This window comes from Bidens hawaiensis, unplaced genomic scaffold (assembly GCF_021521415.1).
Source record: "Bidens hawaiensis isolate Kalapana, Puna unplaced genomic scaffold, B.hawaiensis_p1.1 tig00020769_1, whole genome shotgun sequence".
Taxonomy (NCBI): domain Eukaryota; kingdom Viridiplantae; phylum Streptophyta; class Magnoliopsida; order Asterales; family Asteraceae; genus Bidens; species Bidens hawaiensis.
The window spans coordinates 1,208-73,296 of NW_027505018.1; the positions used below are offsets into that span (position 1 = coordinate 1,208).

The 72,089-nt window shown below is 37.4% G+C and overlaps 3 protein-coding genes and 1 pseudogene across 4 annotated transcripts; 3 read left to right on the top strand and 1 right to left on the bottom strand.

Moving 5' to 3' along the window:
* Window positions 1–2,556: 2,556 nt before the first annotated feature.
* Window positions 2,557–5,992, top strand: LOC143609929 (B3 domain-containing protein At3g19184-like; annotated as a pseudogene). The gene is made up of 6 exons (XR_013149499.1): window positions 2,557–2,700; window positions 2,774–2,872; window positions 4,375–4,406; window positions 4,501–4,665; window positions 5,395–5,601; window positions 5,681–5,992. The product of XR_013149499.1 is annotated as a B3 domain-containing protein At3g19184-like (transcript).
* Window positions 5,993–8,592: 2,600 nt separating this feature from the next.
* On the top strand, window positions 8,593–23,221 carry LOC143609916 (uncharacterized). The gene is made up of 10 exons (XM_077084536.1): window positions 8,593–8,746; window positions 8,821–9,017; window positions 9,117–9,155; window positions 10,862–10,880; window positions 15,200–15,219; window positions 21,742–22,231; window positions 22,299–22,404; window positions 22,691–22,790; window positions 22,871–23,015; window positions 23,100–23,221. Exons 1-10 carry the CDS (start codon window positions 8,593–8,595, stop codon window positions 23,219–23,221), a joined length of 1,392 nt encoding a protein of 463 aa, XP_076940651.1.
* A 12,088-nt stretch (window positions 23,222–35,309) lies between these two features.
* On the top strand, window positions 35,310–40,166 carry LOC143609924 (uncharacterized). Its single transcript, XM_077084541.1, has 13 exons — window positions 35,310–35,389; window positions 36,754–36,823; window positions 36,917–37,149; window positions 37,234–37,297; window positions 37,392–37,606; window positions 37,692–37,755; window positions 38,285–38,830; window positions 38,908–39,014; window positions 39,178–39,221; window positions 39,289–39,388; window positions 39,469–39,613; window positions 39,704–39,837; window positions 39,933–40,166. Exons 2-13 carry the CDS (start codon window positions 36,775–36,777, stop codon window positions 40,044–40,046), a joined length of 1,815 nt encoding a protein of 604 aa, XP_076940656.1. The 5' UTR covers window positions 35,310–35,389; window positions 36,754–36,774; the 3' UTR covers window positions 40,047–40,166.
* A 3,402-nt stretch (window positions 40,167–43,568) lies between these two features.
* LOC143609933 (uncharacterized) lies at window positions 43,569–44,030 on the bottom strand. Its single transcript, XM_077084549.1, has 2 exons — window positions 43,763–44,030; window positions 43,569–43,684 (listed from the first exon to the last, which is right to left on the bottom strand). Exons 1-2 carry the CDS (start codon window positions 44,028–44,030, stop codon window positions 43,569–43,571), a joined length of 384 nt encoding a protein of 127 aa, XP_076940664.1.
* Between the last annotated feature and the right edge of the window lie 28,059 nt (window positions 44,031–72,089).

The following is a 72,089-nucleotide window of genomic DNA, read 5'->3' on the forward strand; positions in this document are numbered from 1 at the left end:
TCCTAAAAATGAATTTGCTAATTGTACATTCAAACGCTTAAATAAACACATCAGATAGTATACAATAAACATCAGGCATTACTGCATGTCATATGTTATTCCCACACCACATAGGTTATTTGGACACCAGATGCACTTATACGAATTGTATAGGGGTTGTACTTGTCGTATAGATTTAAATATTGTCGGGGAATCTCTTTCTATACGAGTCTTACAAGGCCATATGTGGTAATTGAGCTATACAAGTAGGAAGCCTATACAAGTATAGATTGAAAAAAGTTGTCATCATGTCAGTTAGAGGTGTACAAAATCGGTTTTAACCCCAAACCAAACTGGTTTGGTCAACGGCTGGTCAAAATCGGTTTAACTTAACCTGGTTCGATTTATAAACAGGTTTAGAAGCAAGACAGGCCAGCCTGGTCACGTCGGTTCAGATTATAAAATCGGTTTTCCACAAACCTGTTCAGTTTTAAAATCGGTTTGATAGATCTTAAGGGGAACTAGTCCTGAAACTGGCGGTTTGAGTCGGTTTGGGAACCGGTTTAGATGAAATCGGTTTTTTTACACCTATAATGTCAGTCCCCAATACATTTGTAAATCATAGGGGTGTGCGTGGTGCGGTTCGGTGCTGTTTTAGGCTAAAACCAAAACGTAAACCAAAACTTCGGTTTTTGGAGTTTTTGAAACCGTTCGGTTTCAGTTTTTGCCATTTGAGCTTGAAAATTTTAGGCCGAAAAAAAGTTAGCAAAAAATAATGAATTTAGGTATAAATAATTTTGTTAATTGTAAAATAATAGACTATTATACATTTGATACAAAATATTGGAGTTACATATTTATTAAATTCTTATAAATTATTTAATATAAAATCTTAAAAAATATGTTGGAATTCGGTTCGGTTCGTTTTTTGTACATGCAAAACCAAAACCGAACCGTTAATTTGGTTTTTTACTAAAACAAAAAACCAAAACGTTGGTTTTTCTGGTTTGGGTTTTTCGATTTTTTCGGTTTCGGATCGGTTTTTTCGGTTTCTTGCACACCTCTATAAATCATGTGAGGGCTTACAACTAAGGGGGTGTTTGAGATTCCTTATTTTACCTACTTATAATTTTTCATTAAGTTAATAAGTTACAAAAGTGTAACTTAAGAAACTTTTCTTCTCACAACATAAGCAATCTCAAACACTTTATTATCTCTAAAAAAAGTTTATAAGTTATAAGTTAGTAAAAGGGGCAATTTTATAGAATAATAACCAAATTTCAAAAGTGTTCAAATTAGGTCACTCAACTTTAAAAAGTGTTCCAATTAGGTCACTCAACTTTCATATTTTATTAAAATTAAAGGTTTTAACATATTTTTTAACTTTTTTATTTTTTGTTTCACATAGAAAATTTTTTTATCTTATTTTTGATGTTGACGTTGAGTGGCAACGTGAATTTTATTTTTTATTTTTGAATTTTAATATAATTAACATTTTTAAATTTTTTAAAAATATAACTACATATATTTCAAATTCCGACCCCCACGTCTTATCCTCCATTTCTTTCTTAACAAACAAAAAAATCGGTGAGACTCGATTTGAAGATTTAGTGACCCTAGGGCTGTGCAACGGTTCAGAACCGCGAGAACCGAACCGGAACCGAAAATGAGTGAAAAATAGAACCGGAACCGGAACCTATTATAGTAAACCGGTTCGGTTCCAGAACCGCTAAAGCCGGTTCTCGCTAATCGGTTCTGGCTAGAACCGTTTCGATCATTTATTTATCAAACGAGTTAGGCAAACTTTGCAAATTGCAAAACAGGTTTATACAATTGTTTGTCTTCTTTCACGGTAAATTAATTTAGATTACAACATGAACATCCGTTATATTTTTTATTAAAACCTAAGTGTTGAAGTTAAATAAATCATTAGCAACGATAGATTAATGGAAGATCATATCATTTTATATTATATTACCTTGATAGCTTAAATCAAAATTGATCATGGTTGCTAGTTGTTGAATGTAAAAAAATAAGATTTGAAAAAAAATATGATTGAATGGATGTCGGTTAATAAGTTACTCTATAAAAAATGGGGATTGGTAAATTTATATAAAACATGTTGAATATTCCGGTTCTTCGGTTCCAAGTCTAGAACAGCCGGTTTTACCCGGAACCGAACCGGGAACCGTTTAATGCAAATTCTGAGAACCGAGAACCGAACCGGTATACACATTAGCGGTTCTGAGGCACCGGTTCGGTTCCGGTTCCTCGGTTCTGACGGTTCCAAACCGTTTTTTGCTCACCCTAAGTGACCCGATTTGAGAAAAATATACATGAGTGACCCAATTGGAACAATTTTGAAAGTTAGTTACTATTCTATGAGATATTCCCGTTAAGTAAAAATAAGCCACCCCAAACAAACCCTAAATAAAATCATATTTCAAAAAAAGTTTTTTTGTTGGTATTTGCTTATCAAGACACTTATTCAAAAATTCAAATCTTTACTTAACCGCCCAGCCACAAACACTCTCCATTCTTTCTCTCCTTAGCAAATCCAGATCGAAGGTTTGGAAAATGGTGGCTCGGAAGAAAGTTGTAAACTATGAAGATTCCCGACAGAAGCGGTTGGAAGAAAACAAGAAACGAATGGAAGAACTGAAACTCAGTGTTTTAGCTCATTCTCTTCGCACCACCATTTCAACCCCTAAACCATCCCCTGTACGTTTACAATCATACTCTATATTTCATCCATTTTGATGATTAAATTATGTGCTTCATGATTTGATTGCAGATGAAGAAGGTGAATCGGACGCCTCGGAAGCCTGTGGATTTGTCCGCTGTCAGGCGGTCCAATCGTGTAGCTGATAAGCCACCTGCTAATTACAAAGAAGTACCACTCATTTCTTACTAATAAGACTCTTTATTATTATTAATTAATATTGTTGTCTCTTGTGTTCCCGAGTTTCATTTAACGAGTGCTTGTAAATTGGGGTTGATCATGTTTAGGGGCCATTAAGATGCAGTAAAATTTATGTTTATAGGTTATTATTGTATGATATCAGATGGTTGAAAATGGTAATCAAAATGGTATTGGGGAACTAAGGTTACATGTTTTGTAGTTGGGGGTGTTCAAGGTCTGGTTATGTCCATTTTGACTGAAATTTTGGACCCAGTTGGACTGAACCTGGCATTGAACCGGTCTGATTATACCGACTTAATGAGACCGGGAAACCGACATGGGTGATCATGGTCAGTAGGGGTGCAAACAAGCCGAGCCCGAGCTTATAAAGCTCGAGATCGGCTCGTTTCGTAGTTTATCAAGCTCGAGCTTGGCTCGGGATTGGCTCGCTTAATATTTATTAATTAATTTTTTATATATTTATAAATATATCTGTATATTTATTTTCATTATAACTTTATATATAAAATAATGTATGTTATTTAGTTATTTTTTTCATAAAATTATATATCAATTAATAACTATTATGTATATATATGTGTGTGTGTGTTTATTAATATATACATATATTTATAAAAAGTATATAAATGACATGCTCGTTTAGGCTCGCGAGCCGGCTCGAGCTCGATAACTGAAGCTCGGGCTCATTTATTAAGCGAGCTTTCTTTTAGGCTTGAGCTCGGCTTGGGCTCGTTTAAGCTCGGCTCGATCGGGCTTTTTCACGAGCCGATTTCGAGTAGCTCGTGAGCAGCTTGGCTCGTTTGCATCCCTAATGGTCAGACTGGATTTCCAATTCTTTTTATTTTTCATTTTCCCTTCTTCAAAATCTCATTTTCTGATTCATTTATTACTCAAAGCTTCATATTTTACTTATTATATCTTAGTATTATATTGAAGTTGCAAATACACACCAAAACATCAGGTATTTTTATGTTTTATTTTGTATTAAACACACACCAAAACATAAGGTAGTTTTGAATGTTATATTATTTATGACGCTATTCGGTTATTAATTCCGGTTCTACCAGTAAGGTTACCGGTTCACTGTATAGTCCGGTTATGAAAACATTGGGTTCAGGAAATGACAAACCAAACTGGTAGAGCAAGATTGTGTGGGTGGCTTTATATGCAAGTTTAGCAATTTGGCAGTTTGAACCTGTTTTTTAAAATCTTTTTTCAAGATGGTTAGTTTGTATTCAAAATTTTAAACAGTCTAAGTTACAAACTGTTAATCCACCTAAAATGAACCATATAAATCTCAAACTGGTCGATTTGCTTTGGTTAGAACGTTTTTTTATCAGAACCCTTAGTTGTAGTTATAATAAGTTAACATGCTGCATTCTGTTGTTTGATAATATGATACTTTATCCCTTCACAGTATCTTCCTTTCTTAAACCTCAGTTATTGAAAAATTTTCTGAATTTCAATGACAGGTCCCGATCGAGCCTTTGGGAATCCGTAGGAGGTAAAACTAACTCGATCTGGTATATTAAATAAAAATATATGTGACCTGGAACTAACTATGCCATGTGTTCATGAATCATGATGGTATTCATCAGCTATGGCAAAACTGTAAGGGATTTATCAAATCGAGTATACGCCTCGTATGAAGATAGAGAGTATGCTACAGGAGAGCTGATGAACTACACTCCACTTTGGAATCCGATTTCCCAAGCTTTGTGAAGCCAATGCTTCAATCCCATGTCTCGGGTGGATTTTGGCTGGTGAGATCAAAACACATATAGTTTATACCAATGTTGATATGATATGATAGTATGGTCTAAGCCTGGCAACATGGGTGGATTGGGTAACGGGTCAAAATGGGTTTTGACCAAATGGGTCTGGGTCAAAACGTCATGTTTTAGATAGAAGATGGGTATTGATCAAACTGGGCTCGGGATGAAAAGAGTTGTTTTGAGAAAAAAATATCAAAATTGGTTCGCCCATTATAATTTGAATCAACTGGCCCGTTGTAGGTGTAGGCACGGCATTTTGGGTTCAAACTGGTCTTCTAAAACCGTTTAGCTTGAATGTTTTGGCCCCCCAAAATGTCCCAAAATAATGATTTGGGCGGGAAACTTTGGGCCTAAATTTTATGTCAAATAATTAATTGATTATTATGCATTCAGATCTAAATTTTTTTTGCTTCACCATTTTATTAATTTCTAATAAATCTCCTAAAGTCAGTTTTTCTTTTTCGATTACAGTTTGCTTATTTTGGTTTGGTTTTTGGTTGGTTGCGGACTCGAAACCAACTGAAAAGGCAGTGTTTTAAAAAAACAATAAAACCAAACCGTCAGTTTTTTATTTGGTTCGTTTATTTTGCTGATGAACCAACATGCAACTTTTTCACTCAAATCAACCCATACATGAAAATCAAGTCATGATTGTCACCTTATTATGATCATAAGATAATATACTAATAATAAACCTTATAAATGTTAAATCTTCAGGGTCTACCTGTCCCTTTCTGCAAGAGCTACCTACCTAAACGCGATGAAGTAATGACATTGGTGGATGAAGACGAGGCGGAGTGGAAAACAAGGTACCTTCCTAGGAAAACAGGACTTAGTGGTGGTTGGAAAGGGTTTGCTGAAGATCATAAACTAGCTGATGGTGATGCATTGGTTTTTCAACTTATAAAACCGACAGTTTTTAAGGTTGTATCCTTCATCACTTTTAAAGTTGCCCTCTTTTTCATTATTGAAAGTTACTGACACACTCTGCATTAAAATTTAGGTTCACATTATTAGAGTGAATGAAGCTGAAGATAGCAAGGACGCTTAAGACGCGACAAGCTGTCATTTCGGAAGAAACAGAAAAATGTTCTGTTTTTGTAGGGCATGTGCTAGATCATTGATCAATGGTCAATCTTTTGTTAAATTATATGTAAACTGCTTCATCTTTCACTCATTAGAAAATTTGTTCTGATTAATCTCAAAAACTGAATCCAGAAATCCGGTTTTAACTTAAAATGATAATGTAGTTTACCGGTGATTGTGTTACTTGTAACTTGTTAAACCTTAGTTTTCACATGTTTTAAAGAGGATAACCTATAGTTTATATAAAAAATAGAAATTTTTACAAATATAAGTGTATATGATTGCAGTTTACCGAGGGTTTAATAAAAACTGATGAATTGGAAGTTAGAATTAACGATTAACAACAGTGGAACTTAGCAAAAACGAAGAGGAATTGAGTCGCAAACACTGGTTTTTTTAGGCTGACTAGTTTGGTTTTGAAACTGGTTTTCATGTGGAAAAGTTCGATTTGAAATTGGTTCTGGTTAAAACTGGTTTTTGTCAACATAAGTCAAAACAAGTTTTTAACCAAATCGGGTTAGTTTTGAGACTAGTTTCCTAGTTGAAAAAGTTTGGTTCGGTTTGAAATCGAATCTTGCCTAAAACCGGTTTGTTATGGTTCCAAACAAGTTTTGACAAAGGAGTTTTCAAACCGATATCAAATTGGTGGTTTGGTTTCAAACTCCATCCAATTAATGACCATAATTCCCCTCTATTTTTTTAATTGTGCAAATGAAGGCAAATAATTAATCAGCGTTTGAATTTTGTTTATGAAAGTTAAATGTTATTATAAAGTTTTTAATTCAAAAATATCTAAGAAAAATGTATGGTATTATGATGAAAAATTGAATGATAAAAATAAGTTAGTTTAGTTAAAGGGCATAAATGCACACACTGTTTGACATTTTAGTAAAATATAAATAAACAGGCTTATTGATAATAAAATTGTTAAATTATGTGTTACGATAACACGATTTTAAGGGCCATTTTATGATTTTATGACTATTTCAATACCCCCAAAATATTATTGGCCCTGTAAATAAATATACAAATACTAGTTTGATCCTCCCGTGTTATGGGAGTTTATTTAAAGTTTTGTTTTTAATCATTTTGCTATTGTATGATTATATATTTTATTTTTAACGTAGTTCTGTTTTAATTTAATACATATATATTAGTTTGTTATTATATTTTTTAATGTTTGGGTTTTATCAATTAAGATGTTTAGGTTTTTTAGATTTTTAACGAACAAACCTAAACAAACACGAGCATGTTGATTTTTTTAAATGTACAAACATGAACACAAATATTTGTCTAATGAGAAAAAGGGGTGTTGATGTAGTTGACAATGGTGGGTAGTATCGGAAGTTAACCGACGATGGAGATGATAGACCATCAACGGAGAACATGTAAAGCAGATAAATTAAGTTAGGGTTTGATGATGAAAGTGTTTATCAATAAATGAGATCTTATAACCCATTTGAGGGCTATTAGAGTTTGGTAAGACCCATAACCCGTGAAAATTATTCTTTGATGATTAAGTGGTTATTTTACAAATAAATGAGATGTTATAACCCGTTTAAGGGTTATCCGGGTTTGGTGAGACCCATGACCCGTGAAAATTATTGTTTGATTTTGAAATAGTTTTACAAATAAATGAGATGTTATAACCCATTTAAAGACTATTCGGATTTGGTGAGACCCATATCGCGAATTCGGGTCAAATGCATGAGAAGCCCCCATTTATAAATCAAACAATCTAGTGGCTCTAGAGAATGGGGGACAACCTGAGAGCGACACGTAGAATTTCATGGTAGACAATTATATAGATAGTTGCAACTGTCGTCGGAGGCTTTGCTTCATCATCGGTGTATCTTCTTCTCTCTAATCTTTCTTTTTGTTTGAGAATTAAAATCTATTTTACTATTACAAATCCACAAAACCCAAATGTTTTGCAAAGCTATGGTAGGGTATGAGAATGGTAAAATTTAGACGGCCTTACAGAATAAAGTTTAATTTAATAATATACATAATAACATACCTTATGAATTCATTAGATATAAATAATGCTAAATAAAAAATTTTATAATTCATAAATATATAAAAACATCATTTAGTAGGAATTCTATAAATGGTAATAGTATTACTTAGCATTCTAGTTGGCTACTCTAGTTGAATGACATGTGGAATAATGATTTTGTTTTAATAGTATAGGTAGATGTAAACAAACTTCTAGCTAACAAAACCGAACCGAGCGTACGTTTGCTCGTGTTTGGCTCGTTTACATAGTACAAACTACAAACTGAGCCGAAACTTAAGGAGCATTTTTCAAGCGAACGTTGAGTGGTTTGGATAGCCCTAGTTCTGGAGTACACTAGAAATCAAATTAAGTATATGAAGTATTTTTCTAGTGACCTTTTGATTGTAGGTAGATGCAATCAAAGACTGAATCTTTTTAAATCTGATTTGTCTTCCTTTACTGTCTTCACTACTTAGAAAGTAGCAAGAAATTTGATCATATGGAATAAGATTTACTTATGTTAAGTTTTAAACGCGCCATTAATTTTTTTAAAAATTTTTCAGTCCTGTTTAGATGTAGCGTATAAAAGGTCGGGTTAGCAACAAGTAATGCATTATATGTTTTTGTTTAAATTAGAGAATCTTGCATGTTGGTGGCGTACACCATGTTCTTATAGTGTATCATTTGTCGAATTTCAGATACTCTTTTACTAATTCGGCATGGATATTGATTTTGATGATCTGATTTCAACTGATACTGCAAATACTGGTATATAAATCTTTTATCTCTACCTTATTTTTGATAATTTGTTACGCCTACTTTACGCTTCAATGCTGAGTATTATTGATTTCTCTGTTGCAGCAAAAACCGGTATTAAGTTTCAACCAAAAGGCAGACCCAAGCCTAAACCAAAACCTAACTCTGCAAAATCACAGTTTGTTGAGGCTGCTGCGAATGACTTTCTTTCGGAATCTACAACAACTGGTCAGTTAAGGGCATTGTAAAACTCATTCTGTTAAACAAACACATATATAATCTATCTATTTTTTATGATTCAGTGAACTTGCCACCATGCTCGGAGACACTAACTGTCGATGTTTCAGTGGGACCCACAGAACCTGAATTGATGAATATTACTAATGCTTCCTCGAACTTAGGAAGTATTGCAGAGGTAGATCCTTTAACAGGGGTGGAAGGTGCTATTATTAATGATAATGATGGTTTTCGGATAGAAAATTTATCATCAGGATCAAAGGTGAATGAATACATGAGTCCTATTTTTTATTATTTTTTTTAATTTATTTGAAAGCCTCATGTCAATAAACTAATAATTTGTGAATATCTTCAAATTCAGGAAGCAGAAAACTCCCTTTTTGGGGAACCTTTTGACATTGTGGCTCAGTCGATAACTGGGTCTGGTAAATCCACTTGTTACATTTATGTGGAAGGCTTATTCTTGTTATGTTTGATCTTTAACGGGTCAAGCAGAAAAATGAAAAACAATAGCTTAAATGATATCATGTCAAACGGTTGAAAGTCGCCCAATGGATATTTTCATTGCTTAAAACCTTCTAAATTGAAGAAACACTAGGTGACCCCGGCAGATTACGGATAATCTTAGGGTTAAGTAGATGTTTCCCACGAGGGTTAGGTCCGGCAAAGATGGTTATTCTTCTTGACCTGCAAAACAGACACCGTGAGCTCGTCACTGAAAAGGGGGGGGGGGTGTTCCTCCTTGTGACCACCCTCCGGCGTGAGAATCAGACTAGATTGCTCTGAATATAAGTGTATATTGAGAGATAGCTAGAGAGAAGATAAGATAAGATGCCGATACCGTTCCAAGGTGTTGGAGTATTTATAGCCGAAGGTAGGTTTCCAAGCAGGTACGGCCAGCTGTATAATATTCCTTTTCCACCAACTACGGGCTATGTACGTGCCACGATGGGAGTTGGTGGGTAGGCAGCGGCTGATAGTGACATGGCCGGCTGTATACTATTCCTTTTCCACTAACTACGGGCTATGTACGTGCCACGATAGGAGTTGGTGGGTAGGCAGCGGCTGATAGTGACATTTTGTACTAGAGCGTGCTCCTCCTTGTACGATTGTCGGTGAGCTGTCACCCTGTGATTGGTTCATGGGCTGCTTTGGTCAGATCTTGTCTATTTTGTCCATACCTTGCCAGGTATAGTACAAAAGATCTTCCAGAAGCGTACGGACTGGCTCTTTTGGGCGGGAATATTCCCGCCTTGCTCATTCCTTCTTCAGGTGACATTGCTGAAGTATAAGAGTTAGTGCCTTATGCGTGTAGCCTTACTGTTAGTGCGGGTAGCCTTCCTTCTTGGCTTGTACTCATAGCTGCGGGAACAGGCAGGGTACTGTACCAAGGGAGGCTTTCCTGCGGGAACAACTGGCTTACTGCGTGTAAGGTCTTCATCTCTCAGAGCATGGTGGGTCCTGCGGATCCAGTTGGTCTTTGCGCAGACGTACCTCTTCAAGGTGAGTCTTGCGGGTCCAACTGGGCTTTGCGGGGACCTACCTCTTCAAGTCCCCCAAGTCCATTGTTCTTCTCATGAATTGTTAATAAGTGAGGTGAACTTTTGGACTTTAAGCAATGGGTTTTTAAAGAGGTTTTTGTTTTTTAAGGTTTTCCGTGGGGATTCTTCCCGCAGTTTTCCTAATGTCACTTGCAGAAATTCCTGACTTTTCTGCATGATCTTTGGTTATGATACGGGTAGGTGTTTAACCTCTTCGCAAGTCGGGAGCGTTGAGTTTCATTTGTATAGGCTCTTCACTAGGTTTTGGTAGTTTTGGACATTGTGATCAGTTATGCTAAACCACCAATTCCGCCTTGAAGTTTCACACAAGCTAGTTCTCAACGTTCCCACCATGCGGAGGTGTTATTTCCCTTTACGCAAGCATGGCCCATAAGATCCTTCTTGGCTTCAATTCCCTGCAAGTGATAAGTATGTGAAGGGTTTCGCCTTGACACTGTACCCGCACTTGTCTTATGGTTTTTTGCTTCCCAAGGTAAGGGGGTATATTCCCTCTTATTCTTGAATCTTTTTTGAATCTTTTTGAAATTTGAAGAGTTGGTGAAAGGATAAGAACCGTCCAAACGGTTGAAGTGACGTTGGCGTCTCCTGACGGTTTCTTCTAACAGTTTCAGGACGTGCAGGAAGTTATGGCGACGTGACAGTATATGGTCATTCCAGACGCTTTTTCAGGCGCGTGGGTGCAAGTTTTCGGGCGCGTGGGCGCGAATTTTACGGCACGCGTCCTTTCGACAGCTGTTGCCGGCTTGCTCTTTTCCACGTGTCGCCGTTTTATTGCACCTGCGCTTTCTCTCTCCTCCGCATTAAATTCATCGCATTCATTGCGATGAGTATATAAAGGGGGGAGAGGGTGCATTTCAATTCACACCTTCACTTCACTCTTCTTCTAAGCGATTTCCGGCGAATACTCTAACTTTTCTGTCGAGCATTCTCCTGAAATCGTTCTCTTTCATACCCAAAACATGTCTTCTATTCATGATCCTGAGGTTACTGCGGAGGAGTCCGATGTATACCCCGAGAACCCGATGTCCGCGTCTGACAAGGACAACAAGAGTACTGCTGGCGAGTGCCAGTGTGCTCTTTCTGTCGATCTATACAACTATATCGTCAAGAAGTTCATGCTCGATCCTTACGAGCCTGAGTTTTCGGAGCCTCACCAGACGGTGTATGATGCCCCCAAGGGCAAGATAGGGGTTTATGCCTCATTCTTCATGTATGGGAATCTCAGATTCCCATTAACGAAGTTTGTATACTGTGTTTTGGAGAAACATGGTGTACACTTGACGGAGGTACACCCAATGGCGATCGCTAAGGTCCGCCATTTCGAATGGGTGTGCCACATTCTGGGCATCGAGCCCCGTGTCGACCGCCTGATGACCTTCTACTCCTGGAGGTGCATCCAGGGCTGGTATACCTTGGTCACTCGGATCAAGGGTTTGAAGATCTGCGCTACCGAGCGCAGTCTTCGATCTTGGAAACGAGAGTTCTTCTACATCTCTGCCCGCGTCGTCCCCATTGCGATGACGTTCAAGAACGGGAGAGCACTCCCCAACCTTCACGCCTCCAACTATCAGGAGACGGAATGGTTTACCAAGATCTCTCAGATCCAGACTCCGGTTTACCGTTTTGCGGAGTCTGGGATGGTGATGCTCGGGATGAGCCGGGTATGGAAGGATGCCGGTTCTGGGACGCCGCAAGTACCTATCATCCTCGAATACGGTTCGAATTCTACTCCCTACGGTATGCTCCGTCTTTTGTGCTGATTTAGGGTTTTTCTTCTAACTGTTTCTTTCTTTTTATTTTCAGAGGGAAACAACTTACAATCGCTTCTGCAACCGCGGGAGACTGGTGGTCCCGCTCGACTGGGTACTCGTGATCTCGACGAGAACGAGTTGCCCATTTTGGAGCAAACGGCGGATAGGTTCGTGGAGGTCTACCCGCCGGGCCACGAGATTTTGAGCGCCACGCGGCCAGGTAAGGGATTCTTTAACCCTCGCCCTCTTCATGCTGAAACCTCTGTTGGAGTTCCTCTAATTTTGTCATCTTCTGATGAGGAATCCGCAGATGGTCTTTTCTTCGTGAGGAAGAAGAAAGCTGCCGGCGTGAAGGGCAAGGCGAAGGTTACCTCCACCGCCGATCAGGGAAATCGGTCTGATTCGGAGACCGAAAGCGAGGAGGCGGTGGGGAACCCTGGTGAGACCATTGTCTCGGAGGTTGGGACAGCTGTCACCTCCGAGCAGCCAAACGTTACGACGGTGACTGGCGTGAAGATGCCAGTTCCATCGAGTTCGTCCCCGCCCGTCAGAACCTTCAAGCTTAAGAAAACCCGTAAGTATAAATTTTATTTATCTTTCCCGCATTTCTTTTCGCCGTTGTTTCTAATATTTTATCTTCATGCAGGCGTGGATGCAACCGCATTCCAGAGTGGTGTGGGCGGAAGCAGTTCTGGACCCACGACGATAGGTTTGGTCAACCTATCCGAGGCGATGACCCAGGCGGCTGCGCCTGTTTCCCGTGTTGGTTCAATTCCTCATCCCGTTGAGTCAACTGTTCCAATTATGTCGTCATCTCCGCCGGCTGTCAGTGCCATCTTCACCGCATCATTCACTGAGCCGGCGGTGATTTTTTCTGCGGGCTCCTCCGCAGCGGTGGCCACGGTTGTGAGTTCACCTCCAGTGAGTTCACCTCCGATGGTCTCTACTGCGGCGGCTTCTACCATGCCTTCTCCGGCACCGACGACTACCTCGTCCATGGCCGGTTCATCAGGTATGTTCAGGGTTGGGGCTTCTAGCCAATCTTTGCCTCCTTCCCATCTCTTTGACCTCTTGGATGGATATCCTTTAGGTTCAGGTGATGGGTTTGGTGGCTACCGGCCTGTTACTGACCCTACAGGTGCGTGGGGTTCTTTTGGCCTATTATCTATTTTTATCATTTTTTCCTAACTGTTTTTTTTTTGTTTTTTTAGTTTCGGATTCCAATGAGGTGTATGTTCCACGGTGGAACATCCGCTGGGGAACAACCCTTCGAACGGCTGTGGACTGCGTCGAATGGGCGCGCCATGCCGCCCAAAGCGGTGCGTTGGGGGAGGCAATGGCTAGCTACCAGGAGGGTAGGCTAACCAATGAGCTCCGAATTCTCCTTGCTCGGATGCAGCCGCGCGTCGAGTTGCTTTGTCGTGAAAACGACAAGTTAAAGACGGCGCGTAGCCTGGAAGTGGCTCATGCGCGAGCAATCCGGGAGGAGAATAAGAGGCTTGCCGCCATTGCTGCAGAGAAGGAGATAGCCTTCAAGGACCTTGAGGTCGAGGTCCGGGCCAGGCATGAGGCCCGTTCCAAGGCTACCAAAGCTGTTAACGAACAGCTTAGGTTGGCTAAGGAAACTGCGCGGAACGCGACCGAGAGGGCCACCAAAGCTGAAGCCATTGCTGAGCCTCTGCGCGCCGAGAATGAGGAGCTTAAAGCCAAACTAGAGAGGCTTCAGCAGGCTCATGATGCTTTGGCCTTAGAAAATGCCAAGAAACTCCAAGAGCTCCTGGACCAGAAGGGTATGCTTGATCGCACTGAGCGTAAGCTGAAGGGCGTTGAAGAGGCTGCTGCAAAGGATGTGTTGCTTGCCAGCCTCAACAAAAATGAAGCCGAACGCGCCCGTGATCAAGCTCAAGCCACCCTTCAGGAGGCTCTGACAAATAAGGAATGGCTTCTGCGAGAAGCGTTGCCTCAGGTATGCATAGCTTCATAATTTCTTTACGCTTTTCTTTATACTTAGAAAAGTTTTTGATATATATATTTTTGTTTTTTTTTGTAGGTTGTGCATCGGATCTTCACGAACACATCTTATGACGATGCCATGAGCGCAGCCCTCAACGCTTCTCATGAGGATGGGGAAAAGGCTGGTTTCCTGCTTGGTCTGGGGTTTGTTGAGAAGGGCATCCCGCCTTCCAACTTTCCTCTATATGACGTGGACACTGAAGCTGCCTACGACCAAGCAGTGAACCAGTATGCTGCATTCCCGCATCCGGTGGTGGAGAAGGTGAACGAGATTGCTGCTGCTGATGATGGGCTAACTATTCTCAAGGCTTTCCTTGAACCACCACAGCCAACTGATGGTGCGGGTTCAAGTGGATTTGGAGGGAGTGGTCCTGAAGTTTGAACCTTGAGATCCCTTCCCACCATTAGGATAGATTTATATTTTTGTAGGCGGGTAGATACCCAACTATTCTTGTAATGTCTGAATTTTTATGGAATATAAATGTTTTGTTAATGCCTTGCCTTGTAAACCTTATATGTTTTGCTCATGCATATTTTAGTTTAACTTAGCAACTTTCTAAGTGTTTTGAATAAGTTAACCTGTCAACGTGGTACCAAGTTTTGCTTCCTCTATCATGATTGTGCGGGTAAGACCGTCACTTTCACTTAGTAGGATGGCCAAACTTTACCTATATCTGACCTGCGTGAAGGTTTTCCTCATCTTTTCCTTAGAAATTTTTACCGTTTTTATGTTTATGCGGGTTTTGCCGCCTTCCACACGCAACGACTTACTTCTTTCCACATTTATGCGGTGAATACCGGCATATCAGTGTGGAAAGTTCATAAGTATAAAGGTAAGGCTATCAACACAATGTGATAAAGGAGAATCATTTCCACTAGAAGTGGCTCCAGGCCTTTTCTTTACAAGTTTGGAATTGATCTACATGTAACATTTGCGTAATTGAGTTCCATTCCATGTTCTTGGGATGGGGGTGCCATCGAGCCTTTCGAGCCGGTATGCGCCCTTTTCCAAAACTTCTTTGATAATATATGGCCCTTCCCAGACCGGGGCCAGCTTTCCTGGGCGTTCTTGGTTCGAAGCCTCGTTGTTACGCAGTATGTAGTCTCCGACATTGAAGTTGCAGAGTTTTTCCCGCGTGTTGTAGTACTTTTGCATTTGTCGCTTGTAGTTCTCTTCACGCGCTGCGGCTAAGTCTCTGCGTTCTTCGGTTAGCATAAGGTCTAACCGTCTTTCCGCATCATTGTCTTCTGGTTGAGTCAAGACCCTTGGTGAGGGTAGACCAATTTCGACCGGGACCATGGCTTCAGTGCCATAGGTGAGGCTGAACGGGGTTTCTCCCGTACTTGCCTTTTTTAGCGTTCTGTTTGCCCAAAGGACGTGTGGAACTTCGTCCACCCAGCCGGATCTATGTTCCAAGAGTCTTTTCTTTATGCCGTCGACGATGCTCTTATTTGCTCTTTCCACCTCACCATTACCCTGCGGGTGTGCCACTGAGGTAAAGGTGTGGGTGATTTGAAGTTCTTTCAGCCACTTTTGTAGCTTCTTGTCAGCAAAGTTGGTGCCGTTATCGCTCACCAAATTATGTGGAAGTCCAAAACGACAAATAATAAATTCCCAAATAAATTTTTTGATATGTTTTGCGGTTGTTTGGGCTAAGGGTTTTGCTTCTATCCACTTGGTGAAGTAATCGTTAGCTACCACTAGGAACTGAGCGTTCCCTGCTGCTGTGGGAAATGGGCCCGTCACATCGATGGCCCACTTCTGAAATGGCCATGAAGAAGTGACTGGAACAAGTTCATTTTTCGGGCGATGCGTGTTGGGTGCGTAGAGCTGGCAGGACCTACATTTTCTGATGTATGCCAGCACATCCGTATGCATCCCCGGCCAAAAGTATCCCGCGTTGTTTAGCTTAGCTACAACTGCACGTGGACCTGCGTGTACTCCATAGATGCCTTCGTGTACTTCCCTTAGGAGGTAGTCAGCATCTTGGTCGTCCACGCATCTTAGGAGTGGGCCAAGAAAATTACGCCTGTAAAGTATGTCATCAACGAGTTGATAGTTCAGTGCTTTACAGCGTATCTTTCTTGCCTGTGCTTTTGACTCTGGTAGTATACCCGCCGCAAGGTAATTTATGATTGGTGTCATCCACGTTTCCGTACCGGTTTGGATGACACAAATTTCCTTGTGCGGGACTGACGGTGCTCCAAGGAGTTCAACGCGGATGTTCTTTCCCAGGTGGGTGAAGGCTAACGATGCAAGCTTGCTTAACGAATTCGCAGATTTGTTTTCGCTTCGCTTGATGTGTATGACTTTGCAATCGTTGAAATCGCGCATAAGGGTTTTTGCTTGTGCGAGGTACAGGGCCATTGTGTCGTTAACGGCCGTGTACGTCCCGTTTATCTGGTTGGCTACTAACATGGAATCCACGTGGGCTTCCAGGTTTTTCACCCCCATCTTCCGCGCAATTCTCAACCCGGCCAGGAATGCTTCGTACTCCGCTTCGTTATTCGTACTTGGAAAATCCAGTCGAATAGCGTAAGTGTACTCTTGGCCTGCTGGGTTGGTTAGTTTCAACCCTGCGCCTGAACCCTCGTTGTTGACTGCTCCATCAGTGTAGAGTCGCCAGGCATCATCAATGTCCTGTGCTGGAGAGGGTTGAGCCTCTTCCTGGCACTCTTTCTCCCGCGAAGCGGGGACTTCTGCAATAAAGTCGGCCAAGACCTGGCCTTTTATGGCTGGTCTTGGCTTGTACTTTATCGCATATTCTCCCAATTCTATTGCCCATTTGGCTAGGCGTCCTGACAATTCGGGTTTGCCTAGAACGTTTGCAAGTTTGAAGTTGGTGAGAATGGTGATTGGGTGACCTTGGAAATACCGTCTTAGCCTGCGCGAAGCCTGTACGAGCGCTAAGACTATTTTTTCCAAAGTAGAGTACCGGGTTTCTACGTCTGTTAAGACGCGGCTAACATAGTAGATGGGCATCTGGATGCCTTTTCGTTCTACTAGCAGGACTGCCCCGGTTGCTCTATCTGTGGCGGAGAGGTATAGGATTAACTCCTCCCCCGCTTCTGGTGCTGTGAGCGTTGGGAGTTCGATCAAGCGTGACCGAATCTCTTGAAAAGCTGCTTCCGCTTCTGGTGCCCAGCGGAATTGCGTTTTCTTTAAACAATTTCTCAATATTGACACGAATGGGAACGACCTATCCGCATGATTCGCCAAAAAGCGGTTAAGTGCGACTAGTCGTCCATTCAGTGTCTGAGCTTGTTTGATGGTAGTAGGTGATTCCATTTTGATAATGGGTTCGACCTTTTCAGGGTTCGCTCTGAAGCCATCTTTGGTAACGATGACTCCTAAGAACTTCCCTTCTTCCATTCCAAAAGAACACTTGCTCGGGTTGAGCTTCATGTTTATCTTTCTGAGCGTGTTGAAAGTTTCCTCGATGACTTTCAACATCGCTTCTGGCTCAAGGCTTTTGATGACCAGGTCATCCATGTAAACTTCCAAGTTTCTCCCAATTTGGGCATGAAACTCTTTGTCCATCAGGCGTTGGTATGTGGACGGGGCATTCTTAAGTCCGAATGGCATCATTTGATAACAAAACGTGCCATCGGGCGTCCGAAATGCGGTTTTGTCCTGATCGTCAACGGCCATGTGGATTTGATGGTATCCCTTATACGCATCAAGGAAGCATTTAAGGCGAAACGGTGCTAACGAATCTACCTTAAGGTCAATTTCGGGTAACGGGTAACAATCTTTGGGGCATGCTTTGTTTAGGTCTTTGAAATCTATGCACATGCGCCATTGTTTGTTAGATTTCGGTACCATGACGGGATTTGCATCCCATGTTTGATATTTACTAACGCGTACGATGCCTGCGTCAAGGAGTTCCTTGACTTGGGTTCTACACGCGTTAGCCTGTTCCGCTCCCATTACTCGACGCTTTTGTATGAACGGCGTAAAAGCCGGGTCACACTTGAGCTTATGCTCTATCTTACTTCAAGGTACACCAGTCATGTCAGCTGGTGTCCACGCGAAGATGTCAGCGTTTTTCTGCAGTAAGCGTTTGAGTAAGGTGCCTGTGGGATCGGTGATTGTTGGACCAATGGTAACAGCCTGGTCAGGGTATTTGCCATTGAAGGCCCATTCTTCTGGTTCGGTAATGGTTGGTTTAGCCATCTTTGGTTTGGGTTTAGATGAGACAGATACGATGCATACCTGGGGAATACCAGTGATCATCGCTACACCCTCAGCTGTTGGCCAACCCATCATGCCGTGGATTGAAGACACCACGGCATTGAATCTTGCCATCTCATCTCTCCCGAAGAGAATGTCGTATGTGTGGTGTGGCTTCCTCATTACGATGAAGTCCACGTCTTCTGTGCGGGAGTGTTTCCCGTCCGTGAGAGTGACGGGGAAAGATAGGATACCCAGGGGGTGTTTGTGCTGCCATCGAACCCTTCCATCGAGGCGTAGACCGTTTCCAGGCGTTCTTTGTCTTCGTCGTCTAGCTTGTCGAAGAACTGCCTGTACATGACCGTTGACGAAGCGCCGTTATCAGCAAGAGTGCGGGAAGTGATGTAGTGCCCCAGCTTGCTTTTGATGACTATAGGGCCTTCTTTGTTGGGCCCTCCTGGCACTCCCGGGAAGCGTACTTCAGCTTCCTTCCACGCACATGGTTCTGTCGTTCGTCGTTTTCTTCCTCTGACGTTGCCATGAACCATGTGGATGCTGATGTCGACGGGCTTTCGTCCATTGCCCTTGTACCGATTATCATTCCTCCCTCCGTTCTTGATTGATGCCACGAGGTGTGTAAGTTTTCCATCTTTGACGAATGTTTCGACAATATCCTTCAAAGATGTACACTCCTCGGTGGTGTGGCCCTTTGTCCCGTGGAAGTCACAGGATTTGCTCTGATCAGCGTTATGGCGCTGTCGGATCGTTGGAGCTTTTGGCCATGGGAGTTTCTCGGTGGCAAATATCTCTGTGACGCTTTTGGTGAGTGGCGTCCATCTAGGGTTCCGGTTTGATGAGTGCGTGTTATCCCTTCCGCCTAATAGAGGGCGAGAGCTGGATGAGGTGTCAAAGTTTACCCTTGACTGCCAAATACCAAGCTTCCTCTTTTTGTTTTGTCGGGCGGTGCGGACATTATTCTCTCTGGTCCTTTACGTGTAGAGGTTTGTACTCTGGGGAAGATTCCTACCCAGTTGCTTCTCCGTTTCGGCAAAGCCTTTAGCTGCCGTCATGATGGCATCCCATGTGGATGGCATGCCATCTTTACCCGTCAATGTGCGGATAAGCTCTGGGTATTCAGCGCCGTGGATGAAAGCGGCGCGAACGAGATCTTCACTTATGGTGTCCAGACTCAGCTTCTTTGTGTTGAAGCGAGTGATGAAGTCTAGCAAAGATTCATCCTCCTCTCTAACGCAGTTGAGGATCGTCCACTGCTCTTCAGTATATTTTCTCTGTTGACTGAAGTGCTGGCTGAACTTGTGCTGGAAGTCCGCCCGATCATAGATGTGGTGGACCGGTAGACGATCAAACCACGCCCTGGCCGCTCCGACCAGCGTCATCTGGAACATATAACACCACGTGGGTTCCGTCCAGTTGCTGACGGTTGCCCCCGCTATGAATCTGTTCAAGTGATCGTCTGGGTCGGATATGCCATCATAAGTGCCGATGTTGGACATCTGTTTGGCACTCTTCGGGGCGATTGCTTCCGCAATGTCCCTTGCAAACTTGGACGTTCCCGCATTTGCAACAGTTGGCCTGAAAGTTTTGGAGAAGTCACATGGGTTTCCCCCCGCGTTCCTTGGTTTAAAGGTTTCTTCAAAATTTCTTCTCGGCTGGAAGTCCGTTTCTTTACGCTTCCCTTTCGCCCTATGACGAGGGTTTGCGTCACTGTCGGACTCCTCCCAATCATCGTCCAAGTACTCGCAATCATTGCTCATGTTGAGCTGTTGTCGAGTGCTTCCGAATTCGTCATTGACCTGTTGGAGTGAACGTAAACGTTCATCCAACTCAGCTTGGAATTCTTTCTGACGTGCTTCCGCCCAAGCTTTAACTTGATCCAGTGTTTGGCGGGGAAGCCTTGTCTGTTGTTTCTCCAACTGGGTATCAATGAATCCCAGGGGAGGAGTGTTCGTAAAAATTGTGTACTCGCCGGTGTTCCCCCCAGTAGCTGGGGTTGTGGTTACCGGAGTTTCATGGTCACTCGGTGGCCTTGGCATAGGAGTAACCTTAACTATCTTTCTAGAGGTTTTGAAAAAACTGAGAAAAAGAATTAGTTCTAGCTTTATGCACGGATGGCGCCAATGAAGAAACACTAGGTGACCCCGGCAGATTACGGATAATCTTAGGGTTAAGTAGATGTTTCCCACGAGGGTTAGGTCCGGCAAAGATGGTTATTCTTCTTGACCTGCAAAACAGACACCGTGAGCTCGTCACTGAGAAGGGGGGGGGGGTCCTCCTTGTGACCACCCTCCGGCGTGAGAATCAGACTAGATTGCTCTGATATAAGTGTATATTGAGAGATAGCTAGAGAGAAGATAAGATAAGATGCCGATACCGTTCCAAGGTGTTGGAGTATTTATAGCCGAAGGTAGGTTTCCAAGCAGGTACGGCCAGCTGTATAATATTCCTTTTCCACCAACTACGGGCTATGTACGTGCCACGATGGGAGTTGGTGGGTAGGCAGCGGCTGATAGTGACATGGCCGGCTGTATACTATTCCTTTTCCACCAACTACGGGCTATGTACGTGCCACGATGGGAGTTGGTGGGTAGGCAGCGGCTGATAGTGACATTTTGTACTAGAGCGTGCTCCTCCTCGTACTATTGTCGGTGAGCTGTCACCCTGTGATTGGTTCATGGGCTGCTTTGGTCAGATCTTGTCTATTTTGTCCATACCTTGCCAGGTATAGTACAAAAGATCTTCCAGAAGCGTACGGACTGGCTCTTTTGGGCGGGAATATTCCCGCCTTGCTCATTCTTTCTTCAGGTGACATTGCTGAAGTATAAGAGTTAGTGCCTTATGCGTGTAGCCTTACTGTTAGTGCGGGTAGCCTTCCTTCTTGGCTTGTACTCATAGCTGCGGGAACAGGCAGGGTACTGTACCAAGGGAGGCTTTCCTGCGGGAACAGCTGGCTTACTGCGTGTAAGGTCTTCATCTCTCTGAGCATGGTGGGTCCTGCGGATCCAGTTGGTCTTTGCGCAAACGTACCTCTTCAAGGTGAGTCTTGCGGGTCCAACTGGGCTTTGCGGGGACCTACCTCTTCATAAATCATTTCACTAAAAAGGCTAAGTTACTAATACTATTGAAGTAATGTGTAATTTGTAAACATGTCGTACTAATTATTCATAAAAAAGGTTAGCTGCATGGATGGTCTAGGGGGTAGGCCATGTTGCAATTGCTTTACAAATTACAACTTTAGACCAACTGTTTGCACGAACATAATGCCATTGGTCCCTGTAACGGTCGGAGGTTAACTTTTTCTGTTAAGTGCATGTGAGTTGACTAAAATACTCTCTGACATTATATAATTAAATAAAAAATAATACATATTAACGATAACCTGTTTTGACTTGTTTGCAAACTCACTCAACCGACCCACTTCGTGCTTCTGTTATATTTAAAATCAGGACCAATGGCTAGCAATTTAAGCCCAAGGCACAGACTCGTAAAGTTAAACAGATTGCTAACAACTATGATCAGGATGTGGGGCATGTTCAACACGAGCAAAGTATACATTCAGTTCCTTCTCAAACTGACTTTATGGAAAACGAGCATGCTCCTTTATTTACTGATTCAGTTCCAAAAGAGACGATCTCTGACTTCCATATGGTCGATAAATCAATTAGTTTGACCGAAATTTCCCAAATGGATTCGGTTAATGAAGCTCGTAGATCATCAGAGAGATTAACAGGGCATGCAAGTAAAGCACTTCATATTGATATCGATTTTGTACCGGAAAATGAGTCTTTAGTTGATAGAAATAAAAGCAAGTGGAAGTCTAAGTCAAAGTCAAAAAAACCCGTTGATGAGAACAAAAAGCCCGTTAGAAAATGTAAAAAGGCCACAGAGGTTCAAAATGAGTTAACCGAAGTACCCAAAAAGAAATTCTCACATAGCACAAAACGAAATGATAGACGAGGTAAGTATTTCTAATTGTTGTACAACTACAATTAGTATTAATTATTAATTATGTTGCTCTTTTATAGTGAACCCAGAATTACTTAAAATACCCGAGGATGAACTTGAGTTGCATATGCATACCTTCCCCTTAAAGGATTTAATCAGGCTAAGAGAGCATAAGAACAGATGGAGGTACAATTTATTTGTTTATTTATTCTTTTAGTTTTATTGAATGTTATTTATAATTTTATATCATATCTATCAGTAACCTTATTTCTTCGCGTCAGAGAACTATATACCCCTTAAAATTTACATAATATCATACATACTCATACAGTCATGCCCTTAATATTATGATTTTCGGTAGACAAAGGAAGCATCTTCATCGAGAACAGATGTAACAGATGATAGGTACTGATTGAATATAGATATGTTATCTATCAGGTTTGCAAATAATGATAATATTATGGTTTTGCAGTGAGTATGCAGAAAATGCAACCTACTACAATTACCGAACACACATGAAAACAACCGCGATCATGAAATGGACAAAACAAGATACAGAACTATTTTATGAGGTAACACAATCGATAAGCGTATAATTTATTGCTATAATAAACATATACTTTCCAGTTTGCTTATTAATTACAAAATGCAGGCTATTCAGGAACTTGGGATGGATCTATCGATAATAAAAGAACTTTTTCCGGGGCGGACTCTCAAGCAGATAAAATCAAAGTATATAAAAGAGGACAAACAAAATCGTTTAAGGATTGAAAGCGCGTTAAACACTCGTGCTAAAGGTAACATCTATATATTATACTGTATTGATCAAAAGAAATTTATGTGATTAAATTTGCCTAAATATATTATTTTGCTATTTTCAGATCATTCTCATTATAATTTTGTAATTGAGCAGCAGCAGCTAAAACAAGCTCAAGCTCGGGCAGAAAATGAAGATTCTGAGAACGATGACCCGTTTGCTAACGTCAACGTACAGGCTTATTAATTTTTTTTATTTTTTAAATTAAAATTATGTGTTGACAATGATAATGGTTTCTAATTATTTTTAGACAAAATGGCAAAACAGGTCCTTTATGTTTTCATGGTTTTTCAATAGTCGTCATTTGGAAAACTTAATGACTGAAATCATATTCTATGTTTCCAAAATGTTGTACGTTACGTCCTTTTCCACTAACCCAGTTAGATTTTTTCGTTAACTCTCATCACATGAGATGCACGTGAGGGTATAAACGTAATTTCATCTCCCAGATCATTTCCCCCCTTTTATAACACCCCCCGGTCTTCTCCCTCATTCGATTAGAAATTAGGGTTACCAGCCATTATCAAATTGGGGGGAATTACGAGCCGTGAATGATGGTGTTCTGTGAATGTGGTAAAGAAGCCGTGATTAAAACCTCTTGGACGGATAGAAATCCAGGTCGTCGGTTCTACTCATGCCCTGTCCAGGTACAATTTTCTATTTCTCTTCTTGAATTAGGGTTCTGTGAATGTGCTTAACACGAGTAATTATATGTTTTTGCTTGAAATTAGGGTTCAAATTGCAAATTTATTAGATGGTTTGACCATAAAAAGTGTCAAAGGTGCATGGACATCATACCTGGTCTTCTCAGAGCTAAGAATGTCTTGAGGAAGCTAATAATAGTCTTGAAAAAGCTAAGAACAAGCTTGAGGAAGCAAACAAGAATCAGGGATACAAAGCAAGCAAAATGAATATGATGTTGATTGCTAGTTGGATATGTTTCATAATCTATGTACTTTTGCCCTAAATGAATGTAGCTTTTGTTTAGGTTAATAAGGTGTTTGTGTTGTCTTGTATTGTTGACTGTTGTTGTTGTTGACTTATGACACCATCCTAATGTAAGTTTTTTAAGGTTGATTGCCCTTTTAAGGTTGTATTGGTTGTTTTTTAGGTTCTAATTGTTAATTTTGACTACACATTTGCATTTGACAATGAGTTTGTGTATGAAAAAACCAAATGTGCATTGCACTAGGCATATGTTGACTGCAAATAACCAACTTTGACTGCACTAGACACATTTTGACTGCACTAGACATATGTTGACTGCAAATAACCAACTTTGACTGCACTAGACTCATTTTGACTGCACTAGACATATGTTGACTACAAATAACCAAAATGGGACTGCACTAGACATGCTGAATGCAATAACCAAAATGTGAATGCAATACAAAGTCAAAAAACATCAACCAAAGTCATTACCTCAATTAGTCAAAGACATTCACTAGAAAGGGATTACATAAAGTAAAATAAAGAGACTACCAAAGTCATTACATAAACCATTCAAATAAAGTCATTACATATCCAAATTCAAAACACCAAATGTAACACCACGTCTTTTACCCTGTAAGTTTATGCCTAAATATACTAACTTAGAAAGTATAGGGACCAAAAATGTAAATTCTAAAATCGTATCCCTTCGCGGTACTCGACGGGGTAACACTCAACCCATCGCGTAGTGCGATGGCCTTGATGAGTCAGTGGAAACGTGTCCAACAACGTGTCAACACGTGGCACGATATGACAGGCCACGTGTCACCACCGCATAAGGTGGCGTAAAAGTGCGGCGCCGCGATACGCGACGGGTCCCACGAAACCCATCGTGTACCGCGATGGGGTCCTGAATTCGTCTATAAAAGGGGGTGACGGGCATGAGCTCCATTCATCCCAAACACACCTCCATTTACACACACTTAACCTCGAAAGGCGTGCCCCGTTGCCGTAACAAGCCGACGTGCTGTTTTCTCGTATTTCATGCAAGAAACGAAGTTATAATCAAGTAGCAATCACTTAAGCGAGTAAATCAAGATCCTGCCTTTTTCTTATTATCAATCTAAGCATCCGAATTAAGGTAGGAGTTATGTTTAAGTTATTTGAATTATAGCTTAGACTATCAATCGAGGCTATGGCCTTTAACCTTGATCGTATTTTACAAACATTCATTCACAATCAAGTTTTCATAAAATGTTACTTCATGATTAAGTAATGTTAAACAAAAGATATATTTTGACGGACATGTAGTAACTGGAAGGGGGATATCACTAGTAATAAGTTTCTTGCCTAAGGAAAAGTAATTCGTATAAATCCCAATCAACCGAGGGACCCGTTTACTTACCTAGAGAAACTTACCAACGTGATAGAACCTATTAGGCCAAAGCATGCTATATCAAACGTCACATAAAACAAGTGTTTTCATTCACAATCAAAGATAAACGATTTCAAGGTTAAGCTTAGCAATAATAGCTTAATCAAAACATCATTCAAGTATTTATACAAACCTATTGTGTATAGGTTAATATCATTCACAATCAATCAATCGATCAGTCAAGGTTTTCAACACCGACGATATAGGTGAATACGTCAACCTTTTCAATCAGTCAAAACATATTTATACTCAATGAGACGAACGGGTGTTTGTCTTAACGAGTCAATCAATGTCTACATGAGATCATGAAATCTCTAAAACGTTATAATACAAAATAGAGAATAAAATCAACTTAGACCGAATACGCATGTGTCTGGATCCAAACATAATTGTTAAAGCTCAATCAATCAATCAAAGGCAATGAAACCGTGAGCTTAAACGGTCATGACCAGTTCTCAGTTTAGGGCCATTTGGCTCGGGGAATACCGTTGTGTGTGTAGGGCAGTGCTACATATACCGGAAGTAGAAATGCTTCCGCTGAGATTGTCAAGAAAACTATGTTTGTATTATAATCGTCATTCAAAACGTTTTATTGAGTCATACGTGTTCACCAGCATATAGCTGACGTATTTTTCCAACCCATTGCAGGTAGTTAAGCATAAGTAGCATTAACAAGGATTGGAGTCTTAATAAAGATAGAATCGCGTACAAGATGGCTCCATTTTTAATATAAAATCCTTGTAATATGAAAACATATCGTTTGTAAACAAATACTCGGGTATTTAATTCCCGAGTAAATTTTCAATGTAAATTAATATTATATTCAACCTAAAGTTTTCTGCTAAAATTAACCCATAAACTCTTATATATTTACAAAACAGGTACCAACTTGTGGTCACACACCTAGGCTCTAAGTCGGGGTGTGACACCAAATTATATCCTAAAGTCATTAATCCAAGTTCAAAAAACCAAATTACCAACATCCAAACTACCAACATCCAAACATACATTAACACATACATGAACTAAATCACATTCCAAAAGACAAATCATCCTTACATCCTGCCCAATCTTCCAGAAGACCAATCACCTTGCCTGCTTGCATGTCCTTATGTTGTGTCATGTGGAGCCACACTTTGAACAAGCTCATTTGGTTTCTTTCTTTGACAACTTACCACCTTGAGTCAAGTCCTCTAACTCAAATGCTGATCTCTTCCTAGCCTTCTTTGGTCTACCAACTTGTTTGTTATGTTTGGGAGGAGTAAGAGCTATAGGAACTTGAGACTTTGGCTATAAGGGCCTGCCATTGATTGGATTGATCTTGAAAGAATAAACTTGTCTCTATGTGTCCATTCTATGCACTGGATTAACCCAGCTTTCCACTGCACCAACCCTTCCACCATTAAGAGCCTTGTGCCAAATTGCTGCCACCACATGTTCACAAGAAATACCTGGGTTGCATATATAACATAGTTCAAACAATTGCATAACTTAAACACTACCAACTACCCAACTAACTACATAATGAAATACAATAGACAATTGCATACCTGTCAGCTCCCACCTTCTGCATGTACATGTCCACTTAACCAAATCAACAACTATTTGCTTACCTGGTCTGCCACTAACCTGATATAGATCTCCCCCATTCCACTTAACAGTATAATGTGTTGCATTTGTCCTGATTTTTTCAACTCAGTGGTGGCAGTGGGTGTAAGCAACCCTTCACTCTTGTCTATAACCTCCAAAACATTCACTATCCTTCTCATTAAGTATTCCCTTATGTATTCAAGTGCTGATATGATTGGCATGTCTCTGCCTTCCACAATCTTACCATTAAAAACTTCACACATGTTGTTAATCAACATATTAGACACTGCCCTCCCTATGAACAAATCAAAGTAGTTGACACATTAAAGATGACAGTTGACACATGACACAGAGCTAAACATGATAGTTGACACATTAAAGAGATAAAGTACATACCTGAGAAGTGTGACTTAGATCAGTGTTTAGGATGAATGTTGGACAACCACAAGTGGGCATCCGGGTTGAATGCTTTCAACTCATCCATTGTTGTCTCAAATTCAGGAATTGTTGTTGCATAAGCACACTTATATAACAGATCTTTGTACAACTTCCCTCTATAAGTTGCTTTAAAGTTCTCATGAATATGCCCAACACAAAATCTGTGCTCAGCACATGGAAACAATTTTTCAATAGCAGGAAGAAGGCCTTGTTCAAGAAAGTTACAACTTGAATCCAGATATAGTGCAGTGTACAAGAAAGTTATAACTTAAAAACAAAAACAAACTAAATAACATACCTTTTGCCTATCACTCATGAAAGTGAAACATGAGTCTGGACCCAAATCCAGATCATCTTCTAAGTTTTCTAGGAACCAAGCCCAGGAGCTGAGATTTTCTGTCTCTACAACTGCAAAAGAAACTGGGTAGATTCCATTATTTGGGTCAACTCCAACTGCAGATAAAATTTGACATGGGAATGGTCCTTTCATGAATGCACCATCTAAACCTAGTAGATCCCTCCCTATTGCCTTAAACCCTTGCTTTAAAGCACCAAAACAAACATAGATCCTTTTGAACCTTCTAGTTGGTAGATTTGTGTCAGTGCCCTCCTCAACCTGAATTTTTACAGTGGTACCTGGATTTTGTTTTTTTAATTCAAGCACATTATCCCTAAGCATACCATACTGTGTTGTGTAATCCCCTTGCACCATTTTCTTGGCTTTAGCCCTAGTCCTGTATGCTTTTAATCTGGAAATTCCTAGTTCATATTTTCTTTGAAATTGCTCTTGCACAGACTTGACAGGTATTTCAGGGTTAGAGTGAACTTGATCTAGCAGTTGATAAGATAAAAAGGTGGATGTGCAAGCACTAACTTTCCTTGTTTGAAGGCAATTATGCTCATTATTTAATCTGCTCAACACCCAAGATTCAAAACCTTTTGGTTTCGAAACTAACATTGACCAAGGACATTGAAATTTGTCTGGGTTTGTCTTTTTTCCCCTACCACCAACATTAATTGGGCTCTTACTCTTACCTACCCCAACCTTTTGTTTTCCTTTTTCTAAAGAACCCCCTTCACTTCTCTTTGTTTTACCAGCATGTCCTTTGGCTTTTGTTTGAATTTCAATATGCACTCCATGATCATCAATATCAAAATCTGGTAAAGAACCACCACATTGTACCCTTAATCCGACTTTATCATCCTTTGCAAAAAACAGTTTCCTCCTACTTTCAACTGAATGTCTTTTAACCAACAACTTCACCTATTGCTTGGTCCCAAACTCTTGCCCTATTGACGTGAGGTCGAAGACTCACTCAAAAATAAACCGAATACAACTAGTTAGATAGCGGTAAGCGGGTATTGAACACAAGGAGTTTGTGGAAATAATGTTACCAATTAGTTTTGTTATTTATCTAAATTAAACTAAGTGCAAAAGTAAATTCAAGTATTTGGTTGTTTGGTTTGATTAAAAAAAATAACTGAAAAAAATTTAACAAGTTTTAAAACAATACGAGAAAATATGCCTTCTCTCGGTTTCAGGTTTCTACGAATGCCAAAATAAATGTTTAAACTGAGATGAACAATAAAGATATAGTTCGTGCTTATGCAAACGATTGTGATAATTGAAGACTAAGTACATGGATTGTAAATTCAAGGTAATCACTCAAATATCAATTAGATTATCTAACCCCGAATCCCTCCCGATTAATCTCGATTGCTTACAGAACCAAGAACTGATGGCTTAGAACACGAACTCAATAAACTAACAATCTAACAATCAATTCATAACACCATAATAATGATATCAATAAGATCAAACTATTATCTCAGAAATCGCATAAACATTCAATCAACATTCATAAAAAAACCTTACAATCCGAGGGAAAACACAAAGAGAATTAGCCGAGCATGATCCGGTTCATCATCCCTTCGATTATAGTAATCATACGAATTAAAAACACCAAGTCAACAACTGGAATCACCAAACTATTATTCTTGGACCCAAAAATCGCCCCTAGGTCGTTCCAAAGTGTTAGATAGATGAAAAGACACCCAAAAACGGAATAAAAACAAGTATTTTCGGCATTTACAGCTCCGCACCGTGGCCCACGGTTCCCACCGTGGCCCATGGTGGTCTCCACGGTCTCCCAAAGTTCACGGTACAGTGTAAACTGTCATTTTTGGTCAGTTGGACCGTGGCCCACGGTGGAGCTCTTTCTCATTTTCTTGTTTTCTTCATATCTTTCTCGTTTCAACTCCGTTTTCTTCGCCGTTTTCGCCCACGTTCTCGTGATTTCATCCTCTATCTCCCCATACCTGCAAATAACCACACAACAGTAGTTATCTTGTTCCCATGAAATTAACACTTAATACATAGATTTTTATATCATTTAAGCATACTTACGGGTCATCCTCTGATGCACCCGTCACCTATGAAATAGTTGACTCTAGATTCCTTATCCTTATTTTCATTTGCCCGTCTAACAATATGCAAGTGGTGCTTTCTAATACTAGTCTCATTCTCATCAGATTCTGGCCCACTAGGTATTTTGTCATTGTTTAAAATTTCATATTGTATCTCTATATCTTTAGGGTCAGGGTTCTTATCTTTCACTTCTAAGTCAACATTATTAGTGTACTCCCTCATATCAAATTCAGGATCATCAGTAAGTTTGCACTCATCACCTCTAAAATCACTATCACTATCATTCTCACCCTTATGCACAACCTTTGTTTTCACATTGAAGTCACAGTCACTATCACTATCACTATCATCCTCACATAAATTACTTTTAAAGTCACTATCATCACTATCATCTTCACCCTCACTATCAGTCTCAACCCCACTCTCAATATCACTATCAACCTCACTCTGTAGCACAACATCCTCATCCTCACCATCTGGCCCAATATCACCATCTAGCCCACCTTCTGGCCCAACATCTGCACCACCTGGCCCAACATCTGCATCAACATCTAGCCCAACATCTGCACTAACATCAACCTCTGGCTATCACCATCTAGCCCAAAATTACCCTCTGGCCCAACATCAACATCTAGTCCACTATCACCTTCTACCCTACAATCAACATCTATCCTATCAACATCTAGTCCACTATCAATCTGTTGCCCAACATCTACATCATCACCCTTTAACCCAACATCCACCTCTAATCCAACACCACTTGACTGACCAAAATCAATTGACCTTCCAACACCACTTGACTGCCCAAAATCAATTGACCTCCTAACACCACTTGACTGCATAACAGGGACAATAGCATAAGGTCCAGGCTCATCAATTTCTTCAATAGACAATGATATGCCTATTTTTGGCTTAGGTGAAGACCAAAACTCTTTAATATCTTTAACCCCATGTTGAGTATAGACATTAATGAGCTTATACTGTTCTACATGTGTAGCTAACCTCAGCACATCTTGGTCGCTACACAGGTCTTCAAGACCATCATCTAATCCTTTCTCAGGATGTAAAAATTGATATAAGATAATATCAATGGTGGAATACCCTAACACGTTCATCATTTCACTAACTTTGTGAACGGAAAACCTGTCAATGTCAATCAAGTTCACGAAATTAAAAGTACCTCCTACATATGTGCGATTTGGAGGACTAGTCAATCGACCACCGTGATGGATCTTTAGGCTAAAAATATTTGGATAACCAGCTGCAAAATGCCATAACTTTGTAAGTAAAATTCCCAAAAAAAACCTAATTATCAAAGAAAAAATCGTATTTTCAGTAACCCATTACCGTGTATTAGGCCAACATCATAATCTTCCCGAGTTTCGCGTATTTCCCAGGCCATTTTTACATGGAATAGATGATCGATGATGGTGATCATGGAAGATGAACGTCGATGATGGTGATCGTGTACCGGAGAAGACGAAGAGGTGGAGAAGATGAAGGATTAAAAGTGACACTGAAAAGATGAGGGGGGGGGGTGTTATAAAAGGGGGAAATGATCTGGGAGATGAAATTACGTTTATACCCTCAAGTGCATCTCATGTGATGAGAGTTAACGAAAAAATCTAACTGTGTTAGTGGAAAAGGACGTAACGTGCAACATTTTGGAAACATAGAATATGATTTCAGTCATTAAGTTTTCCAAATGACGACTATTGCAAAACCATGAAAACATAAAGGACGACTATTGAAAAAACATGAAAACATAAAAACCATGAATGTCTTATTTTTATTGTTGTAGGAGGGTGGGTTGGAAAAAGAAGTTAAAGACATGGGACCCGAAGAGAATCCGACCGCAGTTGATAATATTGAAGAGGATGACGACATTTGGAGTGAATATAAAAGTGAAATATAGAAAATATATTATTTGAAACAAAACCCCCCCATTGAATTTTAACCATTGAGTTGTCTTGCTTCATATTCTGTTTATCATTTGATTTAAATAGAATTCTAGTTCTTTGTAGAATTTGAAGGTATTGGATTAATATATAACGAGTCAAAAATATTGGGTATGAGTTTTGAATAGATATGCTTATGTGGATGTGTGGCTGAATGACAACATATGCCGCCTTTTTGCTAATTCCTCTCTCTCTCTCTCTCTACTTATTTGCTTGAATATGGAAATTTTTTCCTAGTGTGTTTAAAAACGAGTCAAAAACACATGAAAGCAAATACAACAGTGGTGGATCTAGACTCGAAACCGAGCCGTAGCGCTCAAATTTTTTTTCCTCATATTTAATACAATGTTAACGAAACAAATATAAAGAACATGATAACAAATAAATTTAAACTAACCGGGTTAACGAATCAACAATGACGGATCTAGGTTAGGCTGTAAATATCTCCTCTTCGGTTTTTGATAGCTTGAAACCGAGCCATTACATATTCTTCATTTACTTTATCAAACGTTTCTCTTTCGACCGCACAAAATAAAGCATTGTTTAAATACTCATTACCCATTCGATTGCGCAAATCCGTCTTGATAAGCTTCATTTTAGAGAAACATCTTTCAAGGGTTGCAGTTGCAACCGGTAAAACCAATGTTAGCTTCAATATTCGATAAACCAAAGGAAAAGTTGTGTGTTTTCCGGTTTCCACCATTACACGAGCAAGATCACCCATTCCACCTAGTTTTGCAAAATTAGCATATTCCTTTAAAGTGTAACAAAAGGTCGTAAGATCACCCGGAATACACCCTCTTTCTTCGTTAGTAAAATCATTCGGATACATCTCTGAAAAAAGCCACTATCTTAGATATGTCAAACTTGGAGAACAAATCACAAGGATTTAAACCCGACATATTTTCTAACAAAGTAGTTGAGACCTCACTAAATCTATTTCCAAGTTCTTGAATTTGAACATCCAAGACCGAGTTAAAAACTTCAACCTCAAAATGATGTCGATTAGTAATGACATAATTTCGGTTTCTTTGATTACCATAACTTTCCTCCATATCTAACATCTTAGTCTTGTTTTTTTTTTCACAAAAAGATGTAACCTTTGCCAACATCTTGTCAAATCCAGTTTGTCTTAGATTATTCAATGCTCGATTTGTCCCGTTTATCAACTTAGATGCTTCCAACAAATCTTGACTCTTTTTTTGAAGATGTTTTGATAAAGCATTTGTGAGCCCCAAAATTTCGTCCGACAAGTGTATATAAAACACAAATTCAAGAGTCTTAAAATATGATAGAATACCTTTCGCATTTGATTTTTGTTGCACACTATCTCCATCTAATTTAATAAATTGAAGCACCTCAACAACTTCCGGGAATAATTTTAACAAACTTGTGATTGTTCTATTATGAGAACCCCATCGCGTGTCTCCAGCTCGTGCAAGGGAAACCTCTTGATTTAATTCTTTTCCTGTTTTAATCTCACCAAGAAAAATTTCATTTTTCACCATCTCACTTTTTAACTCCAACATCATATATTATCTTTTGCAAGAAGCACCAACCGTATTAACAACCATGCCAAGAGATTCATAAAAATTCTTTAACACCGGTATGTTTTTTTTGCAACAACCACTATCACTAATTGAAGTTGATGAGCAAAGCAATGTCTGTATTGTTAATTTTTTGTTTGGGTTAAGTGGTGAAAGGTTGTTTGGTTGGGTTGGGTTAATGAGTTTTTATTTGGGCTTTCGTTTTTTATTGGGTTTAAAACATATGTTTGGTTGGGCTTAATATTTTAGCGGTAACGTTTTTTTTTTCCAGCCGTAACGAAACACGAAAATCGGCAAAAAAATTTTTTTTTACACTACCCGTAAAAAGTTGAGCCGTAGCCTCCGCTACGGCTCAACTACATGTATGTCCGCCCCTGAAATACAACATGCTCACCTAATATAAGCACATACTGTTTAGCTTGGAAAATTATAGGATTATTAACGTTTAACAAAAGGAAATGCAAACTTGTATGAAAATGTGTATTTAAACTTGTAAACGTGTTATACAGGTTAACCCATGAACCCGCTTGTTGATACGAACTTAGGCTATTTAGCTATTTTTAGAGTGGTTGCTTGTATGTAATTGCAAATAGGCGTTCTTGCCTTTGGATGGGCGAGGGAAACATTAGGGGTGTCAGTCGTGCCGGGTTGGCGGGTTGACGGGTTGATGCGTTTTGGGTTGGCGGGTTAGCGTGTTGAGATTCTTCAACCCTAACCCAACCCAACCCATATTTTTATTCGTGTCAGGTTGTGTCGACCCATTTAAATTCGTGTCGTGTTCGGGTTAACCCATTTTACGTTCATATACGAATATGAGTAATATCTATTGATTTAGTAATAAACTAAACATTAATTACTCTTATTCATATAAACTTGTTAATAATTTGTGATAAATCTAATTGTTTTTTCTGTATTTATCTCTCATTCTCAATTAACAAACTTAATTTTACATATTTAGCTCAAGATAAGAACAAACAAATGAAATGAAATTATTAGAAGTAAAAAATAGATAAAAGTAGTGTAAAAACAAAAAAAATTACTTTTGAAAGTTAATTAATGTATGAAAAATTAACAAACTAAGTATATAACTATAAAATTTAAAACATTTATCTCTAAGATAAAAATATTATCTTTTCTAAAATTGTTAAACGAGTTAACAGGTCAACCCACTTTTTAACGGGTCAGGCTCGGGTTGGCATGTTTTTTAAACGTGTCGGGGTTGGGTTGACTTGTTTAAGACTACGAGTCGTGTCAGCCAACCCAAAACCTATATTTTGTCGTGTCGAGTTCGTGTCGGGTTTCAGGTCGTGTCAAGAATTGACACCCCTAGGAAACACGCTTGTGTGGACGTTCTTTGAGTGTCACCTTTTGTCAGGCTTAAGGGCACCGCATTTGTTGCTAGGCATACTGTGTTTAAGGCATAATCAGGAACTATGGCTAAGCACGAGAAAACTTTTGCCGAGAATCAACACGTCTTCTTCATTCCTTTTACTTTCGATATATTTGGGTCCCTTGCCCCCAAAACTCCTACGTTTCTGAAAGAATTCAACAAGTCGTGCACAGTAACTTATCGACGCCAAAGAGGACCGGTTTTGTCATTTAAAACGAGGTGGCGACACAACTTCTCTCCCGCTTACGTGCCTCTGTATTGTAATTGAATCATTTTGTTTTAAACAATCATTATATACCGCATAAGCATTCAGTAATAACTATTCAACAATTTATTTATTTAACCTGTATAAGACCCCGTAAAAGTCTAGTTATAACGAGACACTGAATGATATGTATTTCTCAAAGGGCACAATGTAAACATTAGACAATCTGTAGGTGCCGTTTTTGTATTCGAGTTAACAAATACAAATCCTGTTCAATCTGCTTCTCTCTGAAGGTAGCATTAGCAACCGTCGCCGAAACTTATAGACTCACTTTGCTTCTTCTTCTTCTTCTTCTTCTTCTTATTATTATTATTATTATTATTATTATATCTTCACTTCAATCGTTGCTTATTTTTATTGATTCTGAATTCAAGTAAGTCTTCTTTTAACTATTTTACAGTTACAAAACCTAAATGCTTTGTTAAAAAACGCGGTAGATATTTTAGGGGCACCTTTTAGGGTTAGCGTTCGTTATATTATCTAATGGTTACTCGTCGATGATTCATGTTCACTAATTGTGATGAACTGATGGTAGGATTGTTGCTGCTTAGTGTGACTTGTTATATACTTATATTCTGCTACTGCTAATATGTGATAATACTGTTTCGGTGTTTATTTATGCTGCTGCTATTGACGGCTGTTTGTCGGTTAAGTATTTTCGTGTTGATATTCTTCGTTTGGTCATACTTTTGTTTTTGGTTCTGGAGTAGACTAGACATTTAATTAGGGCTGTATATTAACCTAACATTTCGGCCAACTGTTTGACGGGAAGTTCGTTTAATAAATGAACGGATATGAACGAGGATTTTTTTTATTAACACGTCCGTTCAATTGCGTTTGTGAACATTCGATAATGTGTTCGTTTGTTTACATCTGTTTATGTTTGTGTATTAAAGGTTTTTAATGCTTTTTAATTATATTTTTAATCTTATTATATAGATTTAAGCAAACTTATTTACTGTAAAACAAAATTCGATATTGTGATGTGAGTATTGTATATGTGAAATTGGTGTATGAATATGAACGTTATAATTGGTTGGCCAAATCAGTTATAACATTGTTAGTGTTTATGCGTGCTCATTCATTTATGTTCGTGAACCGTTCACGAATCATTTCCTTTACGAACGAACACAAACATAAAGTTTCCTTCGGTTAGCTGTTCGTGTACCGTTCGTTTGTTAAAAAAAAAAACTTAATAGACGTACATGAACAAGGCCTTGCTCAGTTCGGTTAGGTTTGTTTGCAGTCCTACTTTTGATGTAGCTAGATACGTGATTTGCATAGAGATTATGGCTGATGCTGGCTTAATTCCCAGGCTTAAATCTGACATGTCTTCCTTTTACTTTTTTGAATGTCGAACAGTATCGCTCTTTTTTTAGTTTTATTAGACTCTGTTCTTTTCTTCACTACCCAAAAAGTAGCAAGAAAATTGATCATAAGGAACAAAGTTAGTCCTATTTAGCTGTAGCATATATAATGTCTATTAGTAGACATAATATATTTTTGTTTATAATAGGAGAATCTTGCCTGTCTATTTGAAAAAGTTTTTGTAAGTCAATGATTCATATGTATGTGTATTGAATTTGATAAAACCTTAAAATCAAGATTTTCCTAGGTGAAACAGTTGATCGGTTACTTTGAAAATGTTGGTGATTTATAATTTATTGCTCACACTAACTAAAAATTGAAATTGACTCGTTTCATAAGGTTATTAATATATTATTTGTCAAATTTCAGAGATTCTTTTACTAATTCGGCATGGATATTGATTTTGATGATCTGATTTCAAGTGATACCGCAAATACTGGTATACAAATGTGTTCTATCTCCCTTATGTTTTGATAATTTGTTACACCTACTTGGTGCTTCAATGGCGAGTATTATTGATTTTCTGTTGCAGCAAAAGCCGGTATAAAGTTTCAACCAAAAGGCAGATTCAAACCCAAGCCTAAACCTAAACCTAACTCCCAGCCAGAATTAAAGTCAACGCAAAGTCAACCTAAATCAACCCCGCCAACACAGTTTGTTGAGACTGTTGCTACTACAGAGGGTCAAAGTGATAGTAATGTCAATCAAATTATTGGACATGTTGTTGAGAGCATTCAGTCTTCCTTTGCAAAATCACAGGAAGAGGTTGGTAAATTTTATTACTTTTTTTTAGAATTATGTTTTTTTTTATTATCAAATTTTGCTAATTTTTTCTAAGGTTGAACACAGAATGCTGAATCGTTTCTTACATTGGATTCACCTAATGACTTTCTTCCTGAATCTACAACAACAGGTCAGTTATAGAAAGGGCGTTGCTGGTAATACTTAATTCTGTTAATTATAGCAAAACATGCACATTTATAATTTATATTTCTAATATGATTCAGTGAACTTGCCACCATGCCCGGAGATACCTACTGTTGTTGCGCCCATGGATGGGAATGTAGAAGTGGGACCCACAGAGCCTGAGCTGATTAATAATATTGATCCTTCTTCAAACTTAGCAAGTATTGCAGAGGTAGATCCTTTAACAGGGGAGGAAGGTGCTATTGTTAATGATAATGAAGGTTTTCAGATAGGAAATTTATCATCAGGATTAAAGGTGAATGAATGCGCTAGTTTTTGTGTTTTAACTTAAAAGCATCATGTCGCTAAGCTGATAATTTGTGGAATGTCCTCAAATTCAGGAAGCAGAAAACTCTCTTTTTTGGGAACCGGATGACATTTTGGCTCAGTCAATAACTGGTTCAGGTAATCAATTTGTTACATTCATGTAGAGGGTCATTCTTAGTTTGTTTGATCTTTAACGGGTCAAACAGAAACTGAAGACAAAGATTAAATGGAAGCATGTCAAATGGTTGAAACTTGAAAATCACCCACCGGGTATTTCTAATGCTTAAAACTTCCTAAATCATATCAATAAAAAAGGTAATGTTTTATTGAAGTAATATCATCTTTGTAAACGTACTCGAGCCAACACACTAATTATTCATAATAAATAAATAAATTTACATGGATGGTTCTTGTGGATGGGCCATGTTTCAACTTTAGTCCCCAATATTCAAAAAATACAACCTCCAGACCAACTGTCTCACGAACATAACTCCATTGGTCCCTGAAACGGATGGAGGTTAGCCTTTTCTGCTAGGTGCATGTCCAATTACCAAAATACCCATAAAAGTAATACATATTAACGAAAACCTGTTTCCAAAACCTCCTGATCTCCTCACTTTGTGTTTTTTTTATAATTTGTTATTTTATTTGGTGATTTTTATTATAGGGCCAAAGGCTAGCAAATTCAAGCCCAAGCCCAAGGCACAAAAGCGTAAACTTAAACGGGCTGCTAACAACCCTGTTCAGGACGTGGGGCCCCTTCAACATGGAGAAAATGTTAATTCGGTTTCTTCATTTTCACAAGAGGAAATTCTTACTGATTTAGTTCCAACAGAGACTATCTCTGATTATCATTTGACTGAAGAAGAATCAATTAGCTTGAGCGAAATTTCTCAAATGGATTCAGTAAATGAAGCTGGCAGATCTTCAGAGAGATTAACACGGCTAGCAAGTAAAGCACTTTATGTTATAGACGAAGCCGAGATTGAGGGTATTGATAATAACAATAATGATATCGATTTTGTGCCGGAAAATGAGTCTTTAGATGATAGAATTGAAAGCAAGTCAAAGTCTAAATGTAAGTCAAAAAAACCCGTTGGTGAGAACAAAAAACCCGTTAAAAAACGTAAAAAGGTCACAGAGGTTCAAAATGAGTTAACTGAGGTTCCCAAAAAGAAATTCTCACACAGCACAAAACGAAATAAAAGACCTGGTAAGTTTATTTATTTTTAATTGTTATTTTTATGTGCAACTACAATTAGTACTAATTTTAATTATGTTCGTTTATAGTGAACCCAGAATTACTTAAAATACCCGAGGATGAACTTGAGTTGCATATGCATACCTTCCCCATAAAGGATTTAATCAGGCTAAGAGAGCATAAAGAACGGATCGAGGTACGATTTATTTATTTTTTTATTCTTTCAAGTTTATTGAATGTTATCTATCAGTAACCTTTTTTTCCTTTGCTTCAGTTTCATAAACTTACATACTATCAAAAGGGTATATAAATGTCACAACTATGAAAATGGATATATTTAATATAATGATTTTCTACAGATAAAGGAAGGATCTTCATCGAGAACAAATGCAACGGATGAAAGGTACTGATTAAATTTAGATATGTTATTCACTGGGTTTGCAGATAATAATAATCTTACTGTTTTGCAGCGAGTATGCAGAAAATACTACCTACTACAATTACCGAACGCACATGAAAATAACCCCAAGAGTGAAATGGACAAAACAAGATACAGAACTATTTTATGAGGTAACACAATCGACAAGCCTATAATTTGTTGCTATAATAAACATATACTTTCCAGTTTGGTTATTAATTTTTAAATGCAGGCTATTCAGCAACTTGGGACGGATCTGTCGATGGTAACAGAATGTTTTCCGGGGCGGACTCGTGAGCAGATAAAATCAAAGTTTAAAAAAGAGTATAAACAAAATCGTTTTAGGATTGAAAGCACGTTAAACACTCGTGCTAAAGGTAACATTAACATCTACATGTCATAGCGTACTGATCGAAGTTAATTTATATGATTTAATTTGCCTAAATATATTATTTTGCTATTTTCAGGTCATTCTCAATTTAATATTGTAATTGAACGGCTAAAACAAGCTCGGGCAGAAGATGAAGATTCTGAGAACGATGACCCGTATGCTGATATGCCCGGTGAAGAAGATGAGGTCCAGGTGGCTGCTGACGTCAATGTATGGGCTTATTAATGTTTTTTTTTTTATAATATTATGTGTTGTTAATAATAATAATATTAATGATAATGGTTTTTATTTTTTTATTATTGCAGGAGGGTGGGCTAGAAAAAGAGGTTAAAGATATGGAACCCGATGAGAATCCGACCGCGTTTGATGATATCGAAGACGATGACGACACTTGGAGTCAATATAAAAGTGAGATATAGAAAATATATTATTTGAAACAAAACCCCATTGGATTTTAGTTTAACCATTGAGTTTACTTGCTCCATATTCTATTTATAATATTATTGAAATATACAGTTCTTTTTAACATTAGAGGTACTGGATTAAAATGTAACGGGCCAAAAATATTGGGTATGAACTTTTATTAGATTATGTGGATCCTTACGTGGATATATGGTTGAATGACACCATATACCACCTTGTAGCTTATTTCCTCATTCATTTTTTTTTCTTATTTGTTTATATATATGATTTCTTTTCCTTGTATGTTTAAACGAGTTTTTTAGTTGAACCAGACAAGAATTTAAAAATCGTGTTTGACACATGAAAACAAATACATGTGTTTTAACATGGTAAATTATAAAAGTATCATCTGTTTAACAAAAATAAATTACAAAATGTATGAAAGTTAGTTTTTAGGCATAAAAGACACAAGTTTGTAAAAACAATTTTTTAATAAAGTTATTATAAAGTAAACATGTTATACGGGTCAACCAACGAGCCCATGTGTTGTTACGAACTTGACTTGTTTAGCGAATTTTGTAAGCGAGTTTGACATTAACATGTATAAATTCAGGTAAACCCTGTTGTGCTAGAAACTCACATCTTTCCTTTCTTGCAAACTAGTAGTCTAGTATCGTATAGATTCCGACATCTTTAGATTTTGTAAATAAGACTTCTAACTATCGTAACCAAACTTGTATGCAAAATTGATAGGTCATATGATGCAACTGCCTCTAGCATATATAATGGTCGAATATCCATGGTCACCTAGTGTGTATTAACTTTCTCACTCATCATAGTGATTTTTTCAAATCCATTGCACACAGTCAATGCTTCTAATGATTTTTGGAAACCCGTGCTGAATTGGTTGGATGCTTTCAAGTAACCTGGCCATGTCGTTAGGCTTCCCGCCTCCGCCTTCTTGGATATTGTTATGAGAATACTTTAATAACATGTTCATCTACAAAAGTTTTGCAGACACTCGATATGGTAGTTTCACCTATGTGTGTGTGTCCATCGCATCATATGCGTCCATCGGTCTGCCATATATATGTCAAGTAAGCTCATGACACATGCATTTTTGTATAGTGGTATACCTTTTCTACCAACATCCTAATTTTGTCGAGATTATGCATAATGGATGGACATTTTGAAAAGTTAGCTAAAAACTTTACCGCTCATTCGTTAACAATGTCTAAAATAGTTACCAAGGCACACCGGATCTGCAACAAAGCAATATCTCCAAGGACGGCCGTCCTCTCCTTCTTGAATTCTCTCTACACATCCGCACTTTCTTGGTGAGCATAAAAAACTTGACAAATCTTCGGCATGGCACTTCTCATAAATAGGTTCTCAAAATCATCACATATAAAAAACTTGACCCCTCTTTAAGAACACCCGCTCCAAAAATGCACAAAGACGTGGTGTAGCAACACTTAAAACCGAGCTTGGACGCCACATCGGCTTAAGCACCCCTAAAACTTGTGTTATATATGGGTGCCTGTCTAAAGTGTCAAGAAAATAAATGAGTCTTATTATATATATAGTTACAATTGAAGGATTAACTTTAAGTATATATAATGCACAAATTTTAAATTTCTATTAGTTGTAAGAAAATGTGTAACTGTAGATGTGCTATTAACTTGTATAAATGAAAAAAAAAATAAAAAAAATAGAAGTACTTATTTTTATTATACTAAGGGAATTAAGGAAACATGCACGATTGTTCCATAGGTTGTTGCTAATTTTCCAAGCTAGGGAACAATCTCCAATAAGCATGAATCACAATGTATATTTTAATGTTTATTGAGATCTGAACAAGATCCAATCTTCATTGCCCCAATTTAACTTGTAAGTTGTAACTAATAACTATACATATACACACACACTAGGTAAAATTCTCACGTGTTACACGAATTCGTATGCTATGCAAGTTGAATAAATAGAAAATTTTAAAATAAAATTTAAAAATCAATTTTAATAATTTTGCAACTTGTAATTGGTGAAATGTGAAATAAAAGAAGAAAAAGGCATGTTGGACACACAAAATATGACAAATGGCATTTTATAGCTTTAGATATACACACACAATGGCCATGTTCCAATACAAAGTGAATTTCGTTTAAAAAACACATTGCAAGCACAAGCACAGGCGACTACACGTGTACACGAGTGGGTTAAATTGACGAGGGGTATACACGCACGCTCATTTATGCATGCGAGTTTATAACACACGTAACATCTTCGTCTAAAATGGTGTAGCAAAGCTTGTTAATGTTCGATTAAGATCCAATTCATACCTTAGCACAAATTTGTATCATATAAATTTGTTAGACACAACACCATGTATAATAATATACTTTCAGTTAAACACAACATCATCATCATCATCATACTCAGTATATCCCACCAATAGCAAAGCTATGGTAGGGTCTGAGGAGGGTAAGATGTAGACAGCCTTACCTCTACCCCATAGGGATAGAGAGGTTGCTTCCGGTGAGACCCCCGGCTCGATAGTAGTTTCGCATCAAGACGTGGACATAAGGCACATAACACTCAATCATCGGGAAACCGGCTGATCGGTGCATGTACTCTTGTCTTTCGGCTATCAACGCCACCACATGATGCCTGATTAACCTTCCGCCACTTTTAACGTTATTTTCACGAGATTAGTAAAATAACGTCAAAATTAGTGCAATTTCACTTTTGCCCACCCGAGGGTTCACACATATATACATTATATGCGCGCACCGCAAGCAAGACATAAATTAAGGGAGATGTAAATTAAGGGACTTAATTCAATTCTTTCAACTGCAAATATTTGTACAGAATACACTAACAGTTAAATGACTTCTCTACACACATCAACTTCTTAGTTAAGCGCATACATCTAAGTTCTAACTAAGAAATATTAATTAATTAGCTTGAAAAATTCTACAAGAATTTTTTTTTTAAATCCTGCAATTCCTTCACCCTCAAGATCAATAAACTCCTTAATTAATTCCCCTTGGTTAATTCACTTATATTGATTGCTTCCTGCAAAAGAAAAAAAGATTATTAAAGTCAGGACAACCGTAAATAAATATAATTTTTTAAACATTTTTTATGATGTACTAGTAACATTTTAAATAAATTAATTGAGAACTATATAGTTTTTTATATATATAATGGCATATTTATTTAGTGTATCTTAAAAACCTTGATTTTTTATTCATTTTAGTCAATTTATAATTTTATATAACAAGAAATAACATGAATTTTTAAAATTTTGCGATTCTCAACATATTATTTATTCGGAGTGAATGTTAGATTAAAGGTAACTATAATAAGTTATAAAGTGGCAGATGGTTTGTCCAAGCCAAACTATGAAGACAACGTGAGCCAAGTTAAGATAAAATAATCTGACTCCAAATTTGGAGGGTGCGGCAGCCTAAATACAAGAAAGTTGTCGTTTAAAAAAAAGAAAAAACGAATGCATGCTAACCTGTGAAACCATGATTCTAAAAACCAGGTTTGATCTTTGCTTCATCAATGGTTTCCAAGCCTCCAAGATTCATCTTGTGTTCACTCTTACCACTTTGACCTCTTTTAAGTCCAAACTTCTCTCTCCACCATCCTGTTGTTGTTGAGTTCTTCTTATTATTATTATTTAACAACTTATCATCATCATCATCATCATCATCATCATCATGACCTGAAAGCAGTTCATCTCTGAGTGTGACCACCTTCTGGTCCTTCATCAATGGTGGAACAAGTTTACCAGCTTTGAAGAAGACTTCATCTGCAGCATTTGAAGAGAAACTGGGAACAGAAAACTCGAAATCGGACGACACAGGAGCTTCGGTGTAAGTGAAACTTTCATGGTGATTTGAATCAATGAAATCACTTGAGAAAGAGATTCTTGGGCCCATTAAGCTGCCTCCTTGTGTTTCATTCTTCACTTGCATATTTAAGCATGCCATTGATAAAAGGTTAATTGATTGATGGTGTCAAAATGGCTAAGGTGGTTGGTTTGGAGGGTGTGTGGCTGGCCAAGTATTTATACACAAATGTCCCTTCTTTATTACTAGTGTTACTTATTTTCAAAGCTTTATTATTCTTTCTTAGTTTATTTTTAGGGTAAATGGTTTTGAAAAGGAAGTGAAGATTTAGGATCGACCTTTATATTCAAACATCATTTTTATGTTGTCTAAACAACCTATACGGTTTGTATAGGGCTATACGAGTCAAATAGCCCTCACATGACTAATTAATGTACGGATGACAATTTTTCCTGTCAATACGGGTTGTATAACCCTATACGAGCCATATAGGCTTCAAACACCTGACACTCTTCAACACAAAATGACAAAATTCTGCACATATACGGCTTGATAGCCCCTATACGAGCCGTATAACCGCATATGGTGTGAAAATAACCTATATGGTGTGGGAATAATCTATGCATATAGGATAGATGCCACGTGTATCAAGTTCGAATACAATTCTAATCGGTTTTATCGTAGTAAGTGTTTGGAAGGCGTGTTTTTTGTGGGACGGTAGATGGTGGGCTTAAGCTATCTAGCGTGGTCGCCTTTTGGTTACTCATATAACCGGCCTTTATTCGTTGGTTGTTCGATAAAAAAGAAAGTTTATTTTATTAAAGATATTTATTTTATGAATTTAATTTATTTAAACTAATTATAAAATTGCCTAGACGTACCTGAAAGAAGATAATGTGTACGAACATTTAATTAAAGGAATTTGTTCCGCTCAATAAATTGTTGTTGTTTTGTCTTTCTTTTTTGATAGCTTCTCAATTATTAATGTTACACTCACCTTACTTCTCAAATGTGTATTTTTTATTCATTTGATGAATCTAGAACTATATTTACAAGCACAACTACTCCATGACATTCTTAAGTGAGTTTGAGAGTATGTATAAATCAATTCATGTTGAACATCAATTGATTTTAGTATAATGCAATAACTAGTGGAATTATCTAAGTTCTTAGATGTAACTGTATCGGTTATTAGGTTATATTAAAATCATTTCATGAAATTTTCTTTTACTTTGTTAAATGCATTTCAATTTGTTTGTTCTTGGTGCACAATGGAATTATATTAGTTATGATGCTCGCACGATCAATCAACGTTAGCAATTATGCAAAAAGGAACCCAGTCGTTCGATGTTTTCTTTCATTTCCTTTTAGCTAAAGAGCATTGTCTTCATCATTGCCTTTTTCTTTTACCTCATCTATTGCTTCAGTTACACTGGCATTCACTTAATCATTTACTACGTATACTTGTATCTATCTAAATGATTTTCACCCCCACTCTATGATCTAGTGGTACTGACGACGTATATTGAACGATTTTCTTAATTTGAATAAAGAAAAAGAAAGAACCAACCGAAGATGAAGACATGACAAGAGGAAGACACTTCTTTGGTTTCTTAAAACACATTAACACAATAACGCTTTTAATATTTAATTGTATTATCAAATGTATTTTATAAGATACCAATCAACCTTTTCTTTTCATTTTAATGTTTTCAACATACCATGAGTAGTCATAACTTTTAAACCCCAGACATTATGCGTTACGTGACGCCCAGTCAGAGTTATGATTTTTTACAAAAACAGGGTGTAATCATAACTCTCCGCCTCCAAGCGTTATGCGTCACGTGACGCCCAATCACTTTTACACTTTTGTTTTTTTCTTATTTTTTAATAAGAATAATCAATAACAATAATATTTATTAAACAAATATTACATTAAAATAAAAAAACTACTCGTTCGATATATGCTCTTTTTGAAACGGGGGGTGGTGGAGAGCTAATCGCACTCGTAACGGAACTCATATAAGTTGTCGCGAGCATAACCGCACTCGTAACCGCCTGTTCCTTCGCCTCGTCGTCCGCTTGTTGGTCGGGCCCGAAAAACCGTTTATATATAGATAGAGGATCCATTTATATAGTGAATTTTGTGTGAGAAAATATAAAGTTGAAAGAGATTTTTTAAAAGTTTGATGAGTTTTGATTGAGAATGAGTTGGTTATATATAGGAAATATAGAGTTATTTTTTTTATTCTCCGCTCCAACGATAACTAACGACTCTTTTTTTGAAATTGGAGTCATTTAATTGCGTTATATGTATAACGTTAAAAAAAAAACATAACGCCGGGGGGGGGGGGTGCCCCCGGCGTTATAGGCTATAACGCCTACACAACTTTCCCATTACGGACAGTCTCAACAAGCATGCCGAAATATCTTCAAATACCGTTAATGATATTTACATAAAATTTAAAATTTTTGGAGGAGCTAGAAGTAGGGCCAAAATTAAATTTTGTCACACCGACGTGGTAGACGCTTATGCACCACTAGATATTAGGCTCCACATTCATTTAAGTTTAATGTAGTCAACTAGTCATTTATATGTTTTCGAAATTATTTTACTTTTTGTTTTCATTTGTGAATACAACAAGTAACATTCAAGAAAAATATGCAAATTTTATACAAATTTTTTTGGTTAATATTCCTAAATTATGCCATTCAATTTCAAATTAAAATATTTTACGTATACTTTGAAAGCCATAATTGACGTAAAACTTTTGCAAAGTGCGAGAGTGTATACTCCATATAAACTGCATGGTAAAAACATGACCAAAACATACCAAATGACAATTAAGTTATAACCGTTGACAGTTATCTCAGCGATTCTGTAAAAACTCCATCCTAGAGTTACCACTACTTTGAGATGCCAATGAACTTGACTTACCATTGAATTATCAAGTTGCCATTTCTAAGTACTAACTTACTACTAAAGCTACTTTCAACATAAGTTGATATTAATGATTAGTTTCATAGTTTACATTTTATTTACTATGAAATATTGATTAGTATTTTCATCCAACATTTTACAAGTTATGCAAATCTGAAGCATATCCAATTAAGCTTACAAAAGACCAAATAGCATGTTTTATTTTTGACGCTCACCGACAGTGCGACCCTATTAGGTTATCAATCCATTCAACCCCATCAAGTGCGTTTTCCAAACATTGCCAATGGTGAGGTGCCCTCTCGGAACCCCCTTTGGCTTTGCTCCTTGGAACCTTGGAGATTTCTTAATTCTTAGTTATCGGTATTATAAGTGTTTGAAAGTGTTTTTACTTCACACTTTCGAACTCGCATCAATATAAAAACGAGTAATTTGATTTCTTGGATATGACCATTTGACATCCTGAAAAGACATAATGGAATGAAAGGTTTGAGTGGATCTTATTAGCATTAATTACACCAGCCATTAACATTAAACTCTTCATAAAAAATATGTCAAATTGTATATATATATTCATGAGGGTAATGTTTCACGGTTGTAATGGGTTATCCAAGACAAAGATTTTTATAATCTCATACTAAGAAAAAGAGGTTGAAAGAGGACCGATCGTACGTTGAAAAGGTACCCTACCATTTAAGTAGCATTTATGCATTATCCAATAAATTATATATTATATTTTTATATGTATTAGATAAACAGTGACGTTCAATGATCCCGAGTTCTAATAATTGAGATGAGGCACCCAAAAACTTCCTTAAGAAAAAAAAAATCTTGAGTTCAAGTCCCATCCACGACAGAAAATAGGAGGTTCCGATTTAAGCTAGAGGGTTTCCTCAGCTTTGATGGGTTTCCTCCTGAGGGTGGAATGGAGATGATCAGATGCGTCGTTGGCTTGCAAATATCTAAATAGTCATTCAAAAAAATAAAAGATAAATAATGATGGTTGGTGTCGCCGTGTCGGGATTTTTCTGTTGGACCACTTGGTGGCACGAGGTGCTGTCACGTCAACTTTTTTTTTTGTTTAATTTTCTTTTATGCTATATTTTAGCTTATAATTTATGTTTATAATTTATAGTGTCGATAAAGACTTAATTCGCATCGACTCGAAGCTGCTGCGTGTGGGATTTTGTTTTATAATTTTCATTTTGTTTTATTTGGGCTTTACTTATATGTACGGTTTAGTGTTGATACATACTGAATTTCAGTCGGTTCGTCACTACAACGTGTGGGGTTTGTTTATATTTTGTTTGCCGCAAGTTATTTTTATTTTTTTCTTTTAAATATGTTAGTTTTTTTTAAATATGTTAATATGTCGTATTTATTATTAAAAAAATTAATATTTGAATTTGTTTTTTTTCCATAAAAATAATGTTGTTTTTTCGGGTCTTACTCATTAATATTTACGATTTAGTACCTATATCGTCGATAAGGACAAAATTTGTGTTAGTACGTCGCTACAACACACGAGTTTTGTTTTCTTGTCTGTTCTCCGCGAGTTTTGTTTTTTAAATAGGTTTGTTTTGTTATTTTAATATGTTAATTTATTGTGTTTGAATGTTGACGAATTTATATTCCGGTTTGGTGCCCATGCCGTAATCCGATACTGATCAAATTCGTGTCCATCTGCAGCAGTATAGTGTGGATTTTACCAACCTATTACACATTGTTTTAAATATGTTTTTTTATCAAAGTTATATGAGTGTAATATTATTCTATACGTTTACTCTTTTGAATTTATTGTTGTTATCGATATGAACTAACTGATACCAATCTAATACCTATCAAATTCGCGTTGTTGCATCGTCACGACTACAAATTTGTTACCTAGCTATTTATTTTATTGAAAAAGCAATGCATTTGCATACTTCCAAATGTTATCTTGAATTGAACATATATGGCAGTGAAATGAGCTGTAGAGGATGCTCCCCACCTCTGAGCACGCAGTAATTAGTGGGTCAAAGGTCAAACCAAATCTTCATCACTCACTTTGTCACCTTTCTATTTTTATCCCCTAGTTTTAACACACAAAAAGCAAGCATAAAAACAAATATTTTTATCCCCCAGCTTTAACACACAAAAAGCAAGCATAAAAACAAATGATGCATGCACACCCTTAACCTTATTTGCCAAACTTTTACTGTATGAAAAGGATCAAAAACTACACACATCAAATCTTTCAATAAAAGATGAAAGATTTGGTACCTTGTATTATATTTGTTTAAGACAAATGCTGCTAAAAGACACAATTAGTGATGAACATGTCATCTTACACATAGTACAACAAACAAATTAAATTCAGGTCCAATAATTAGTCAAAGAAACAAAAACAATAATATCATGTCATCTTACACATATAGTACAACAAACAAATTAAATTTGGTTTTGTTACTATGCTACACTACTACAATCACAAATGTTTCAATAAGAAATATGATGAATCAACAGGAACTTTGATTGATAAACTTTGATTCTGATAAACCGAGTCTCTAATTGCTTCTTCTTGGCATCGGCCCTATATATTCATCACGAATAGTACACACTCGTTAGGGTTGCAACACTTTCGTCACCCTTTGACTTGTTAACTTGTTGGTTACCAAGTTCACTAAATGATACTCTAGCCCTAGACTTTCCATCACATAATTGCATAATAAACACATTTTGCATTAGTACAATGTTACACTGCGACCCTTATACTTTGATGAGAGTGACTAACTCCACATCCACAATCAATTATTTACGAGCCAAAACGTGGCTAATAGATTGTTGCTAATCCATTGTGACGGTGTTTATTCCCGTCGCTAATATGTGATGGAACAAAATCTGTTACAAACCAAATTTTGTGACGGGTTTAGCTCATAGCGAATTTATTTGCATCTAAGATCACCTTACCAACTCATTATATAGCCATTTTACAGCAAATTAAAACTCAAAAACTCACTTTCAAGTGAGTCTTAATTATGATCAAAGATGTTAACAAAACACAGAATCTAACTAGATTAGCATTGACCAACAACATGTGCCTAATGGTCTAAGAGACATGCATCCTAGCTTGTTTGTCCTCACATGGTTAATTATTATCCACATTTCTTAGGAATTTAGAATGAAATGTCTACAAGTGGCCAATTCCCATTACACACAAGCTAGGGGTAAAATAAAACAAACAATATGCAATGGATCTTGCATGGAAAATAAAGTTTGGTCAAAGGCATTTGTTCCTTAGCTGGTCTGCTCAACAGTGTACACGTTTTGTTTATTGGTGCTACTTTTTTTTTATTATTTAACATTTATTTTTACACGCAGAGGCACGTTTAGCTATGTCAGATCAGGAGATAACAAAGTCACTGTTGTTTTATTGCACTCTGGTTCATTGCATGTTGCTTTATATATAGTTGTCAAACCAATATATGAATAAATATATAATTATATAATGTGATTATTAAATATATATGCCGTATGTCACCCATGTTCGAGGGAGTTTCCTAAGAGTACGTACAGGCAAAAAAACTGGCTCGAAGATCTAAATCACTTGTAGGAGAAACTTATAATATACATATATACCCCTAGTGAGCTATATATTCTGCTATACTAAATTATTTAATTTATTGTAACACATTATATAATCTTATCTTGGCCTCATGTTATGGCCGAAAAAACACGTTAGAGTATGTCTTAAGTATGTAGTTGTAGGCATCCATGACTCGGGTAGTGTTCATCTAGGGTAGGCGCGCGCTTTATTATACATGGGCAGTTATGTATATGTAAAGGCTGTTTATGATCAATGAAAATGATGCATTAGTAATTAAGTCTAGCTTTTTAGAAAAGGCAAACTCTCTCTTTTAAATTGACTTTTTAATCTGTATTAATAGTCACAAACTTGTATATATATACATACACCCTCTACGTTTTATCTTTTAGAGTTCTTGTGTCCGCAATGTAAGCAACCATATTTTTTGCAACATACGTCAGAATAAGCTTCCTAATAAATTAAAAAATTAGTATGCTACTATGCTTCATTGTACCGCAAGGGGTTATAAAACAATAAATATAATAAGACCCCTAGTCCTTGATGCTTGTTAAAAAGATAATAAACAAGTCGGGTATCATATATAGTTAGACGTTACATTTAGTTAATCGTCGTTTAACACTATGAGTTGGATTTCGCATTCATTGGAGCGTATTTTTTTCCTTTTCGTGTTGCATGCCGAAACCTTTTATATGAACTCAACATGACCTGAACTCAATGGACCATTAACGATTGGGGCTATCTTTGTTATAAAGTTTTTTGTTTCTTTTTGCTCACTAACCTCCATGTTTCTGATGCTTGTGCCTTCAATTTCCTTAACTTATGTGACTACATTGACTAGACCACTATCAAATCTGTCACCTAGCTTATCACATAATGATAAAACTATTTATACAACCGCTAACCGGTAGCGAACCCATGAATATTCTACATGCATGTGTTGAAGTTAATTATTATGTCATTAGTCATTAGAGTTTTCTGAGTGCCAATGTATTGAAAAATAAAAAAAGACTGTTGGATTTAACTCGGGTTTCTATTATATGATGTCCATATAAAAACTTTGGGTGTCGAAAAGAAAAGTTATGGGTCTGTCTCTAGTGCCTTGGTTATCTAATAACAACATTAGAGGGTAAAATCTTTGCAACGCACTTTAAACAAAATTGTTCATTCTCGGATGTCAAACACGTGCTCTACGTAATTTTTGAAAAAAAAACAAAAACTGTGAGTAATGCTGTTGAGGCTTTGAACCTCATGTTCAAGATCGTGTTGGAAGACAAAATATAGAACAAGACAATATAACAGGATAATGTTTAAAAAATGAAATCAAAGTCTACTGTTGGAATGATAAGATGACTTGAATCCAAATCAAGGATCTCAAGGCCCTGTGCCCACAAATTCATTGGCAGGATTCCAATTATAATTAAACAACCACTTATTGGAACTGTTTGTATGGGGGTCCAACGTATAATTGAAATAGTTGATGAAAATTGTGATTTTAACTAAAACTGAGCAGAATGAGAATTTGATGAACTGATTGATTAAAGTGGCTAATGGTCGAACATACTTTCTTCTATATGTTCAAACTCTTTTTAGTTTAATTCTGCAATAAACAGCCAGTTCGGATTATACTTAAGCCGATCAAACTATGATAAAACTCTTTGATATTTAACCGTGACAGACAGTTTTGAGTTTTGGTTAACTAGAGCTGAAATTGTCATGAAAATGGTAAAGTTGAGTGACTTTGTGTTGTGGCTATAACTTGCTAATCATTTGATACAATAGCAAATATGTGATTTTGCACTTTAGGCTTGCTTAGTAGACTTTGAACTATTTAGAATGTAGAAATTTGAAATGAGTTTGGTTAAATAGCCCTTTAGATTGGACCACACGATACAAAAACCAGAATCTTGAGTTTAATATATAATAATCAAATAGTTAGCTTTGGAACAAATATAAAACACCTTTTAATTAGTAACTAGTGAATATTTAGACTTTCGTGTTTCAACTTGTTGGGCCTCATAACAAAATTTCGGTTATTAACAACCATGTAACGAAATCATTATTATGCAAGATAATAAAATCATATAAGTGTAAATTGCATAAAAAGCTTGGTATATGATAATTTACATATTACACTTTGTTTATAGTAATCTCATAAAATTTACATTTTATAGTGTCTTCGTATCTTCAAATGAATGTCTCACCCGACATGATTTATAAAAAAAAGACTTTTGAGAGTCTTTTCTAACTTTAAAGCTTTAAAATACATCAAAATTATTATAACTTACACATATAAACCTCTTGAAGCAGCTCTCTTTTTCCCAGATTTACATACTTTTGTGAGTCTAACATAAAGAAGTGAGATGTACGTATATAAACACCAACTACCAAAGACGAGTAGAATCATGATCGGGATCATGCATGATGTCACTAATAAATAGAGAAGAACCCAATACTTTAAGAGCTAGTGGGTTTTTCTTCATAATTTTGTGTTAACTCTACTAAAAGAATGACAACTTAAAAGCTCTAATGATTCATGATCATTCAACAATTCAAGTTTGTAGAATCCGAAAATATAGATCCATACGAAACATAGATGATTGTTATTATGATCTTGCGCGTATGGTCTCACTTGTACTGAATAAAATGTCCATCTACTCATGTTCAATGATGTCAAAACGAACAATGAGTGCCCTATTCATTTGTAAGACCTCATTAACCTTAACCATAGATTTAGAAGCACTAGATATTGTTGGTTTCCAATATGAAGAGAAGAAGAAAAAAAAAACATAATTAGCATATTCAAAACATAACACTTAAAAAGTTTATGAACTTAACTACTTATAAGTCAATGCACCCCAAGTACAAATGCTTAGAATAGGTATAAAATTCTTCTATCAAATATACCCAAAGCACACAAAACAACCAACGAATGTGTATAAATTAAAATGCTTATGAGCTACATTAAATTCTTATAAATTTTACTCTTGATATGCTATGTACTTTTTGAAGTTAGCAACTAAGTAGTCGATATGAGCCACCTAAATAGCTCATTTTAAAAAGTGAGGTCTCGGGTTCAAGTTCGACCTATGACAAAATAAAATAAAGGGTTTCAAGTTTAATCAGTGGGTTTCTCATCGATGGTGAGTTTCTTCTGAAGGTTGGATTGGATGGATCAGTGACTCGTCAATAATCTAAATGGTCGTTCGAAAATGGAAATGAACCAATCGCAACCGTCAACCTGATAACCCCGAATATGTCATATTAAATATGCAAAGGAGGAGCTAGAGCTAACATTTTCTTTAATTCATACCGAGTTGATGTGTTGTAAAACACATCTATTTTCCGCACCTTTTTATCACGTTTTAAGTGCTTAATCGTATAATAAATTAATGATTTTAACTCGTTTTAACTTGGTTTTACAAAGTTTATTATTTTGTGTAGGTTACGAGTTTTAAAGAAAAAAAGGTTCGGGTTTTTAAAGACATTGGAGGCCTTTTTGATCAAATCATGAAGAACCAAGTTGAAATCCGACCCAAGCCCACAAGTGTAGGCCATTACATGCATATTATATATTATGCATTAAAAAAAACCCTAAGCCCTCTCTTAATTCCGATCGGCCAGATCCCATTCAAGAACGAATATTACATATTTTTTTGGTTTGTGGTCAAAATTCGTGGCTGGAAATTATATTCAAGAAGAATACTAGTTTAGTTCTTATTTTTGGGAGTCAAGTGGACGTGAGCAGCAGCATTAAAAAGAATCAAAACATATAAAGAAAATATAATCTAACTCCCCGTAACAAGTTCCGATCGGAGCAGTCCTCATCACCAAAAAAAGATTCAGATTTTGCATTTGTTGAGCCAAGGGAAGGAGAGCAGCCAAAGGTGACTCGGGACAGCAGCTAGGATGGTTTATTAATCATTAATCTCAGCCCCAAACAATAGTAAACATTCGTAAACTTTGTGTTCTCATTAGTGTTTACAACTCTTTTGTTTTTGAACTTTAAACTTGAATTCTTTTGCAATTGAGTTAGGAGTTGTGGTTGATTAATATTGATTGTTGAATGATTTTAACCATGTTTGTGATGATTAATATGATATTTTTATTAAGTGTTTGTGGCTGTCCAAAAGTTATGTTAGGCTAATCTTCTTTGCACTACCTAGGCTTTGATGATTATTGACATTGTTTGACGATTTATTTGGTTTTTATTAGTTACACGACGTATTACTATTGAAAAGCTTTATATATTTTGATCTTGGATGTGTTAGTTATTGTTTTTATATAATTTTTGCATGTGATTCTCCTTATTGCCTTGATTGATTGATTTTGTATCGCTTGGTTAGGGTTATTCGGTTAGGTCATAGACTTGGTGTTTTTGATCTGTTTGTGGTTAGCGCGGCCATAAGAATCTTGAGTGTGATTAATTATTAAAATTCAATAGTTTCACCTTCCTTGCGACCGAGAGGTAATAGGGAGTCGGGTTGTCTCGCGTCTTTATTCGGTTAGGTTAGGATTGCGCGCGAGCGAGTTTTGGTCTTATCCGGTTTAGGTTTGCGTGCAAATATGTGTCTTAGATTGAGTTAAATATTGTTACCCCTTTATCCCTAGAATTGTTAGTACTAATATTTAGCGGGTTTTGTGTCGTTGAGTGCGAGAGGAGATGCGTCATTAGGGTACCTTAGTAATCTTTATCCCGGTGCATTTATTCAATCTTCTTAGATTTGTGAGGGTTAGTTGGTGAGACCGAGAGGTAATCTAGCGAACTTTAATGAGCCTTAGTTGATTATTTTAAGATCCCGGTGTCGTGTGATTAGTTAATTCCGTTAGCCGTTGAACCGTCAATATGATTCTTGCCTGGGTAGTCATTTCTCCATATTTATTAAAACCCCGTTAAGTTTTGTTAAGTTTTCCAAATAGTTTTGTTAAGTTAAGTTAGTTTAAATTAATTAAAAAAATAAAAAAATAATAAAATCAATTAAATATTTTAAGGTAGGACTTGGATTAGGGTTTATAATCTGAGCCGTTCTCACGTGTCTTCGAGTTCGATATCCGGACTTTCCTTATCTTTGCTATACGCGACCGGTACACTTGCCGTTGTGTGAACTAGGATAGATTGTTTGGTTTTTAAAGCTTAGTTGCGATTCGTGTTTTATTTATATATATATTTTTTCGCACATCAAGTTTTTGGCGCCGTTGCCGGGGACACGGTTTGAGGCGATTAGAGAACGGCCCGAGTTTGGGGACTTACCTGTTTTCGTTTTACTTGCTTATTTGCTTTTATTTGTTTTTAGTTTAATTTTAGCTTAGTTAATTTTAGTTTTTCTTTATAGTCGTATGCGTCATACCCGCTCACAAGGACCTCCGAGGCTTGAAACATCTGACGATAACGAGAAAGTCCGACCCGTGAGAGAGCGTTCTGTTTCACCGACAGGTTCTGATTCTTCTTCTACTTCTATTTCTTCCGCTTTTTCTAGGGATAGGAACATGGGTGACCAACCGCCTAGGAGAGTAGTAGCTGACTATGGTAGGCCGACAACGAATCCTCATTCAAGCATAACTTTACCGAACGGTGCCGCCGCTGGCAACTGGCCCATTCCTGCCCACGTCATGCAACTCATCAAAACCGCACTCCAATTCGAAGGGCTAGAGAGCGAACACCCTTCAAACCACATCGACATGTTTGTTCAAATCTGCGAAACTTTCAATATCGGCAACATGAATGATGAAGCAATCTATCTCCGTCTTTTTCCCTACTCACTCACCGGCAAAGCCTACAAATGGCTAAAGTCACTACCTGCTGGATTCATCACCACTTGGGCGGGCCTACAGGAGAAATTCATGACCAAATTCTTTCCGCCATCTAAATCCGCTCGACTCCGTGAGGAGATTTGTTCCTTCCGCATGAGGTCCGACGAGTCTTTCGGGGAAGTTTGGGAAAGATTCAAGGACCTTCTTCTTAGTTGTCCTCACCACGGTTTAGACAAGTGGATGCTCATCGAGAAATTCTACAATGGAGCCACTCAGCACGTGAGAGAGATGTTGAACCAAACTGCTAACGGGAACCTCCTTAAGAACAAAGACCTAAATGAGTGTGTCGTCCTTTTTGATTACGAGGGGCACGGGGGCAGAAATTCTTCCACGTCATCGAGAGGAGTACTTCAAGTCGATTCGAACACTAGCATGCAGGCGCAGATTGATGCTTTGAACAAACTCGTTAGAGATCTTACCATTAAGAGCGTCGCGAAGTATAAGGTTTGCCGAGGGGATCACGACACCATTGACTGTCCTGTTAAGCCGGGTAGCAATCAGGAGGAGGTTGACTTCGTCAACAACCCCTTAATATATCAAAACCCCGCCTTCGGCGGAAACACTGGCTGGATAAATCAGAATAACTATCGAGGTGGACAAGCTAGTGGCTACCAAGCCCAATATCAAAACCAGCGTCGAGAGAATCTATTCGGGCAGGGGAGTTCAGGTCAGCAGAGTTCGGAACAAGCGGGGAGAGAGGAAAAGAAAGCCTCACTGGAGGAGATGATGGCTGAGCTGTTGAAGCGAGATGAGAGGAACCGAGTGACAAATGAGGCGAAATTTGCGGAACACGATGCCATGTTGAAGAACCGAGCCACGTCTCTAGCTAATCTTGAGCGTCACGTCGGAGAGATTGCCAGCCAGTTATCTGAGAGAGTACCAGGTTCACTACCGAGTAACACCGAGAAAAATCCGAGAGGGTTCGCCAAAGCAGTGACTACTAGAAGTGGTGCAAGAAGAGAAAGAGAGGTGGATCCTTCGAGAGTTGTCACACCTGCGGTCGATGAAGAGGAGCAGGTGGATGAGGAGATCCAGATGGAGCCTCCTCCGGCCGAGGCACACCAGCAGACTATTCCAGCGAGTACAAAGCTGGCCGATATACCTTCATCATCATCAAACCCACCTTTGAGAATCTACAAACCCAAATTACCTTATCCTAGGAGACTCCGATCGGATAGAGACGAGGAGCAAAACTCCAAGTTCCTTGAACTTCTCAAACAACTTCACCTAAACATTCCTTTCCTTGAGGCGCTTACTCAAATGCCCAAATATGCCAAATTCCTCAAGGACATTCTTTCCAATAAGGAGAAGCTAGCTGAGGTCTCTTCTATTCCGTTGAGTGCTGGGTGCTTTTCAGTGTTGCAGAGCAAGTTGCCAGAAAAGATGGCCGATCCTGGGAGTTTTACAATTCCCTGCATCTTAGGCGACGATACGGTTCGGCATGCTTTGGCCGACCTTTGGGCCAGCATCAATCTCATGCCGTATTCTGTGTTCAGTAAGTTGGGTCTTGGCGAACCGAGGCCAACCCCGAATGAGTATCCAACTTGCTGATCGTTCCGTGAAATACCCGCGTGGGGTGGTCGAGAACATGATTGTTCGTAGCGACAAGTTCATCTTCCCAGTGGACTTTGTCATTCTGGATATGAATAAGGATGATAGTATCCCTCTCATTTTAGGCCGACCATCCCTTGCCACCGCACATGCGTTGATCGACGTCCGTGAGGGAAAACTGATTCTGAGAGTTGGGGATGATAACGTCACTTTTGACGTAAGACAGTCACTTAAGCACCCCAAGTCGGCGGACGACTCCCTGTATTTCGTTGACACCATCGTATCGCATGTGCGGGAGTTTTTCACTGACATCTGTGGAGGACCTACCTTGGACCCATAGACTCTAGATAGGGAGATTTCAGAGGTAGAGATGGTTGCCATGACCACTCAACCATTGATGGATGACACTGTGTCACCGCCCCTAGATTCTGAGTCAGCTGTTGAGATCGTGCGAGACGATCCGAGGGACCGACCCTCCGTTGAGAGCCCTCCTCCTCCTTTAGAACTTAAGGATCTACCCGATCATTTGGAGTATGCATTTCTGGATAAGGAGAGGAAGTTACCCATCATTATCGCGTCTGCCTTGACGAAGGTCGAAAAATTGAAGTTGTTGAAGGTGCTGAAAGCGCATAAGGAGGCGATAACATGGAAGATTATCGACATCAAAGGGATTAATCCCTCATTCTGCACTCATAAGATCCTCATGGAGGATAATTTAAAATCCGTCATTCAGCCTCAACGGAGGCTTAATCCGAAAATGTTAGAGGTCGTTAAGAAAGAAATAATCAAACTCTTTGATGCGGGAATCATTTTTCCCATCTCTGATAGCGCCTGGGTGAGTCCGGTCCAAGTGGTTCCGAAAAAGGGTGGCATGATTGTCGTCACCAATGAATGGAACGAGCTTATTCCCACTAGGACCATAACCGGTTGGAGAGTCTGCATCGGATACCGTAGACTGAACGATGCCACTTGGAAAGATCATTTTCCTCTGCCCTTCATTGATCAGATGCTAGAGCGTTTGGCGGGTCAGCAGTACTACTGCTTTCTGGATGGTTTCTCCGGGTATTTCCAACTCCCGATCTCTCCCGATGATCAGGAGAAAACCACATTCACCTGCCCCTACGACACGTTTTCCTATAAACGCATGCCCTTTGGACTCTGTAACGCTCCAGCTACTTTCCAGCGATATATGGTGGCGATCTTTCACGACATGATCGAGGATTCCATGGAGGTCTTCATGGACGATTTTTCTGTATTCGGGAATTCCTTCGATCATTGTCTCTCCAACCTTGATAAGATGATGGCTCGTTGCGTCGATACCAACCTAGTCCTCAACTGGGAGAAGTGTCACTTCATGGTACGCGAGGGCATTGTTCTAGGACATAGGATCTCGCGTGCAGGGATCGAGGTCGATCGAGCTAAAATTGAAACCATTTCTAATCTTCCCCCGCCCACGTCTGTAAGATCCATCCGTAGCTTCTTAGGTCATGCAGGTTTCTATCGCCGGTTCATTAAAGATTTCTCGAAAATTGCGAGACCGATGACCAAGCTACTAGAGAAAGACGCACCATTTGTCTTCTCTGAACAGTGTATCGAGGCGTTAGATCTTCTAAAAGATAAACTCGTTAACGCCCCGATCATGATTGCTCTCGACTGGTCTATGCCATTCGAATTGATGTGCGACGCGAGCGACTATGCCGTTGGAGCAGTGCTTGGACAGCGGAAGGAGAAGCACTTCCACCCGATCTACTATGCTAGCCGGACCCTAAATAGTGCTCAGGAGAATTACACTACCACCGAGAAAGAGTTATTAGCTGTGGTGTTTGCATTTGATAAGTTTAGGTCATATCTTGTTATGTCCAAAATAGTCGTCTACACGGATCATGCTGCAATTCGTTATCTTTTTAACAAGCAGGATGCTAAGCCTCGTCTCATTCGATGGATCCTGCTGCTTCAGGAGTTTGATATTGAAATTCGTGATAAAATGGAGCCGAGAATGTAGCGGCCGATCACTTGTCACGTCTTGAGAAAGCCGAGATTGGAGATGCTGGGGTCATCATCAACGACCATTTCTCGATAGAGAATCTCATGTTTGTCAAAGTACAGGATGACGGCTACCAGTGGTTTGCTGATATCGCGAACTTCCTCGTCGACGGTTCCCTCCCTAGGAGGATGTCTCACCAGCAAAAGACGAAATTCTTTGCTGACGTAAAGTTCTACATCTGGGACGACCCGTTTCTTTTTCGAATAGGTGTTGATCAGCTGGTGAGGAGATGCGTAGATGTTGAAGAGGGGTGGCGGATTTTGAGCCACTGTCATGAGGGACCGACAGGAGGTCACCATGGTGCTGTTCTTACTACTAAGAAGGTCTTCGATTCAGGATTCTATTGGCCTTCGATTTTCAAAGATGCTCATGCGTTCGTAAAAAGCTGTGACCGATGTCAGCATGTCGGTAACATCTCATCCCGAAGTGAGATGCCCCAAAATGCTATTCAGGTTTTGCGAGGTTTTTGACATTTGGGGTATTGATTTTATGGGCCCGTTTTCGTCGTCTAGAGGGAACAAGTACATATACTTGTGGCAGTTGATTACGTTTCCAAGTGGGTCGAGGCCAGAGCCTTGCCCACTAACGACGCCCGAGTTGTAGTGAGATTTCTTAAAAATCTATTATCTCGTTTTTGTGTGCCGAAAGCCTTGATCAGCGATCGAGGTACTCACTTCTGCAACGCGCAAATGGAGAAGGCGTTGCAACGCTATGGGGTCACCTATCGGCTCGCGACTGCCTACCACCCACAGACCAGTGGACAGGTAGAGGTGAGTAACCGATGCATTAAACGCATTCTTGAGAATACGGTTGGGCTAAACCGAAAGGATTGGTCTGACAAATTAGATGATGCTTTGTGGGCTTTCCGTACATCGTACAAAACTCCGACCGGTTCCACACCGTTTCGGATGATTTATGGGAAAGCCTGTCATCTGCCTGTTGAGTTGGAGCACCGTGCTTCTTGGGCGCTTCAAACAGTTAACCTTGATCTTTCATCGGCGGGTGAGAACCGTTTCCATCAGATTCATGAGTTAGAGGAACTTCGCGATCATGCATATGCACACTCGTACAATTATAAGCTGAAGACTAAAAAGCTACATGATAGAAAGTTGAGAGGTGATAAACAGTTCAAGTGTGGGGATCAGGTTTTGCTATATAATTCCCGATTACGATTATTTCCTGGAAAGCTGAATTCCCGATGGTCAGGCCCGTTCACCATTACTGAGGTATTCCCGTATGGCACAATTGAGATTGAAGATGAAAGCGGGAAGTTTAAGGTGAATGGTCAGAGGTTGAAGCACTACATAGGCGAACCAGTAGCTGAACAGACAGTCGAGGTGTTCTACCTTGACTCATTCACCGTGGCGTAGACGCGTTTGGATGCATCACTCGGGAGATAGCCCGAGTTGTATAGTTTGTATTTTGATTTTCTTTATTATCTATGTTATTTTTGTTATTTATAAAAACAAAAAAAATAATAAAAAATTAATAAAATCAAAAAAATTAAAAAAAAAATACAAAAACACAAAAATATGTTTATTTCTTATGTTTTTACTCTCTGTTTGTACGCCGCTACATGCGAGCGAGTTTGAGTTATTGCAGGTATACTTATGCGCATGGTAGCTCTGATGGTTTTTTGGAACTGGTTCTCCCGAGGTTGCAGCCGCGAATGAAATGCTATACGGTCGCTCGATTGATACACAGCTGATGAAGATTCTGCATATAAACCAGGGGAGTAACCCGTTCTCTGTTTTAATTTTGATTACTTTAAGTTTTTATTTTTATTTTATTTTATTTCTTTTCCTTGTTCTCATCGAGGACGATTTCGTTCTAAGTGTGGGGATGGGAGTTTATTTTACTTAATTGTAGGAAAAAAATTAATTAAAAAAAACATTTAATTATGAAAAAAATAAAAATTTGTTCTGTTCTTTCGCTGAAAAATATGTCGGTTACTCAAGTTCGAGGGACATATACTTGTATATGTTTGGTCTCGTTTTCTACATGTAGATGTACGGGATAGCCATTCACCCGAAAACTGAAAGTGGCTGAGGCGACTGAACTTGAAAAAAAAATGTTTTAAATAAAAAAAAAGTTTTAAAGAAAAATTGTCCCTTGAAAATGATTCTTCTTCTACGTTAAACAGGAAATGATATTATTATCAATGTGCTAACGAACCCTCGGAATTTTTGAAAAATATAATATAATAATAAAAAAAGGGATGGTTTGCATATCTGATTTGGGATGTGTCGGTAAGCCTCACTAGCTTTGATGGTCCTCTTTAGCATGTTTTTATATATATAATAATTTACAAACGGTGAAACCGAATTTCGATGCTTAGGGAGGATTACCATAATCTGAAAACTTTGAGATGGTAAGAATTAAATGCACTCAAACCAGCACACACCACATGTTCATCTTTTTACGAGCTTAGAAATAGTTATATATTTTAGGGTGATATAAAAGATTGAAAAAAAAAAGAAAAAAAGAGAAAAAAAAGTATGCTTTGAAAGTTTGTTATGTATTGTATTATCCAAAGTTGTTCAAGTAAAGCAAAATGCTTGTGAAGAAAGTCATGTATTGTAAAATGCCAAAGAAGCATTGTTTAAAGTTAGAAAAAGAGGTCAAAGATGCACATACTAGACGGGACTTAGAGTTTACGTGATACCTTGGGGATAGTGACTCTGAAGATACACTATTGAGGCTCGAAGGTTCTTAGTCAATAAATAAATAAAAATTAGGAATTTATAGGACAAAGTCCAATAATATTTAGGAATAGCTCGTACGACCTCCACATGACCATTCATCCATCCAAACTTCACCGAGTGCATCTAATTAGTACCATCAACGAGTCCTTGGCTTATGGTGATTTGTCGAACCAGTTTGCTTCGACTCTAGTTTATCTAGCTCTCTTTGTCTGAGATGGGGTAGGTGGAGCCTTAATTTTTTAACTTAAAATGCTTAATGCAATTGGGGGCTTGATTGGTTAGTGGCTGGGTTTAAGTGGACAACAATACCGGCAATCGCGGTATATGTCGAGCTGTTTCTTATGCTTTAATAATGATTAATAATCTGGGAGTTTGTTGTTTTTCACTTGGTTATGATCCTGTGTAGATTTCTTTTTCAGGGACGAAAAAGTCTTAAGTGTGAGGATGTTTGATGTGTTGTAAAACACACCTATTTTCCGCACCTTTTTATCACGTTTTAAGTGCTTAATCGTATAATAAATTAATGATTTTAACTCGTTTTAATTTGGTTTTACAAAGTTTATTATTTTGTGTAGGTTACGAGTTTTAAAGAAAAAAAGGCTCGGGTTTTTAAAGACATTGGAGGCCTTTTTGATCAAATCATGAAGAACCAAGTTGAAATCCGACCCAAGCCCACAAGTGTAGGCCATTACATGCATATTATATATTATGCATTAGAAAAAACCCTAAGCCCTCTCTTAATTCCGATCGGCCAGATCCCATTCAAGAACGAATATTACATATTTTTTTGGTTTGTGGTCAAAATTCATGGCTGGAAATTATATTCAAGAAAAATACTAGTTTAGTTCTTATTTTTGGGAGTCAAGTGGACGTGAGCAGCAGCATTAAAAAGAATCAAAACATATAAAGAAAATATAATCTAACTCCCCATAACAAGTTCCGATCGGAGCAGTCCTCATCACCAAAAAAAGATTCAGATTTTGCATTTGTTGAGCCAAGGGAAGGAGAGCAGCCAAAGGTGACTCGGGACAGCAGCTAGGATGGTTTATTAATCATTAATCTCAGCCCCAAACAATAGTAAACATTCGTAAACTTTGTGTTCTCATTAGTGTTTACAACTCTTTTGTTTTTGAACTTTAAACTTGAATTCTTTTGCAATTGAGTTAGGATTTGAGTTGTGGTTGATTAATATTGATTGTTGAATGATTTTAACCATGTTTGTGATGATTAATATGATGTTTTTATTAAGTGTTTGTGGCTGTCCAAAAGTTATGTTAGGCTAATCTTCTTTGCACTACCTAGGCTTTGATGATTATTGACATTGTTTGACGATTTATATGGTTTTTATTAGTTACACGACGTATTACTATTGAAAAGCTTTATATATTTTTATCTTGGATGTGTTAGTTATTGTTTTTATATAATTTTTGCATGTGATTCTCCTTATTGCCTTGATTGATTGATTTTGTATCGTTTGGTTAGGGTTATTCGGTTAGGTCATAGACTTAGTGTTTTTGATCTGTTTATGGTTAGCGCGGCCATAAGAATCTTGAGTGTGATTAATTATTAAAATTCAATAGTTTCACCTTCCTTGCGACCGAGAGGTAATAGGGAGTCGGTTTGTCTCGCGTCTTTATTCGGTTAGGTTAGGATTGCGCGAGAGCGAGTTTTGGTCTTATCCGGTTTAGGTTTGCGTGCAAATATGTGTCTTAGATTGAGTTAAATATTGTTACCCCTTTATCCCTAGAATTGTTAGTACCAATATTTAGCGGGTTTTGTGTCGTTGAGTCCGAGAGGAGATGCGTCATTAGGGTACCTTAGTAATCTTTATCCCGGTGCATTTATCCAATCTTCTTAGATTTGTGAGGGTTAGTTGGTGAGACCGAGAGGTAAATTAGCGAACTTTAATGAGCCTTAGTTGATTATTTTAAGATCCCGGTGTCGTGTGATTAGTTAATTCCGTTAGCCGTTGAACCGTCAATATGATTCTTGCCTGGGTAGTCATTTCTCCATATTTATTAAAACCCCGTTAAGTTTTGTTAAGTTTTCCAAATAGTTTTGTTAAGTTAAGTTAGTTTAAATTAATTAAAAAAATAAAAAAATAATAAAATCAATTAAATATTTTAAGGTAGGACTTGGATTAGGGTTTATAATCTGAGCCGTTCTCACGTGTCTTCGAGTTCGATATCCGGACTTTCCTTATCTTTGCTATATGCGACCGGTACACTTGCCGTTGTGTGAACTAGGATAGATTGTTTGGTTTTTAAAGCTTAGTTGCGATTCGTGTTTTATTTATATATATATTTTTTCGCACATCACGAGTAATCAAATGATCAGCTTCTACCATTATCCTCTTCTTCGTATCTTGTTTCAGATTTTTCAATTCGCAACCATAATCTGGAATGCGTGTAAGTAGGGGGTGTTTCAGCTTTGATTTCATCTTTCACTTATGTACGACTTTTGGTTTCATCTTCGACTTTTGGCACTATTATCTTCAACTATTGATCATTTCATCCTCGAATCCTTGTATCATCTTTGATTTAAGAGTTCCAAGTTCTGACTACATGATTTTGGGTTTATGTCGATTTTGTTCCAAGCTTCAAGTTCACTGGTCGATTTTTTTCAATGTTTTCTGGCCAATTGGTATGTTGCTCACTCTGTTATTGTTGGGTGCACTAAAAAAGTGACTATTGTCTATTGACTAAAGTGTTAGTGATTGCTACATTAATCTTGAATGCATTGTTTCTTGGACTTATTTTTCACAAAAGGCAATACAATCCAACAAAAAATAATTGGATGTATATGTTTAAGTTCCTTTACTCGGTTGATCATTCTCAACCTTTACTTAGGTTAACGCGGATTTCTTCTAGTTCACGCATTTTTCTTTATTGTGGTCATTTCCATCTGTTGGTTTTTTTGTATGTTTTAATGAGCTGAATCACGGACTTGTGCCAAACTCTTGGATTTGTTGGATTTAATAACAAGATACTTAGGCATATATTAAATCTTCAAGTTACTTGGGCATATATTAAATCTTAAAAGTTGATAATAGAATATCATTAACAAAGTAGTTGCAATTAAAATACAATAGTACTAGTAATAGTCTTTTTTTTTGAAGCCATCTGGTGGTCAAATGGCATTTCAAACCCACGCATAGTCGGGTAATATGCGAATTGGGCGATGTTACAGCACCCGGGGTCGAGGTGATAATGCCTCGGCATTATAGCGAACCCTTCACAGCCCCACTTTTCCCCATGCGAGTTTTGAATGAGATACGGTCATTTTCATTGTTGTCTTTGAAATAACCCACCACAAGAACACAATGGTTTATAAACTCCAGTCTTGATTGTAGATTGTAAAATTCCTGTCAAAAACGACCCGTATTATTAGTATATATTAAGCTATTAATATCGAAAACACAAAACGAATTTAGATCATAAGCTTGATCTTTGTAATTCTCATTCAGCTCGAAAATTACAATACTTAAATCTCTCAAACTCTCTTAATGATATAACCCACAAGCTCGGGTATATATACTAGTTTTAACATGAAAACCTAATTAGACTAGAATACAAACTCTTTATCATACTCAAATACTAATTAGTAAAAAACATATTTAAACAATAATTAATAAATAAATTCCCTGTTTTCCAAGTCATTGGCTCGACTTGTTCACCAAGTAATTTATTTCATGTAAACCAAGTCACGTGCTCAACTTGATAAACAAGGCACGAACTCATCATAGGCTCGATGAGTCGGCCCAACGGAAATTACGTCCAACAATTTTCATAGAGTCTAGGCTGTTTGGTAGCCTCTTAATAATGGTTCATAACCTCTTAAAGATTAAAAGGTAGTTTAAGAGGTATGAATGGTTAAGAGACTACCTCTTGTTACCTCTTACCAATCTTTACTTTTCATAAAACACAAAGAACTGAAAAATTGCAATATAGATATTAATTTTTTACCAATATGAAGCATATTGATTCAGCTACAAGCCTACAACAAGCCCAAGAACCAATTGCTTAACTGATTTGTAATCGAAACTACCCAAAACAAAATAAAAAAATCTTCTGATCTATAAGTAGTGGAAATTAAATTTGTATAATCGCAACAAATCATGATATAAACAGATTAAATAAAAAAATGTATGACTTAAGAGCATGAATTCGAATTTCTTATCCAATATAAACAGCAATCAACAAATTAAATATCACCAGACCAAAATCAAAATCGGATAATTTAGAAGGATAGAACAGAGAAAGCATACCAACAATATTTAGATGTATCCGAGTCATGAGGAGCACTACAAGGATTTCAGAACTAAAGCTCAAGAAAACGTCATATCTGCTGCAATTAGCCTTAAAAGAACACGCCATTAATTGAGATGAGGGTCTGAAACATTGAGAACAACGGCGTAAAGAAATTAGGGTATCCATATCAAAATTTTGGATGGCTGTTTTTGGGGTGTTTGGCCTTATATTTTTTTTCTTATGCTTATATCGTTTTGAAGCTTATAGCTTATTTTATATAATTTGATAAACCCTTTTAAAGTGTTTGGATTAGCTTATATTTTACAAGTCAATTATACATCTTAATAAGTTGTTAAATCCAACATTTTTAATTTGTCATAGTAATAAATTACTTCAATATTATTAATCCATTATCATTTGAAGGCAAATGAGTAATTTACCCACTTAAACAAATAAGCTTCTTCAAATAAGCTAAATAACCATCTTCAAATAAGTTTCTACAAATTAGCTTATATAAGCTTATAAGCCTAAGCTAAAAAAGCTAAACCAAACACCAAATGAAGCTTATTTTATAATAAAAGCTAAAAAAGCTATAAGCTTTGGTAAAAAAGCTAGGCCAAACACCCAATATATTAGGAGTTAATTCCATAATTGGTCCTTTTGGAATATTTATAATGCATTTTAGATTTTTTTTTTCAAACCGCCTAAAACGTTTTGTTGGTTTGTTATATTATGATATTCATGAACGAATACAAATTCGTTCAAGGTGCCAACTTTTGTCATTAAAATGATAATTTATAAAGTTTAATACCATATAGCATTATTCATTTTTTAAATCAGTATGTTTTAACATGTACTAGTTTTTATTCAAAACTGTATTAACCAGAACTAAAATGTTTATCTTTTAAGTGTCCAGTAACTTGTCATCATGCCTGACCTAACTCACCCAATGTGTAAGAGTGATAATTCAAACACTGGTTCACCAATAAAGAAAGTAGATAGATCTTAAAGGCTTTTTTTTTTCCTATAGTTGAATATCCATAAAACATAAAAGAAACAGTACTTTAAGGCTTTGAGCATTCAAGTTATGAATTCATCCTTCCGATCTTTATTATAATATGCTTACATGGCACATTAAAAAAGAGCTATGTAGCATGACACTTTTAATAACTATAATGAGTTATGATAAGTCAACAATAAAACACTTAATTCATCATGTTTATCGATATCATAAAAAACAATAAGCCCAAATGTTGATGTTACGACTATTATTTTAATTAATACGAAGTCGTTGCGGAAAAATAATAAATGAAAAAAATGTAAGATGAGGTGGAGGTGGAAGGCAATAAGGTGAATAGGAGACATCGAGGGGGGGGGGGGGGGGTTTGGACGGATGCAAAAAATTAGTGTGTTTTCACAAGATTTTTTTAAGAAATGCAAGAATCAAAGGAAGCAATGAGGAGAAAGGGTCAGAGACATGGACAGTGGCGGAACCACATTGTAGACATTGGGTTCGGCTGAACCAGGTATGTTTTCGGATTTATATATTACATATAAATGTTAGATTATAATAGGAAGTATGCTTTTTGTAGGAAGAACTATAAATAATCCAATTCATTGATTTTAGACATGAATGTATATAATAATTTAGGAGGAAAAAAATTGTGAAATAAAGGGAAATGTATAAAAGAAATAACAATTTATTTCTTCACATTCAATACAAATCTCAATTTATGTCACCGTATAAAACGTTCATAACTTTTTAGACGACATTTTTTATTAGAAAAAATCATCATAATAACGAAGGTTTTTTTTTACTTTGATTTGAGTAACATATTGCTATAGAGAAGTTTTTAAAAAGTTATTGGTTTTTTTACAAATTGTGTTATAAAATTGTGTTTTTTCTATTGTGTCATTGGGTTTTTTCTACAGTATTTTTTTCCATTGTGTTTTTCGTATATTGTTTTTTTCATAGTGTTTCCATTATGTTTTTCCAGCGACTATTTAAGGCGACTTTTTTCTGGTAACTTTCCGAAAACGTTCCCAGTGAGTGTTAATAGGTAGCTTGTTTTGGCGAATTTTCTGACGAGGTGGTGGTGATGGTGGTTGTAAGAGGTGAGTGAAGATTTAAGTGAGTTTTTCGAGGAAAAAAAATGGTTGACCGAAATTCTTAGCCTTTATAGGAAAAACATACTTGTTATTTGAACCCAACCCCAACCTATATATAGTATGCATCAAATTAACGATCGAACCCATTATTTTCCAACGAGCGAACTCGGTATCATTTAAAAAAAAATATTCGAACTCATTGGTTATGAAAAATTTAATTAATTTCTTTTTAGAAATGAATATTTTTTTATAAAATATAAAAAGCTTTAAAGAAAACTAAAAAAAACTAACAAATGTTATAAATGAGCCAATAACAACTCATATATAGATTATATAAAAAAAACCTCAAAATTATTCATAGAACGGGTAAATAAGTCCAACCCAATTAACATTCTTAATTAAACATAATACTTAAATAAAAAAAAGGAATGGCCGATCAATTTTCAGTTTCTATCAACCAGAGTCCAGGAGTCGTCTACTCTTCTTCGACACTTCGCCTCAAGGCTTCAACCATCGCCTCACCGTCGGACTTAAAACAGACAACAACAACACGACTGGCCAACTCTTTCTTTGATTGCTTCAAGGCTTTAATCGATTATTTGAATGATGTTTTGCATCTGTTATAACGAAAAATGAGTTCTTTTTAAATGTCGTGATTGAAGATGTTATTAATCGTTTTAAAAACATGAAAACATATTGGGAACAATATACATCCGTAATATCCTGTTTTATTTAATATGACTTTCTATTTTATTGAATATTGACGATATATTTTTGTTATTATAGTGATATTGTATTTTATTTTATTTATCTAACCGAATAACCGACCTGACCCATCCGGGCTAAAAAATTATGACATCGGAAAAAAACGAGTATTAAAAACTCCTGAACTCATAGGAAAAAAATCATGGTTTCGTCAGTGGACATGAATTCGAGAAAATGAGAACATCATCCCCCGATTTAGGAGAATATGGGAAAATTGAAGATTTGGTGTACTCGGTACCACTCCGTTAGACCTTATAGCACATTATACAAACTACAATTAGCACATTATAACACCATCCCATGTTGAATACAACTTAAATACATGGTTAGGTATTTGTCTAATACTACACTTTTGTGAACCAATCAACATTATATTATGAAAAATATCATAAAATAGTAACCAAGTCTAAGGTTTCATACTTAGAGATTTATAGCTATCGCCTGATATCTTACTCATATTATATCAACGGAGATTTATAAAACTAATTTCATACTTAGAGCATTCACAATAGCTTATTTATCTCTATCTCTATCTCTATTATATGATGTCCATATAAAAATTTTGGGTGTCGAAAAGAAAAGTTATGAGTCTGCCTCTAGTGCCGTAGTTGTCTAATAACAACGTCATTAGAGGGTAAAATCTTTGTAACTCACTTCAAACAAAATTGTTCATTCTCGGATGTTATACATGTGCTCTTATACGTAGTTTTTGAAAAAAACAAAAACTGTGAGTAATGATGTTGAGGCTTTGAGCCTCATGTTCGAGATCATGTTGGAAGACAAAATATAGAACAAGACAATATAACAGGATAATGTTTAAAAAAAGAAAATCAAAGTCTACTGTTGGAATGATAAAATGGCTTGAATCCAAATCAAGGATCTCAAGGCCCTGTGCCCACAAATTCATTGGCAGGATTCCAATCATAATTAAACAACCACTTATTGGAACTGTTTGTATAGGGGTCCAATGTATAATTGGAAAGAGTTGATGAAAATTGTGATTTTAACTAAAAGTGAGCAGAATGAGAATTTGATGAATTGATTGATTAATGTGGCTAATGGTCAAACATACTTTCTTCTATATGGATTGATCTTAAATACATATAGAAGGTGTTCAAACTCTTTTTAGTTTAATTCTGAAATAAACAGCCAGTTCGGGTTAAAGTTAAGCCAATAAAAGTCTTTGGTATTTAACCGTGACAGTTTTGGTTAACTAAACTGTCATGAAAATGGTAAGTTGAGTGCCTTTGTTTTGTGGCTATAACTTGCTATTTACACTTTAGGCTTGTATAGTAGACTTTAACCCATTTAAAATGTAGCCCATTTGCACGTTTTCTTTTAAATTTTAAAGACATGTAAACCTTACGGCTTACGATCTTATATTATACATGGTCGTGTTATTTTAGTATTTTACTTGCAATCCCATAGTTCGAATGATCCTCTTAGAATTTGGATTGAGTTTGGTTAGGTAGCTCTTTAGATTATCACACGACACAAAAACCAAGATCTTTAACTAGTGAATGGTTTCAGTTTGTTGGACCCCATAACCAAAAGCCGGTTATTAACAGCCATGTAACAGTATCATTATTATGCAAGATAAAGAAAACTATATAAATATAGATCACATGAAAAGTTTGGTATAAGGTCATTTACATTTTGCACTTTGTTTATAGTAAGCTCATAAAATTTGCATTTTGTATAGTGTCTTCGTGTCTTAAAAGGAACGTCTCACATCCGTCATGATTTATAAAAAGACTTTTGAGAGTCTTTTCCATCTTTAAAGTTTAGGAAAACATCAAAATTGTATATATTACATTATAATACATATAGATGTCATATAATTAAATAACACCTCCACAGCCATAGAATTAAATAACATCATATCCCTAATTTCTCTCTCTTAAGACGTCGTAGAATTAAATAACACCTCCACCGCCGGTGTGCCTTATATCTTAAATCCTTCTCTCCGGCGAACGTTACAGATTAGTCCTTCAATTGCTATATGAACGCCGTTGCTTCATTAATTCTTGTACTAGGTTATCTACCCGTGTCAACATTGGTTGGACAATTTAAATTTTGTAAGTGATAATTTTTGATAAATAGAGTTGAGTAATACATGAAGTACGGAGTTAAATTATAACTACTATTCACAAACTTAAAAATAAATCATAGATCTCTAAATACTTCTTTCGATACAACATTAGATAATACACTAAAATATGATAGCAACTAAAGTAAAATAGTATTATGAGAACATAAACGGTACAATCGAAACAATACGAACCCACCATCAATAGAAGAAAACGTTCAATTAGTTAAAGAATGTACAGTAAATGAGAATCAATAAGCTAGGTTTTGATCGACAAAATATGGATAGAAAGAAAGATATTACGCTTGCAGGTGAAAAGAAGACAGGTCGGGTTCAATTAAAAATCCACGTGTGT

What these genes read in the sequence shown, in the direction of transcription:
- LOC143609924 (XM_077084541.1), top strand. Translation starts at nt 36,775, where the DNA reads ATGGATATTGATTTTGATGATCTGATTTCAAGTGATACCGCAAATACT. An exon ending in TCCTGAATCTACAACAACAG is followed by an intron (nt 37,298 to 37,391) that starts GTCAGTTATAGA and finishes AATATGATTCAG; the next exon opens with TGAACTTGCCACCATGCCCG. An exon ending in GTTAAACACTCGTGCTAAAG is followed by an intron (nt 39,614 to 39,703) that starts GTAACATTAACA and finishes TGCTATTTTCAG; the next exon opens with GTCATTCTCAATTTAATATT.
- LOC143609933 (XM_077084549.1), bottom strand. Translation starts at nt 44,030, where the DNA reads ATGGCATGCTTAAATATGCAAGTGAAGAATGAAACACAAGGAGGCAGC. An exon ending in CAGAGATGAACTGCTTTCAG is followed by an intron (nt 43,685 to 43,762) that starts GTCATGATGATG and finishes CAACAACAACAG; the next exon opens with GATGGTGGAGAGAGAAGTTT.
- LOC143609916 (XM_077084536.1), top strand. Translation starts at nt 8,593, where the DNA reads ATGCTGAGTATTATTGATTTCTCTGTTGCAGCAAAAACCGGTATTAAG. An exon ending in AAAACGAAATGATAGACGAG is followed by an intron (nt 22,232 to 22,298) that starts GTAAGTATTTCT and finishes GCTCTTTTATAG; the next exon opens with TGAACCCAGAATTACTTAAA. An exon ending in GTTAAACACTCGTGCTAAAG is followed by an intron (nt 23,016 to 23,099) that starts GTAACATCTATA and finishes TGCTATTTTCAG; the next exon opens with ATCATTCTCATTATAATTTT.